The following is a 72,089-nucleotide window of genomic DNA, read 5'->3' as shown; positions in this document are numbered from 1 at the left end:
AAGAAGCTGCTAAGAGTGAAAGGGAGTAAGATAAATGTTAAAACAGGTGGGACACTAGGACAGAGAGCAGAAGCCAGACTGCACCACTCAAACCCAGATATAGGTTCCTCTATTGGAATGCCTGCAAGAACCATGAAAATGTAAAATCAAGCAAAATAAAATAATTGGTTCAAACTGACAAATGGGACAGTGATAAAGACATCAGAATGAATACATGATAAATGTTAAATAAACTATTGTGCATTTTCAACTGATAATACTTAAAAAATAACTTTGACCTCTTTACCCTGGCTAGCATGCCTTAAAGAACTGACCACTGGTATCTCATCATCCCCCTCATTTGCAAGGCTCTTCCTGAACTGATTTTTGTTTCCTGGCTATTACAAGCTCTGTTACACTATAGAAATGTTACATTTGCTATTAATTCTGTAGTAACACCTCTTCCCCAATGTTCACATCACTTGTCTTTGGTCACCTTTCACTGTCTGTGTTAAAGTTTTCCTTAAAGCTCTTAAGGCATTACCTGGAACCATGGTTCCCCTTTGTTACTTGTTTATTGTGCTTCTCCCACAGCTAGATTGTGAATCACAGGAGACACAATCTCCTTTGTTTACTACAGTATCCGCAGAGCTGAGAACACTGCACGGGACTCTCTGTGAATAAAGATTTGGTGTGTGAATAAATGAGAAATTGACAACTGAGTGAAGGAACAATAAGGACGGTCAGTGATCAGATGGATGATGCTATGATCCCCTTTTTAACTACAGTTCAGCATTGTTTTCAGCTGTGTCTACAATTTAAGATTAATTCTAGATGGGACTGATTAGTTTTAAAATTATCACAAAAATTTCCAATTCCATCAGGCATCTTTGAATTACTGTATTTGGTAATGTGAAGTTCTTGAATCAATTGTCTTGCAGTTGTACCACATTTTAAATAAATGAAGCCAAGTCTGAGTAAAGGATCTTCTCTAGGGCCCAGGTACTCTGCAATAGTAATTAAACTCCCTTAAACCAAGCACCAATTGCCAAATGCCCACTCATCCTCATGCCACGAGGACCCAGCTTTGGAATTGCTCTTCACCAAAAAGAAATAGTCAGCAGAAAAGAAGCTGCAAATCTATCCCACCAAAAACTGTTTGATATTAGTTAGATTATTAATTTAATAATGCATATACAGACATTTTTAAATGACTCATTTTGTCTTTTGTGATTTTCATTAACGCCGTACATCTGTTTTTATGCCTCCAGGTCAAACTCAACACCATGGATGAAGACAACAGGACCTTGTCCACTGAATTCACCCTCAAGGGGCTCTTCACTCACAACATACGCTCAGGATTCCTTTCTGGTGCCATCTGTGCTGTTTTCTTCATGGCCATGACAGCTAATGGGGTCATCATCTTTCTGGTCAACGCAGATCCTCACCTCCACACCCCCATGTACTTCTTCCTCAGCCACCTCTCCTTCATCGACATGATGTACAGCTCCACCATCAAGCCCAAGATGCTGGATGATCATTTTGTGGGCAAGGGGACCATCTCCTTCGTTGCCTGTACAGCCCAGTACTTTCTCTACATGGGCTTTGTGGGGGATGAATTCTTCCCGCTGGGGCTCATGGCCTATGACTGCTACATGGCCATCTGCCACCCCCTCCGCTATCCTGTCCTCATGAGCCGGCAGGTATGCTGGATGATCTTGGCCAGCTCCTGGCTTGGTGGTGCTTTGGACAGTTTCCTCCTCACCCCCATCACCATGAGTCTCCCGTTCTGCGCCTCGCACGAGATCAATCACTTTTTCTGTGAGGCACCCACCATGCTGAGGCTGGCCTGTGGTGTATGAAACGGTGATGTACATGTGCTGTGTCATGATGCTGCTGATCCCCTTCTCTGTGGTGATGGCGTCCTACACCCGGATTCTCATCACAATGCAGCAGATCAAGTCGGCAGAAGGGAGGAGGATGGCCTTCACCACTTGCTCATCACACGTGATCGTGGTGACTCTGTTCTATGGGGCTGCCTTGTACATGTATATGCTTTGCAGATCCTACCACACCCTGATCAAAGACAAGGTCTTTTCTGCCTTTTACACCATCCTCATGCCCCTGTTAAACCCTATAATCTACAGTCTGAGGAACAGGGACATGATGGGGGCCTGTGACGTGACAAAAAAAAAGAATTCTGACAGGCTAAAACCTCCATGTCTGTCTGGGGTTATATGGGATTCCACCAAGGATAATATGGACAATATTGGCAGCAACTGCCAATGCCAGTTGCTTTGAATGGTCTATCAAGGGGACCTACATCAAAAATGTGAAGCCACTGTAACATTCACACACAAATAATAACAGAGGTCCATAAACACCTCTAATGTGTATTCCTTCTTTGTTTCTACTGATTCCAACTGTGCTGTCATACCAGTTATCTGATTGCATTTCAAGTGTATTAGTGCCCCCAAAATCTCTGGCTAATATTGTACACTCTGTCCATCTTCAATGGCCTCATAAGAACTGGTGATTTTGACTACATTCTTTAAACTATCCATAGATAGAGTTTATGGAAGGTTTAGAGATACCAACATTTGAAAGTCATTTGAAGGAGAATAAATTGTCATAAAACTTTAAAAGGGATATCTATGTACATTCACACAGGATTTTAAAATCTAGGTATCTCTTCTTTGAGTTAAAATGAAAACATTCCTCCTTTATCTAAACTTGGAGCTGGCAAAAATTAATCATTTATTTTGCAGAAATGCAAAGACTAAACCTCTGTGGGGGAAGGATACTATGATGTTACTTTTTTTTAATGTGGAAAATAATTGTTACAGTGCAAGACACAGTGAAAAGTAGTTGAGAAAGAAGTACCCCATTAACTAGCAATGTCTGTAATCAATTTTCAGCTTTTTCTCCAATTCTTTAGCATTGTTAGACTTCTGAAATCTCTCTGTAGATGTTAGTGGTGGTAAAGCTATTTATATCAGTCTTTTTCTACCAAAGAAACACTGGACAGCACATTTTTCCTTCTTTCAGCACCGTATTTTACCATGGACATAACAAAATGGGAAGGAAATAATCAACTTTTCATTTGAAAGTTAGAGCTGGAAAACCCTTTGTTAAGGACTTATTTTTTTTTTTAACGAAGCTGAGACCTGGAGAAGTATGTTTGCCTTAAATCATAGAACTCAGCTGTAAAAACCAGGACTATATCCTAGATACCCTAGGCCACCTCTGCATGCTGCTATCCCCGGCTTTGTGCTCTCACCAGCTGGACAATACCCCAGCTAGGTTCAGTGATATTTCATTGCTCACAGATGCCAAAGATGATGGGTGAATGAAACATAGCCACGTCTCCACATGGCTGGGTGTTACATCAAATAAATGTTTAGCCAAATGGAACAGCCCACCTTGGAAAACTATGGGTTGGGCTGACTGGTTAATTGAGAAGGGAGACCTGATCCTACTTAACTGAGCAGAGTTATCAATTATAAGACAGGGGTAGTTTTCCTGAGGCCTCTAACTGGAGGCTTTCATTTTCAATATTGTCAAACTGGTTAGGAAAACACCATGTGCCAGATGATGGGAATAAGCCTTTGCAACCCAGAAGATGTTGAGTACAAGAAATACAATAAATCAGAAGAGAAAAGAGGGAACTGGCGCACGAACCGGGCATCAATTTCAGCTCCACTTAAAGACCATGTGGACTCCTGTCAATCATGTGATGATACTGAGACCCAGTTTCCTCTTCTGTAAAATTTGATATAATACAAACTTTTTCTTTGTACAATTTTAATAATCAAGTAAAATGACAAATGGAATAAAAATGTATAAGTAGTAGTCATTATTTTAGCTATTCTTTTTTTTATTACAGCTTATTACAGGGGAACAAAATTTCAGGTTATAAATATTGCCCATGTCCCGCCCATGGCCCCGAGTAAGAGCTTCAAGCGTGTCCGTTCGCCAGACAGTGACCCTGGCACTCATCATGTAGTTATACCTCCATCAGCTCCCCCAACCCCCGACCTCCCCGAGTCAGCACCTTCAAGCATGACCATTCCCCAGACGATGTGCAACAAACTCATCATGTAGGCATATACCCATCCCCTCCCCCCACCCCCCACCTCAGTCAGATATCCAATTGGTATCATTCTCCAATGTGGATTTAGGTGATGATCAGGAAAACCAATTTTCTGGTGAGTACATGTGATGCTTATTTTTCCATTCTTTGGATACTTCACTTAATATAATTCTTTCCAGGAGAACCAAAGATATGTCATATCACCGTTATTTCTTATAGCTGAGTAATACTCCAGGATATACATATACCACAATTTACCAATCCATTCGTGAATTGATGGGCATTTGGGTTGTTTCCACATCTTTGCAATTGTGAATTGTGCTGCTATAAACATTTGGGTGCAGAAGTCTTTGCCATAGAATGACTTTTGTTCCTTTGGGTAGATGCCCAAAAATGGGATTGCTGGACCTAATGGTAGGTCTACTTGAATCTGTTTAAGGTATCTCCATAATGCTTTCCACAGGGGTTGCACTAATTTGCACTCCCACCAGCAGAGTACTCTTATGTCTCTACATCCATGCCAACATTTATTGTTATGGGACTTTTGATAAAGGCCATTCTCACTGGAGTTAAGTGATACCTCATTGTGGTTTTGATTTGCATTTCCCTGATAATTAGGGATGTTGAGCAATTTTTCATATGTTTGTTAGCTATTCTTATATCTTCCTTTGAAAATTTCTATTTATGTCATTTGCCCACTTTTTGGTAGGGTTGTTTGAATTTTTCTTGCCGATTTTCCTGAGTTCTAAATAGATTCTTGTTATCAGTCCTTTATCTGATGTGTAGTATGCGAAAATTTTTTCCCATTCTGTAGTTTTTCTGTTTATTCTCATGACTGTTTCTTTGGCTGTGCAGAAGCTTTTTAATTTAATCAGGTCCCAGTCATTTACTTTTGTTGTTGCTGTGATTGCCTTAGGGGTCTTCTTCATAAATTCCTTGCCTAGACCAATGTTTGTAAGAGTCTTTCCTACATTTTCTTCTAGAATTCTAATCGTTTCCCATTTAAGATTTAAATCTGTTATCCACCGTGATTCGATTTTTGTGAGAGGTGAAAAGTGTGGGTCCTGTTTTAGTCTTCTACGTGTGGCTATCCAGTTTTCCCAGCACCATTTATTGAATAAGGATTCTTTTTCCCCAGAGGATGTTTTTGTCTGCTTTGTCAAAGATTAGATGGCTATATGAGGATGGTTTTATATTTGGATTTTCTGTTCTGTTCCACTTGTCTGTGTCCCTGAACTACAGCCTTGTAGTATAGTTTGAAGTCTGGCAAATTAATACCTCCTATTTTGTTTTTATTGCTTAAAGCTGCTTTTGCTATATGAAGTCTTCTCTGATTCCATACATACCGTATAATTATTTATTCTAAATCTGTGAAAAATGATGTTGGTAATTTAATAGGGATTGCATTGAATCTGTAGATCACTTTGGGTAGTATAGACATTTTAACAATATCGATTCTTCCGATCCATGAGCATGGTATGGTTTTCCACCTATTTACATGTTCTGCAATTTCCTTCCTCAGTATTTCATAGTTCTCCCTATAGAGGTCCTTTAATTCTTTAGTTAAATATATTCCTATGTGTTTTATTTTCTTTGTTGCTATTTTCAAGGGTATTGAGTCTTCAATTTGCTTCTCTGAGTGTTATTGGCATATATGAATGCCTGTGATTTGTGTGTATTGATTTGTAAACTGAGACTTTACTGAATTTATTAATCAATTCCAGGAGTCTCTTGCCTGAATCCTTGGGGTTTTCCAGATATAACATCATATCATCAGCAAACAGTGAGAGTTTGATCTCTTCTTTCCCTATTTGGACTCCCTTAATTCTGTTCTCTTGCCTGATAGCTCTCGCAAGGACTTCCAATACTATGTTGAAAAGTAATGGGGATAGTGGAAAGCCTTGTCTGGTTCTGATTCTGAGTGGGAATGCTTTCAATTTTTCCTCATTTAGTATGATGTTGGCTGTGGGTTTGTCACATATGGCTTGTATCATTTTTAGGTAGGTCCTGCCTATGCCTATTTTGTTAAGCGTTCTTATCATAAAAGGGTGTTGAATTTTGTCAAATGCTGTTTCTGCATCTATTGAGAGGATCACATGGTCTTTATTTTTGCTTCTATTTATGTGGTGAATTATATTTATAGATTTACGTATGTTGAACCACCCCGGCATCTCTGGGATGAAGCCTACTTGGTCGTCATGGATTATTTTTCTGATAAGCACTTGGACATGATTTGCTAGGATTTTATTGAGAATTTTTGCATCTATATTCACAAGGGATATTGGTCTGTAGTTTCCTTTTGTTGTTGCATCTTTTCCTGGTTTTGGTATCAATGTTATATTGGCTTGGTAAAAAGTGTTGGGGAGAATTCCATCCTTCTCAATATTGGAGAATAGTTTATGTAAGATGGGCACCAGTTCTTTGTAGGTGTGGTAAAATTCAGGTGTGAACCCATGTGGACCAGGGATTTTCTTTTTTGGAAGGTTTTTTATTGCTGTTTCAATTTCAGTTCTTGGTATTGGTGTATTCAGGAATTCTATTTCTTCCTGATTGAGCTTGCGAAGGCTATGTGTTTCTAAAAAGGTGTCCATATCCTCCACATTTTCCAATTTGTGTGCATCAAGATTCTCGTAGAATTCATAGATGATATCATGTATGTCTCTGGAATCGGTTGTGATTTCTCCTTTCATGTTCCTGATGGAGGTTATCAGAGATTTTTCTTTTCTGCTCTTGGTTAGTCTAGCCTGAGGTGTGTCTATTTTGTTTATCTTTTCAAAGAACCAACTTTTTGTTTTATTATTTCCCTTATGGTATTTTTGTTGTTCTTTTCATTTAATTCTGATTGCATCTTAATAATTTCTCGCCTTCTGCTGGGTTTGGGGGCAGTCTGTTCTTCTTTCTCCAGCTCTTTGAGTCTATTCATTAGATTTTCTATTTGTAAATTTTCTGTCTTTTTGATATAGGCATTTATGGAAATGAATTTTCCTCTCAGGACTACTTTAGCTGCATCCCATAGATTTTGATAAGTTGTGTCTCTTTAATCATTTAATTCAAAGAATGTTTTCATTTCTGTCTTGATTTCTTCATTTATAAAATTGTCGTTCAGGAGAAGGGTGTTTAGCTTTCATGACTTTGAGTAGGAATGAGAATTTCTGTTAGGGTTCATTGTTATTTTATTCTGCTGTGATCGGATAAGATGCATGGTATAATTTCTATTTTTTTAAATTTTTTTAAGACATACTTTATGTCCTAGGATATGGTCAATCTTAGAGAATGTCCCATGAGCTGATGAGAAGAATGTATATTCAGTGGACTTTTGGTAGAATGTCCTGTAGATATCAGTCAGGCCCATTTGTTCTAACATTCTATTTTAAGTCCATTATTTCTTTATTTATTTTCTGTTTGGAGGATTTGTCCTGTACTGTCAGCAGCATGTTAAAGTCTCCGACTATTAAAGTGTTATTATCTATCATTTGGTTCAGATGAAGTAGGGTTTGCTTTATGAATCTTGGTGCGCCTAAGTTGGGTGCATATATATTAGGAATAGTTATGTCTTCTTGTTGAATTGTGCCTTTCAGCAGTATATAGTAACCATCTTTGTTTTTTATTACTTTTGTTGGTTTAAAAACTAAGTTATTGGAGATTTAAACTGCCACACCAGCTTTTTTTTTTTCCTACTGTATGCTTGAAATATCAATTCCCATCCTTTTATTTTCAGTCTAAATGCATCTTTGTAGGTTAGGTGAGTTTCCTGAAGACAGCAGATACTTGGTTTGTGTTTTTTTATCCATTGGGCCAGTCTATGTCTCTTGAGTTTGAGCCATTTATATTTATTGAGAGAACTGATAAGTTGGACAGATTTTTGTTCATCTTATTGGGTAGAACTTCATTGCTATGTTTTCTCTCCTGATCTATTGTGGTGGCTGGAATTTGATCTTAAGCTATTGGGTGGTTTTACATTCGTGGGTCTTTGTTGTGCTCATCCATGTGTAACTCTCTTTTAAGTACTTCTTCGAGGGCTGGCCTTGTCTTGGTGAATTCCCTCAATCCTTGTTTATCTGAGAATGTCTTAATTTCTCCTTCATATAGAAAGCTTAGCTTAGCTGGGTACAAGATTCTAGGCTGGGCATTATTCTGTTTCAGAAGTGTGAGAATGGGACCCCAACCTCTTCTTGCTTGTAAGGATTCAGTTGAGAAATCTTGTGTAATTCTAATGGGCTTTCCTTTGTATGTTACTTGTTTCTTTCTCCTTATAGCTCAAAGAATGGTCCCTTTAGTGGATATTTTGGTCAGTCTGATGACTGCATGGCGTGATGTTTTCCTGTTTGCTATGAATCTCCCAGGGGTTCTTTGAGCTTCTTGAACCTGTATATCTTGAGTTTTAGCAAGGCCTGGGAAATTTTCCTCCATTATGTCTTCAAATAGCTTATCTAGCCCTTTCTTATTATCTTTTCTACCCTCAGGAATGCCAATAAGTCTCACATTAGGCTTCTTCACATAATCCCACATTTTTGTAGACGCTGATCTTTTTTCTTATTTCTTTGTTTTATCTCTGTGACTGACTTTTTTAATTGGAAAGAGTTATCCTCATCCTCTGAGATTCTTTCTTCTATTTCATCTACCCTGCTCTTGAGACTTTCCACTGTGTTTTGTAGCTCCCTGAATAAATTCTTCATTTCTAGGAGTTCAGTTTGGTTTTTCTTCAATATTTCAATTTCCTTAGTGAATTTTTCTTCCAAATCCTGGATTTTTTTGGTATGGTTTCTTTGTGTTGGTTATCCATTTTTTTCTTCTATATTATTCAGCTTGTTTATAATCCATAATTGTAATTCTTCCTTTAATGTTGGAATTTTGAATCTGGTTTGTGTCAATTGGTAGAGAGCTGGTATTTCTCTTTGGTGGCGAGATTTCCATTTGATTCTTTGTGCTGCCCGTATTTTTCCGCCAAGCCTTTCCCATCTGGACCTATCATCAGATCTTTTCTTACAACTTTAGTCTGGCTAGTGCCTCGCCTTGTACTCTGTTCTTAGGCTGTGAAGCAATCTAGGTATGTTGCTTCCTTTGTCAAGAGGGGGAGACTGTTGTGTATTGTTTAGAGTTTTTTTTTTTAATCACAGTTGGGAAGCTGCTTCTAATGGGTCCAGCCCCAGAGGATTAGTTTGATCTAAGACCAGTGTGGCAATTTAAGTCACTGTGTTGTGGTCTTTCACTTAGCAGGCAGGATTCACACTAGTTTTAGGCAGAAAGTCTCTCTCTTTTTTATTTATTTATTTTTTCTTCCTTTTCTTTGGTTCTTCCTCTAGAGGGGCATTTTCTGCCTCTTTCTGCAGGAAAGATGCAGGCTAGGGGGAGGAGGCAGTGCCCTCGCTCACTCAGTGCCCCTGCTGCTGCAGCTCCCACGGGCAAAGGTCTGCCCTGGCCCAATGTCCCCAAGGTCCAGGCTGCACACTCTCATGTCTGGGGAAGCACTCAGTGTTCACAGAAGGGGGGGAGTCCTAGACAGGGTCCACAGACCAGGGGAGGGAGCCACCTAGGGAGCCATCCATCACCCTATGGGTCTGCAGCAGCTAGGCTGTGGACCCCAAGATGACGACCGCATCCCCGCAGATTGCCGGCACTGGGGGAGAATGTTCAGAGTCTGGCAGGCACCAGAGCAGGGGGCCTGGTGAGCACTGAAGCCTGCAGCAGTTCCCCGGCTAGAGAGACACTGAAGAATAAGAATAAGAAGAATAAAAAGAATAAGAATAAGAAGAAGAAGAAAGAAGAAGAATAAGAAAGAAGAAAGAGAAGAATAAGAATAAGAATGAGAATAAGAATGAGAATAAGAATAAGGAGAAGGAGAAGGAGAAGAAGGAGAAGAGAAGAAGGAGGAGGAGAAGGAGGATGAGGAGGAGGAGGAGGAGGAGGAGGAGGAGGAGGAGGAGGAGGAGGAGGAGGAGGAGGAGGAGGAGGAGGAGGAGGAGGAGGAGGAGGAGAAGAAGAAGAAGAAGAAGAAGAAGAAGAAGAAGAAGAAGAAGAAGAAGAAGAAGAAGAAGAAGAAGAAGAAGAAGAAGAAGAAGAAGAAGAAGAAGAAGAAGAAGAAAAGAAGAAGAAAAAAAAAATCTGCAATTCGGTGACGCTTCACGGCTTTCTGCCTTAGTGCACTTCCGCCCCTCTGCCTTTAAGCGCCGTGTCCCGGCGGAGATTCCCTAGAGTCTAAGCTGATTCTCGTTGTTGTCACCTGTCTACAGAGTTCATACAAAGTCAGAGCTCTTGGCGTGGGTTCACGGACTAGGGGAGGGAGCCGCCGGAGGAGCCGCCTGGCACCCTATGGTTCCACAGTGGCTAGATTGTGGCCCCCGAATGGAGACCGCGTGCCCCCAGATCACTGGAGATGGGGGAGAATGTTCAGAGTTCGGCAGGCACCAGAGCCTGGGGGCCAGGCAAGCACAGAAGCCCGCAGTAGTTCCCTGGCTAGAGGGCCACCGAAGTAGAAAAAGAAAAATAAATCTGTAATTTGGCGACCCTTCGCGGCTTTTCACCTTAGCACAGTTCCGCCCCTTAAGCGCCGTGTCCCAGCGGAGATCCCCTAGAGTCTAAGCTGATTCCCATTGATGTCACGTCTCCTGTGGTGATTCTGCACCAATTTCAGGCAGATCCCTAATTGAGTGGGTGTGGAGGTCAGTGGGGAGAACAAGCCGCTTTGCTGTGGGGCTGAACCCACCTCACTCATTGGTGAGGCGGGTACAGCCATCCCGCACTCAGCTGTCTATTGTCCGCCTGCAGTCTCCAGGTTTTCTAGATCCTATTTCCCATTCACCTCTGTTTTTTCTTGTTCTCTGTGTCCCACGTTGTTTCTCCATGGGTTCACACTGCTGTTCTTGCAGGGGAGCGATCCTCTAGTGTTGTGGCAGGCTGAGATCCATGCCTTCCTCTCTGGGAGCATGAATCCAGGAGGTCACCTCCACTCCGCCATCTTCCAACCCTCTCTATTTTAGTTATTCTTAATCAGGGTGATTATGTTTCATATTCATTTCCAAAAGTATTTCCTATTTTTCTTTTTGTATCTATCCCTCATATACCTTGTTATCACAGCTTTAGGGATTGAAAGTAGATCTTTATAGGAAATTAGAAAAAATAATGCACTCCTTAAAAATTTAGTTAAAATAAAAATGAGCTAGGACTACACATCTATTAGAATGGCTACAATTAAAAATACTGACAATACCAAATGCTAGTGACATACAGGAACTCTCATTCATTATTGGTGTGAATGCAAACTGCTATAGCCACTTTGGAATATGGCTTTGGTTATATCTTACAAAATTAAACATGGTCTTACCATATGATCTGGCAGCTGTGCTTCTGGGAATTACCCCTACTAATTTGGAAACTTACATTTACACAAAACCAGCAAGTGGATGTTTATTGTAGATTTTTCATAGTTACCAAAACTTAATCAAAATGTCCTTCAGAGTTGAATGGATAAATAAACCGTGCCATATCCATACAGTGGATATTATTCAGTTATAAAAAGAAATTATTTATCAAGCCATGAGATGACATGTAGGAAACTTAAATGCATAGCACAAAGAAAAAAATGGCAATCTAAAAAGGCTACATTCTGTATGATTCCAGTTATATGGCATTGTGGGAAAAGTAAAACTGTGGAGACAGTAAAAATATCAGTGGTTGCCAGGGATTAGGAGGAGGGAGGGATGAATAGGCAGAGCACAGAGGATTTTTAGGGCAGTGAAACTATTCTATATGAACTGTAATGGGAGTCACATGACATTGTGCATTTTTGAAAATCCATACAACTAGAGAACAGAAAGAGTGAAAGCTTATTGAAAGAATGGACTGTAGTTAATCATTACATATCAAAATTGATTCATCAGTTGTAACAAAGGTACCACACTACTGTGAAATGTTAACAATAGGGGAAAGAGAAGGGTATATGGGAACTCTTATATTATCAGTTCAATTTTCTGTAAACCTAACTTTTCTAAAATACATAATTCAATTTAGAAAAACTTCCCACGAATTATATAATCCTCTGATACTGTATTTATTGAGTGCAGTGAAATGAACTCACCGAAGAATTGTGGGGTTTGTAGAAGTTAGGGTTGGGTCTGGGCATGAAATGATGTTTGTTAATTTATTTGGCCTTATTTTGGGGCTTTGGTTAAATGTATTCTGAAGATGGAAGAACAGTTAGGCTATTATTTTTTGCTAAGGAAAGTTAATTAGAAAAACATGGGCCAAAAGTTAATTTGTTCCCTGTCTTGGGATACACTAGTATTTCCTTGGCACTCTACATTCCAAGTTAGCATTTCTTTACTATCCTGCACATATAAGAAGGCACTGGCACTGATAATGGGCCACCTGTGTGTGGAAGACAAATAAACGTCTGTTTGCCAGTGCTCAGTACTCTCCCCATCTCCAGAACAAAATCTTTTTTTTCCAAGGAGTCTGCCGCTGCTGCAGGGGGAAGCCGTTCAAGAGTAAGTGGAATGGTTTTCTTTTTAGAGGGTGTTTTATTATTTATTACCCATCACTGAGACTCTCATCTCAAATTCCTGAAAATCTCAGCCTTCAATGGAACGTGAAGCCAAGGCCTCCACTTGTGAGCCATTCGGCCATGGCCTGCAGGAAAACCAGGTCGGGTATCAGTATCTGAGCCTATGGGAAAGTTCTTAGCACCTTGTGCTTCCTCTGGTTGAACCCTACTAGCCAAAGGCATAATTTGTGTTCACAGAAGAATTAGTAATGGCTAAAAAATAGATTGTTTTCTCTTTTAGCTTTATCAAGAACTCACTCTGCCATTTAAATGACTGTGTTGCTTTGGCCTGAGTTTCTCCGTAAGTGAATGGGCGATTCTGTCCCAGGTATAGGTGTTGATTCCCTCAGAACAAAATAAATATGACAATTAAGTAGTGCACAGCCCTTTCAGCAACTTGAGGAATACCATAAGCAAAGTTTCTAAAGGCTTTGGTTTCTATTTTGAGATGCATAATGTTACAAATACATGTTACCCTATTACTAAGGTTAAAAAAGTACATAGTCATTGTATAGCACATAGAGTAATGTTGGGCATGAATTGTTGTTCCTAAGAAGTCAATGGCTTCACAGTAGTGGACTGGAGACCAGGGAGCAGCAGGGAGCTGGTGGTCTCCCAGGACCTAGCCAACGGCCTGACAAGCAGTAGGCACTCTATAACGATGTTGAAAGGAAATGTGGAGAATTCTTTACACAGGAGAAGGATTCAAGGACATGAATGGTCCTAGAGGAGATATCATCAGACAGATGGGTTTCTATGGTGCATGCCAGTTTCAGAGATCACTGCTGATTTTCTGGAATGCTGTGTTGAGAATTTTCCTGAGACCAAATGTAGGCTCTGTGGAAAGAGTGAGGTAATCCCATTAACCAGTATGGATATAGGCAGGTTCCTGGGGATGGGTTCCAGGGCATGAGGCGCCAGGTACAAATGCCATGTATTTGAGATTACTACTCTTGTTGGAAATGATAAGTGTAGAGATGAGGTAACAAGATTCCAGAGAGATGTCCTGGCTTACATAAAGTGGCAGCACTGGAACTGAATTCAGGTCTTCAAACATGTTTGTCTATGGAAACCCATTCCTTGCTGATAAGCAACCTAGATAACTACTACAAAAAATGAAATAGAAATGTGGTTTTTGAGATTCAGGTGCACACACGCACACAGCACGCTATAAATATGTTTTAATTTTCTATATACTGATGCTCTGACATCTTAAAAAAAACCTTCTGGATGGGGAGAGACTGCCCCTCCAGGGGCTAGCCAATTCTTAAGAATAATAAAGGACACAGACTGGAGCATGTCTTTAACATAGAAACTAACCAATTCAGAGCCAAACCTCCTCTACCTGGCCTGTACACTCCAGAAGACAATGTTCCTCTGCCTCAATAATCCCAGTCCAAGTGCCAGGAAACCAAGGACCCTAAAGCCCAAGCCCACCAAAATTATTCAAACTAATAAATAAAATACATTATTTTTTATTTCATCATATTATGGGGGTACAAATGTTTAGGTTACCTATATTGCCCCTGCCCCCCCACCCCCGAGTCAGAGCTTCAAGCGTGTGCATCCCCCAGATGGTGTGCATCACACTCATTATGACAATACATTAATTAACTTAATGTTTTCCTGAGCCTCTCCTGTCTTTCCTTTTGTGGCCACACCTGATTGACCACCTCTGGAAAAAGAAAAAACAAAACTGCACACACACACTTGTAAAAAATTATTGCCAAGAGATTAAAACGAGCAATCATTGCTGATAGGAAAGCTTAGATGATGCCAAACTATAGAAGGATAATTCCTGAGCATGATGAACTGTATCTGTTCCAAACTAAGAAAAGATCTAGGTATAATGAAGAAGTAATTTATGCATTAGTATTAAATTAAAAAAATAAGAAGGCTCATTTCCACCCATGCAGGTTGACATGATTTTTGGAAATTCTAGGCAATATAATGCAAATTTAAAAATCTCAAAGCATTACAATTAAGGAGATGAAATATCCATGCATTTGATGACTATGTAAAGTAAATACAAAGTATTTTTATTAATATCTATTGCTGTAGAGGAGATTTTGGGTTATATAGTATATTTTCCAAAGGCACACATATGCAAAATGCATACACAAGTAAAATATTTCACATAGATATTTTGTGGCAGACATTACTATCTCAGAAGAAATCCCAAGTTTCTTATTTTAGAATATATTCTGACCCTAGCAATATACCATATAGACTAAATAAATAATAATTTGTAGAGTATGATAATTTTTAATATTAATTTTATATATTGAAAAAATTTCTAAAGGAATAATCTTTCATTTTAGTGAAGAATACTATTATGACCAGAATTAGTAATTTTTTTTTAGTTATTTTAAGATAGTTTTGTTGAATTAGTTACCTGAGTTCAGATTTGGGTTCCAATCTCTGTGCTTCCTCCTTAACACCTCCCTGACTCCTTAAAATAATCCCACTTTGGATTTTCTACTTAATCCACTTGTTATTTTAAATGACCTAAGTTGTATTTGCATGTGGCTGGATCATACTTGTTGATTATACTTTGGTACATTAATTGTTATTTCACAGTTGACAGAAAATACAACATGTAGGATTTCTGCTTTCATGACATTATTCACAAGTTTGGAGCCTAAAACCTTATGATTCTCAATTTCTTTTTCTAAGAACTGAAAATAAAGTATTTAATCAGGTTGCTGCAAAAAAATGTTGTTGATGTGTGTCTACCTACCTAACATTGCAAATAAAATTAACACCATGTGTTGTGTTAATGTTTCTTGCAGATCAAAACAGTTCATTTTTTGATATTACAGTTTTAATGTCACCTACGATAACTATAAATGTGCCAACTTATCCTTATACTCAACAGATATTTGTGGTATACATAACTATAATATTTAAGACATATGTGACCAGGCGCCATGGCTCACGCCTGTAATCATAGCACTCTGGGAGGCCGAGGCAGGCGGATTGTTTGAGCTCAGGAGTTTGAGACCAGCCTGAGCAAGAGCGAGACCCCCATCTCTACTAAAAATAGAAAGAAATTATATGGACAGCTAAAAATACATAATAGAAAAATTAGCCGGGCATAGTGGCGCATGCCTGTAGTCCCAGCCAGTCAGAAGGCTGAGGCAGGAGGATTGCTTGAGCCCAGGAGATTGAGGTTGCTGTGAGCTAGGCTAACTCCATGGCACTCTAGCCTGGGAAACAGAGTGAGACTCTGTCTCAAAAAGAAAACAAAAAGACATGTAAATATTAACTACGATGATTCCTCAAATGATTAACCACGGATACCAGTCTTCACCAACAATGTTATTTTGTATTTTCCCATTATGGTTTCATTTTCTGTGTTATATAAATATTCAAACAAAATAGGGACAGTAGGGTCAATCTGTCATCATTTGATAAATGCCAAAGTCAAATGGCAAAATCTCTTAGTTTACTTTAGAGACAACACCTCATTTGTCTTATACAAGTGTGAATAGCAGGTACAGAAGCTTTATCCCTTCCTATATAAGATGACCCTTAGAGAGGGCATTCATAGATTGCCTGAAAGCTTCATTCTTTCACGTTATTTTTTACATATCGACTGCCATGACAATTTGGAAACATGGAACGCTAACAATTATAAACAAATTCATGTAAAAATAAAAAAAATATCAAAACAGACTCAAGATGCTATGGTATATGCTAACAAACCCATAACAAAGAGATTAAATTAATTAAAATGTCATGTAAAGAATATCCCACATGCAGATGGTGTCATTGATACATTCTGCCAATTTTTAATGAAGAAGTAATACCAACACTTTATACACATTCTCCAAAAGGGGAAAAGAACACTTCCCAATTTAATCTATTAAGCCAGAATTACTATTATATAATACAAAGAGCTCTCAGAAGCCTAACAGGAAAATAAAACTACCTACAATATTTCTCTTGAATATAGACAATGAAGTCCCCACAGAACACTAGCAAACTGAATCCAACACAATATAAAAAGGATTATATGCTTTGAAGATAGTGGGATTGTGCCAAAAATATGTAGTTTGTGCCAACACCTAGAAAACTAATGTATCCATTCACATCTATACTTTCAAAGTATTCTTGATTTCCTGTGTGTTGTGTGTGTGTGTGTGTGTGTGTGCACGCGCGCATGGTGTGATAAGTACATTTAAAATGGATATGTTATCTTGATTATAGTGGTGTATCACAGTTGTATATACAACCCTATCAAACTGAATATATTAAACATGCAGCTCTTTTGTATATCAATTAGACCTCAAAGCTGTCCGAAACAATTTAGTATACCATATCAGTAGGATAAAGGAAAATCAAGATGGGATAATCTCACTGATGCTGAAAAGATCATTTGAGAAAATCCATCTCATGATTAACATCCTGAACAAACTAGGAATTAAATAGATCTTTCACAATCTGATAAAGGGTATAGCAGGTCACACAGGGGTGGCCAGATGCACCAGGGGCTGCCAAGCACACTTTCCAGACTCAGGGGCCCTCTCCCAAGGTGGTGGCAAAAGACACCCATATGCCAAAAGTTTTGCTATGGCAGCAAAAACAAACACCAGAGTGGCAGGACATCCTAGTCCCTCACTCAACTGAAAAAGGAGACCCACCCGATGCTTCCCTCAACCTGGCAAGACAAGGCAGCCAGACAGGCTCTGTCCATCAGGAATTGTACCTGATCCCTCTGACAACACAAGGCAAATGTTCCCACCCTACCCCAGCTCAGCATGATGTGAGGGGAATAGACCCGCAGCCCTGGGGACAATTTGTGGCTATTGGAACTGTTCTTTTTCCCCACAGGGCCTGAGACTCCCCTCCCCACCTAGAGATGCTGGGACAGCCAGACAGCACCTGCAAGAGGGAACCTGGCACAACCAGAGGCCCGTTCCAGGAAGAGGTACATCCACATTATATGTTACAATGCATTCTTCCTGTGTTCTCTCCTTGGGAGGGGAGTGTCCAGGACCTGTAGTCAGGGTCCCCACGTGATGGGATGGCAGATTTTGACAATAAGACTCACCAGGCCTGAGATGTCAGAGAGGACGGAGAAACATGTGGACCTCAGAAAGTTCTCCTGGACAAGGCAAACCTGCCCCTGCATGCGGAGACACCTGGGAAGCAGCGCTTCCTGCGAAGTCACTCTCTGAAGCTCACCTGCCTGTGCTGGACCCCAAGGCAGGCTTTCCTGTCCTGCTCTGGGTAACTACAGAATCCAGCACAGATGGACACACACTGGCTTTGCAGAAGAGAGAATGGCAGAGTAGACCTGAGCAGCCAGTTTATAACATATTTACCACATTCAAATGAAAATGTATATACTTCCTGTGGCCATAAGGGAAGAGAGGTTTCTCTTATTTCTTTTCTCTGGTAGTATTACAGGAGTAGAAGCCCTGGAATTCCATTTGAAATCACCCAAGAGAAAAGAATAGACCTCAGAAACTTATTACACATGCTCAGGGGAGGGAAAAAAGGCAAATAAGAATTTTTAACATATGAAACTTCAAACTATTAATTTGTTTTCAAAATCCACTTCTTTCTTGCCTCTTTAGAAATATTTTATCTTACTTTTCAAACTCTACTGATGAAGTGAGTTTTGCATTTAATGGAAGACTCAGACTCTAATAACTGAACAGCAATCTTTTCCAAGTTACAAACCAAAAGTAGGGCAAGTTTTGGCTAGAACACAGACATGCCCTCCTGTCTTACAAGTTCTCTCAAGCAAGAAAATAAAGAAAGCACAAAGGAAGACAAGGCCACCTCTAAGAACAGTTGAAGTACAATTAAATACCTTGATAGGCATAAATTATTAAAGTAAACCCAAGAAGAAACAGAATATGTGTATACATATATAACATTAATGTTATTCAATTAGTTAAAAATCTTCTCACCAAAAGAAGTCCAGAGCCACAGGGCTTAACTGATAAATTCTACTGAACATTTGGTAAGGAATTAATACCAACCATTCATAAACCTTTCAAGAAAATAGAAGAACACTATTCCCAATCCATTCTATCAGACAAGTAGTACACTGGTACTAAAACCAGAAAAAAGTATCACAAGTAAAGAACACTATGGATACACACATAGAAATCCCCAAAAAATTACTAGGGCACTGAATCCAGTAAATGCTTGAACACCATGACCACAGGGGATTATTTCACAAATTCAATATTGACTTAACATCCAAAAATCAATCAATGCAATACATAAAAATAAAGAATAATCACAAAAAGATCCCTTCTATAGACACAAAAGAGCATTTGACAAATCTAACACCCTCATAATTTAGCTCTCTGGGAACTATAAATACAAGGCAATTTTCTAGACCAGCCACAAGGAGTCTGTGGAAAGCCTACAGCCAACACTGCCATAGTGACAGAAGTGCTGGGTGTTGCATCGTGCCATTTGAGAGCAAGACAAGAACGTCCACTCTACCACTCTATTCCTCATGGTACTGGAGGTATCATCCAGAGAAACTGTATTAGGAAACTAAATAAAATCCTCCATACTAGAAAAGAAGAGGTTAGAATTGTCTCTTAAAGGAGCTGATATATACTTGAATATAAAAGTTTGTAACGACTTCACTAAAATCAACTAGAATCAATAAGCAAGTTCAGAAAAGTCACAAAACACAAACCCATATCCAAAATTCAATTGTATTTTTATATACTAGCAATGAGCAATCTGAAAATGAAATTAAGAAAATAATTTCATTCATAGTAATTTCAAAAACAAAGATTTAGGAGTAAATTTAACAAATCAAATGTAAGCCTTTTACACTGACTAAAAAAGACTGTGTTAAAGGAAATGAAAAACTGAATAAATAGAACTTGATGTTCATTTAGTTTATATTCTTTCATTATCCAGTGTATCAGTTTAAACCTGACAGAATAAAATGCAGTATTTTTTAGTGTTTTTCCATTAATAATGAATATAAGTTCATAGAAAACTCATGAATATAAAAATAACTAGTTCTACATTTTTCAGAATAGCCCATCCTAATTTTTCCATTGCGGATCTACTGTAATTCAAATAGACTCTGTTCCATGATTTTACAGTGGATCTTAAGATCATATCATATTTGATAAATGTATGAGACTGGTTACAAGCTCACCAAGCGTGGGAATGTAGGCAGCACAGAGCTGCAGAGGGAGAAGCAAACATTTTTGAACACACTACGAGGGACAATAGTCATAGTCACAGGAGTGATTCCCACTTTTATGGATTGGCACATATATTCTTACTCAAGGAGAACTGCATCTAATTTTGAGCTTTGCTTCCTGGCACATGCTGTATGAGCCAGCAGCAAGTTCCTATTCAGAACTACTCACCACAGAGGACTTCGTCTCCCAGCTGGTGATATAATTTTGTCTTTCATTGGCTACTCCAAACTCCTACGATGCTGCTGGATTTCAGAGAAGTGGAACCCCAAGGCCACCCACTCCCCTGCACCCAGCCAGCTGAGGCGTGTAGGGGCCACCTTGCTGCCATTCACCTCCACGTGCTAAACTGCTGCACACCGCTTGGTCGGCAGCCCCACAGGCAGAATGGGCCCGTGAGGACAGCACGCTGCAGGGGCAGATGGGGGCACGGGGGTTGCCCACTTGCCTGCTCCCTGCACACAGCCCTCACCCAGCCTGTCCAGCAGGCACATCTGCCAGATGCTGCCAAACTTGTCCACCACACAGATGGAGTGGCAGCAGTCTGCGGGCACCATGCCCTCCATGACCAGGCTCCACAGCTTTGGGTGGAAGGGCAAGTGAGAGATGACAGGCCCCGCTCTCATTGCCCTCTGATGTCCAAAGGTGCTGCACCACTGCCAGAACCACCTTGATGCCCAGGTATGATGCTCTGCACAGAGCTCCTTGGGGCTCTTCGCCAGGAGACGGAGGGAGTGGGGTTGCCGGTGGCGGAAGCAAACAACGTAGGTGGCGGCACAGTCCATCCACTGGGGATGAGTCCATTAAGGAGCCTCTGCTGGCAAAAGCGTACATGACGATCATAACCAAGACAGGAAAAGATTCCCATGTGACCCAACCTCCCTTCTAAAGCCGTTCTTGTCCACCCCCTAGCCTCAGTTTCTCCTACTGGGTAGGAAGAGTTCTGGTCTTTCAAAGACGACTGCCTGGGCTGAATAAGGATCTCAGGAGCCTGACCACCACGTTTGCCCCCACCCTGGACATTCTTTCAGCTGTGTCTTATGTTCCTTCCCTCCCTGCCTGTCTGTCTCCCTCCAAAGGCTGCTCCTGCTGAAAGGTCCAGGGTGCTTCCCTGAAAGGTCCAGGGAGTCTTCACAGCCTAAGAGCATTTCCTCGGGGAGCCCCTGCCTGCCCAGGGGGGCACACTGGGAAGGCCTACTGGGGCAGGTGTGTGGTGGGGGTGGCCAGGACCCAAAGGGCAGCCCAGCTGCGTGGATGGGCCAGAGCAGGCCTGGGGAGTACTTTACCAGGAGGCAGAACCCAGCCAGCTGCAGAGCCAGGATCCTTGGAGCCAGCTTGGGTGGCACTGGCCTACTGGAATCTAAGATCCTATGCCATCCTCTGCAAAGCTCCAGGGCCTGACGGGCACCCTCTGATGGGGATGGGGTCCTGGGGGCCCCACCTCTTCCCTATTCTAGTTTCTAGGGCTGCTGCCCTCCCCACACTCACAGCCAAACTGGTTTTTCTTCTTCCTGGGGGCTGCTGCAGGGGCTGCCTTCCTCCTGGGACTCCTGAGGAGGCTGGACTACCACCCTCACAGGAGGGAGGCATCAGGGGCCCAGGACAGAGGAGGGAGGCAGCCCCTTCCCATGGTAACCTTGCTGCCATCCACCCACAAGTACAAACCCATCTCTTGGAGAAGGACACTGACGCACAGGTGGGAGCAGTGTGGACACAGGGTGAGAAGAGGCACCCCCTAGAGCTCTGAGCTGCCCTTCTAGGCCTCCTGGGGTGGGAGGCAGAGATCTCTGGGGTGATGGAGAGAGCCCAGCAGGCTGCGGCAGGGGCCATTTCCCAGGACTGGGAGACCACAAGGACTCAAAGCTGCTCACTGCCAGATGGTGCCTTTAGAAAGGCAACCCTCTTGGCCTGAGCCCACAAGGGACAAAACATGAAGTGGACATGGCCAGGAGAACAGGGGAAATCAGGGACACAGGGATAGGGCACCAGAGGGTGTGACTGGGGAAGGAGACGAGGGGACTGGTGAGCCAGAAGATTTCCATCCCCTCCTGGAATCTGCTCTTCCCCCCATACACTTCTCTCCCTGGGGTGGGATCTGCTCCCTTGGTTTTCCCCCAGCTCTGTCTCCCTAGCTGGCTCCTGTGTACCTGCTTGCCTGCTCCACCCCGGGTGCCCCAGGGCTCAGCCCATCCGTTATCAGTCCCCAGGTTGTAACTGCCCCCCACAAAGCCCACAATGACCCTCATCTGCACGTGCACATCTTTCAGCATCTCAAACTGGGCTTATCCAAAACCAAAAGCTCCACCTCCCCAACTGGTCCCTCCATGACTGGGCAAAGTCTACCTGCCACTGTCCGAGGCCCAAACCCCCCAGGAATTGTAGCCGACTGCTCTCTCACACACACATGATCTATCCCCCAGGAATCACTGCCACCTTCCCCTTTTGATCCCCCTACAGCCACCCTCCTCTCCTACTGGGCTGGAAACTTGCCTGCTGGTGCCCTTAACCCTGGGCCCATCCACCCCAAGGCAGCCACCTGGGCCCCCTGCCCCTGTTGTACGCACACCTTTGGTGTTCAGCTCACCCAGAGTCAACTCTGAAGTCCCTCACAGGCCAGCCCTGACCTCCTCACTGCCCCTGGAATCCCCAGACCCCTGTCCCTCAGTCTGTCCATCCGTAGCATGGGTGTACTCCCACCACCCCCAGCCTGCCACCCAGAGCCCATGGTCAGGCATCCAGATCCAGCTCTGTGGCCCAGATCCTTCCCCACTCTGAGAAAATCCCAGCCCTCAGTGTGACACCTGGGAGCTCATCCCTCAGGCCTTGATCCCTCACCTACCTACTGTGGGCAGAGCTTGGTGGGAAGCAGGCCCCACCCCACCTGCTGTCAACTGGTGTGCCTAAAATCTAGCCCAACCTGAGTTTCCAACTAGTTCTCCTTTCTTCCTCACCTTGGAGGACAGAGCACCTGCAATTCAGGAGAGGGTGTGAGTGGGCAGAGGCCCTGTGAAGGGCCCATGTTCAAGTGCCTGCTGCTTCTCAGCTGGAGGCAGTGTCTTTACCTCTGGGGGCTCTGACTTGCCCCAGGAGGACACCAGGTGGTCCTCACAGGGAGCTCTGGGGGCCCTCATTGGGGCAACACTTCCTGGGGTCCCCTCCTCACCACCAATTACCATTGAGTGCCTTGGGGCAGGGGTGAAGCAGCCACACCTCCAGAATCCCCTTGGCCTCTCCTGGACCACTCAGCTGCTAGGTCCATGCAGCCACACACCCCCACCCCCCCCAGCTAGAGGAGGCTCCACTCCTGGCTCATTCTCTTGTAAATCACACTCAGGGCACCTGGCCCCTATCCACTTTCTCTTACCAGGCTCTGCCAGCCTCCTTAGGCGGGACTGTCAGGCAGGGGATGGAGGTGCTTGTGGCCCCCTCGCCCAGGCTAACATCTGGCCATACCCACGGGCTGGCTCCTCTCACCCACCTGCCAGGCCACGGTTCCCTGCCTTGTCGCCTGGTGTGGGGAGGGTGACACCAGGAGCACTGGGCCTGGCTTGGCTGGTGGGAGCTGGGGACCAGTGCACCCTCCCCTCCGCCGGCCACACCACCCTCCTTGAAAACCCTCCATGTCTCACTAGACCTTGATCGCGACCCCACCCCTGTGACACATCGCCTGCTTACTCCACCTGGCGTTGGGCGCCCAGGCCAGGGGACAGAGCCCCTAAGACCAGCAGGCATGAGAACAGGATGGAGGTGGGGGTGGTGCTAGAGTGCATCTCCCTGTCATGTCAGCCGCTGGGGTGCAGAGGCCGGGCTTCAGGTGACGTACTCACAGTCACTCTCTGAATCCTACGCTTTCCCTTTGGCCAATGTCAGCCAGGAACTGAGGCTCCACTCCCAGTCCGGCTCCCCGCCAAGGCCTTGCACTTGGCTGGTAGGCTGCGGCCTCTGGCACCACACAAACCCCTGGGGCCGCGATCTTTGAGCACTGGGAGCAGCACAACCTGAGCACTGGACCCACGATGCCCCTCACACCTGGCGACTAACCCCTACCCAGGCGCCCGTTCCTGGTCCCTGGTCCTTCTCGTGTGCCCGCTGGTCTGGCCTTACCTGCCTGTCTAGGCACAACGCACTGCTCCAAGCCCACAGGGCTCCAAGGCAGCACCGGCCACGATGTCCTTGGCCACGCTGTGGCTCAGGTGCAGGACCGTGCTGCGCTCGTGATAATGCGGGAGGGAATCAAATACCTTCAGGCAATGACCGGGTATGCTGCGGCCCAACACCAGCTCGGCCAGAAAGTCGCCACTCAGGAATCTGCGACAACCACAGCAACTAACCAACCGCAGCTCCGAACATGAGGCAATGGCAACCACAGACGTGGGCAGACCTATTTATAGAAAGCTGTATTCAAATGAGGTGTATCGGAAGACACGTTCTGATTGGATGAGGGTAAGCCTGTAGACCAATTGAGCTAGAATAAAAGATTATCCAATCAGATTTGGCATATGGGGTCCTGCTTATCCCGTCAGAACTCTTCCAGGAGCCCTTATGGATGATAGAGTCCAGGACTAGGCACTCGGGTCTGCTCCGCTGCTTTCCCTTCTTCCAGGCCAGTGTGTGTCCGGCCGTGGTGACGTCTGCACTTAACCAGAGCGCAGGGAGAGACCCCACCGCGATTTCCAGAACATGGAAGCAAGCTGGCTTGACTTCCCAGGAAGCGCTGCTCCCCAGGTGTCCCCGCATGCAGGGGAAGGTTTGCCTTGTCCAGGAGAACTTTCTGAGGTCCACGTGCTTCTCCGTCCTCTCTGACATCTCAGGCCTGGTGAGTCTTATTGTCAAAATCTGCCAGCTCATCACGTGGGGACCCTGACTACAGGTCCTGGACACTCCCCTCCCAAGGAGAGAACACAGGAAGAATGCATTGTAACATATAATGTGGATGTACCTCTTCCTGGAACGGGCCTCTGGTTGTGCCAGGTTCCCTCTTGCAGGTGTTGTCTGGCTGTCCCAGCATCTCTAGGTGGGGAGGAGAGTCTCAGGCCCTGTGGGGAAAAAAGAGCAGTTCCAATAGGCACAAATTGTACCCAGGGCTGCGGGTCTATTCCCCTCACATCATGCTGAGCTGGGGTGGGGTGGGGGCGTTTGCCTTGTGTTGTCGGAGGGATCAGGTACAGTTCCTGATGGACGGAGCCTGTCTGGCTGCCTTCTCTTGCCAGGTTGAGGGAAGCGTCGGGTGGGTCTCCTTTTTCAGTTGAGTGAGGGACTAGGATGTCCTGCCACTCTGGTGTTTGTTTTTGCTGCCATAGCAAACCTTTGGCATATGGGTGTCTTTTGCCACCACCTTGGGAGAGGGCCCCTGAGTCTGGAAAGTGTGCTTGGCAGCCCCTGGTGCATCTGGCCGCCCCCGTGTAACCCACTGTACCATGGTAGCCCAGTCCAGGCGCTGTGGTCCCAGATTCTTAGGTTCAGGGCAGGCCCTTGCCCACTGCGGCTCCTGGGCTCAACTGGCCTGGTGCCCTAGCCCAGCCCACTACCCCCTGCTGCTCAATCCTGAGCCACCTGCCTGGCCCTGGTTGGAGGCTACAGGACTGGGTGAAGGAGCGGGAGGCAGCCACTAATCCCTGGATTCTCGGGAGGTATTCACGGCTTTAGGGGCCTCGCAGAAGCCTAGATATCAGGACCCAGCTTTCCCAGGCACAGAAATCCTATGTTTTAAGTGTCCATTCCATGTTTTGTTGTGTATTTTCATAATGTGGGACCATCAGCTCAGTCTGTTTTAAGCACATTTCCGTTAATCTCCCAAAACTTCCTGCTATTATGGTCACTCTCTTTTCTCACCCTAGTGTTAGGCAACTATTAATCTCCATTCTGTCTCTAGGCATTCCCCTTTTCTGGACATGTCTTATAATTGGAACTATATAGTATGTGGTCTTTGCTTCTGGTTTCTATTAGTATTTTTTTTTTTTTAGGTTCATTCCTGTTGTAGCTGTTTCGTTACTTAATTCATTTTGATTGCTGTGTTGGATTCCATTATAAAGCTCTATCTCATTACTTTTTCTTATACTCAGTGGTTGATATTTAGGACGTTTTTCTATATTTCGCTATCATGAATATTGCTGTAGTGAGCCTTTGTGTGAATTCCAGTTTTCATATCTTTGGGGTATGTAACTGAGAGCAGAGCTGCTGGGTCAGTATGGTAATTCCATGCAAAACGTTTTGAGATACTGCCAAATTGTTTTTCACAGTGTCTGCACTGTTTCACACTCCCACTGACAAGGTATAAGGGTCCACATTCCGCAAATCTATCCCAGTCCGCGAGCACTTTTTTTTCTGTTGTTAAATTAGAGTCATCCTACTGGGTGTCAAGTGGTATCTTCTTGAGGTGTTGATTAGCATTTCTCTGATGACTAATATTTAGCATATTTTTACATATTTCTTCACAGTTTGTATATATTTTTGGCAATGGCAAAATGTCTATTAAAAAATATTACCTCTTTTTTATTAGCATTCCTAAATACAAAGGTAAGGAAGAAGCTTAAACTTACGTTTAAGAGCTAATGTTGTAGTATTTTACCTTATAAATAATCCAAACATTTTATGATTGTCTTTTTTAACTTAACATAATGACTTTAAGATTTTATTTGATTTTTTCTACGGTTAGTACTTTTATTCTTTCTTTTTCTTTTTATAAAATTTCAGCTTATTATGGGGGTACAAAAGTTTAGGTTATGTATGGTGACTAACAGTTCAAAGTTACTTTAACTTCCTAGGTTTTTCTAAGAGTTGACATTATAGTCTGTATATGTAATTAAAACTTCTAGATGAAAGGAAAATAATTCTATACAAAAATTTTTAATAAAAATATCATAAGATATAAGTATTTTGTTAAAGGAAAAAAAGAATTACCTCATTTTAAAAATTGTGATTTTTTTTCCTTTTTATTGTAGTTTAAAAAACTCTTTTTGAGTTTAAAATTGGAGCACATTTTTGAAATTTTATTCTCTATGTTTTCATTCTTTTTGGTTCTATTTTGAATGCTGTTATTTTCTTATATTTGGGGGATGTTCATAGCTAGTGTACAGAAATACAATTAATATTTGTATCTTAACCACATAGACTGCAGTGTTGCCAAACTTATTTACTTGGAGTACGTTTTTAGTGAACGCCTCACAATTTCTTTTACATATGGAATTAAGTCTTGGACATCAAAAGGCAGTTTTACTCTTTCCTTGTCAATCTGTAGTTCTTTTCTTCATATTTTCTTTCATGATTTTTTTAAGCTAAATCCTCCAGTACAATGTTGCCTACAAGTGCTGGAAGCACACATTTGTGTCTTGTTCCCAAACTTAGGGGGAAAATATGCTTTCACTAGTATGATATTTACTCTGTTTTCTATAGACGTCCTTTATCAGGCTGTGGAAGGTCTCTTCAATTCCTAGTTTGTTTAGGATTTTTAATCATAAGATGGTTTCACTCTAATGCTCTGTTTCTTTCAGTGAGATTATCACAACTTGATCTTTTATTGATATGGTATATTATATTAAATTGTTTTTTACAGCTTTAGTGATGTCTAATTGATATACAAGAAAATTGCATGTTTAATATAGTCAGTTTGATCACATTGAATATCTCATCAAATTGAGGTGTGATACATCACCACCATCAAGGTAACACATCTATCCATGTTAAATGTTCTTTCCACAACACACCCACTGTGAACTAAAATAAAATCTTAAGGCTCAAGCCCCGACCAGCTGACTGAATGGACCCCCTCATGGCCAAAGAAATATCCTAAAACTAAACTACCTGCCAGGAGGAAGGAGGTCAGACATGCCTCATCATGCCGCCCCTCCCTTCTTAGGGACATCCTTTGTAACCCATTAACAGGCCTAAGGGTATTCAACATAAACCTGCAGGTCCTCAATTCACACAACAAATGGATGTCCTGTGGCTTATCTCTGGTTAACAGCTCCTTATCTTAAAACATTCGGAGACTCTAGACAAAGCTTCATGCCGTTAACCAATTACAAGTCAAAGAATTTTTAAACCAACCTATAAGCCCCACCCTCTTCAAAAGGGCCCACCTTTTCAGACCAAACCAATGTATGCCTCCCACATATTGATTTATGACTTTACCTGTAACCCCTGTCTGCCTGAAATGTATAAAACCAAACTGGAACCCAGCCACACCAGGTCCACTTGCTCAAGGCTTCTTGGGCGTTGCTCTGGGTCATGGTCCTGAAATTTGGCTCAGAGTAAGTCTCTTTAAAACTAGTTTACAGAGTCTGGCTTTTTTTCCATTAACACCACACACTCACACATACACAGAAATAAGGAAACTTTTGAAAGTATAGGTATGGATGGATACATTAGTAGTTTTCTAGATGTTACACAAGCTACGGATTTGTGGCACAATCCCACTTGGTCAAGGTACCAAGGGCTGCCGAGAAAGTATCGGCTGGATACTTTCCAGACAGCCCTCTTATAATTCTTTATATGTGTTTTTGGATTTGGTTTGCTAGTGTTACATAAAGGATTTCTTTGTCTATATTTGATAGATATTTTTCAGCAGTTTTTTTCCCCCTGTGGTGCTTCTGTGTAGTTTTGTATTATAGTTAATTTTGGCCTAGCAGATTGAATTGGGAAGTGTCCCCTTCACATTTTTTTTTTTTGAGAATTTGTTTGAGGGATTAATTCTTCATTAAAAATAGGCAGAATGCCTCAGTGACACCATATAGGTCTGGGATATTCTTTGCATGGTGATTTTAAATTAATTTAGTTTATTTATTTATTTATTTATTTTTAGTCTTATTGTTAATTTAATTTAATTTTTTAATTTTTTTTTATTTCAGCTTATTATGGGGGTACAAAAGCTCAGGTTATATATATTGCCCATGTCCCACCCATCCCTCTGAGTCAGAGCCTCAAGCATGTCCATTCCCCAGACAGTGTGCCTGGCACTCACCATGTAGTCATACCTCCATCCCCTCCCCGCACTCCCCACCTGCCCGAGTCAGCACCTTCAAACATGGCCATTCCCCAGATGGTGCACAACGCACTCATTTTGTAGGGATACACCCATCCCCTCCCGCCACACCATGCCAGTCTGATATCCAGTTGGTATCATTCCCCAATGTGCATTTAGGTGATGATCAGGGAAACCAATTTTCTGGTGAGTACATGTGATGCTTGTTTTTCCATTCTTGGGATACTTCACTTAATATAATGGGTTCCAACTCTCTCCAGGAAAACCAAAGAGATGTCGTATCACCATTATTTCTTATAGCTGAGTAATACTCCATGGTATACATATACCACAATTTACTAATCCATTCGTGAATTTATGGGCATTTGGGTTGTTTCCACATCTTTACAATTGTGAATTGTGCTGCTATAAACATTAGGGTGCAGATGTCTCTTTTACAGAGTGACTTTTGTTCTTTTGGGTAGATGCCCAATAATGGGATTGCTGGATCGAAAGGTAGGTCTACTTGAATCTGTTTAAGATATCTCCATATTGCTTTCCACAGGGTTTGCACTAGTTTGCAGTCCCACCAGCAGTATATGAGTGTTCCTGTCTTTCCATATCCATGCCAACATGTATTGTTTTGGGACTTTTTGATAAAGGCCATTCTGACTGGAGTTAGGTGATATCTCAGTGTGGTTTTGATTTTCACTTCCCTGATGATTGCAGATGTTGAGCATTTTCTCATATGCTTTTTAGCCAATCTTATATCTTCTTTTGAAAAATTTCCATTCATGTACTTTGACCATTTTTTGATAGGGTTGTTTGATTTTTTCTTACTGATTTTCCTGAGTTCTAAATAGATTCTTGTTATCAGTCCTTTATCTGATGTGTAACATGCGAAAATTTTTTCCCATTCTTTAGGTTGTCTGTTTATTCTTGTGACTGTTTCTTTGGCTGTGCAGAAGCTTTTTAATTTAATCAGGTCCCTTTTATTTATTGTTGTTTCTGTGATTGCCTTGGGGGTCTTCTTCATAAATTCTTTGCCCAGGCCATTGTCTGTAAGAGTCTTTCCTACATTTTCTTCTAGAATTCTAATAGTTTCACACCTGATTTTTTAAAACTATTGCAATTAATTTTCATTGATTTTTTTAAGTGTTTAGAACTTGATCAATTCTCAACATTGAGGAAGGGTGGGAAAATGGAGATACAGAAGTCCTCAAGTCAAGAAAATGGGTTAGGAGCATTTTGACGTCCTTCATGAAAGTGATACTGAGGGTATAATTAGAGATTTCATGTATTTACCATGTATAGAATGTGCATGTGAGAGAGGAGGGTGTGCATATCACAAAATTTTGGAAAATGCAGAGTATAGTTGGCAAGAAGAAGGTATATTTCCATAATGTTTAAAGCTACTTTCTTTGGTTAACAAACAAAACCCCCAAGCACTGTGCTGCCAGTCCAGTGATGATGCCCAAGCGATGCAGTCAGGGCTCAAGTGAGCCTCTCACATGGCCTGGCCCGGGCATGACTGGCATTTGAGTGGAGGATGGGTATGTGATGTGGTGACAATGGAATGCCCATTGAACAGAGGGACTCCTTCTGCCATGTAACTGTGTTGATTAGACCATATCCTTGAGACTGAATTAGCATCCACAATTTGCAGCTACAGCTGCAGAATATAGAACAGTTAGGGATAGAACAGTTGTGGCATATTTAAGATGAGACCCTATAAAGATTTCTTTTTCTTGATACTAAAGAAGAAATTTATCTATGTTTATAGCTGAGTAAAGAACTTAGTTTTATTTTCTCTCCTTTACCCAATAAAGGTTGTATTTGTGGACTGATAGGAAACAGTCTCATTACAACAAACTACCCTTGCACAGTTAATGAAAGTGTGCATTTAACAATATACATCACATTGAAAAATAAATAAATGAATAAAGACATCCAAGAAAATAGTTACTGTTTTCAGTGTATAACTTTGCAAAGTTGAACTAAATGTGCTAACAATTCCAAATTGTTTTGCTTCTATCTGTAGACTCGGTTCTTCCAGTTTCTCAATCTGAGAATATAGGTCCTCTTGTTTGCAAACTAAAAATGTCTTCCCTGATTAACCCATGTCAGGGAAAACTCTCTGATTTTGGTTGATTTTAATGAAATTTGATATGTTATAGACCAGTAATCTTCATAATGAAATATATAGGTTTTATATACTTAAATATATTTATTTAATTCACTTTCTAAAAATACAAACTATGCATGATGTAAGACAAGCACAAATAAAATGACATCATGTACATTGTTCCCTCTTCACTTATGTTGGTATCAGATAAAGCAAAATCGCACTCTCATGTTACTTGTGATTGATCAAGAGCTGGTATTTATTATGCAGATTAATCAGTATTTCACCTGAGAAGTATTTATCATGAAAGCCTTGGAGGTGAGAAACAGTTGACCTAATTTTATGTGCAAATTTAAATATTTTACAAATGGCAGATGAAGGGTTTGACATAGATTTCATTATTTTCACAGAAGTATGTTTCAAGAAATATGTAACTCAAATGGAGCATTATGAATGACGACAACTCTCTCATCTATTTCTCAATGTGCAGTGTCACGCTGGTAGAAATTATGGAGAAGAGAAACACCAGCTCAGACTTCATTCTCCCAGGACTCTTTAAGCACACAAGAACCCACCTTGCTCTCTTTGCAGTGGTGCTGACAATGCCCATCACTTCTCTCCTGGGAAACACCCTCATTCTTCTCCTGATTCACCAGGACCACCGGCTCCACATGCCCATGTACTTCCTACTGAGCCAACTCTCCCTCATGGACACGATGCTGGTCTCCACCATTGTGCCCAGAATGGCTGCTGGCTTTCTGACAGGCAAGAAGTCCATTTCCCCCACTGGCTGTGGGTTGCAGATATTTGTCTCACTCACCCTGGGTGGTGGAGAGAGTTTCCTCTTAGCAGCCATATCCTATGACCGTTAGGTGGCCGTTTGCCACCCATTGCGATATACCATCCTCATGAGCTGGCAGGTATGCCTGAGAATGACTTTGGGGTCTTGGTCCCTGGGGGCAGCTGATGGGCTCGTGCAGTCTGTCACTGCCCTGAGCTTCCCATACTGCAGCGCACATGAGATCAATCATTTCTTCTGCGAGGCTCCAGCGCTGGTGCGTTTGGCTTGTGCTGATATGTCTGTCTTTGAGTATGTCATGTATATCTGCTGTGTGCTGATACTCCTGGTCCCCTTCTCCCTCATCCTGACCTCCTACAGTCTCATCCTCACTGCTGTTCTCCGCATGTGCTCCACGGAAGCCCTCAGGAAGGCCTTCGCCATCTGCTCTTCACATTTGGCGGTGGTGGGACCCTTTTATGGAGCTGCCATTTTTATCTACATGAGACACAAATCCTACAGGTCAGCTGCTCATGATAAGGTGGTGTCAGATTTCTATACTATCTTCACCCCTATGCTGAACCCCCTCATCTACAGTCTGAGGAAAAGCCAGGTCAAGGGAGCACTGAGAAAGTGTGTGGGTCAGTGTGTGGCTTTAAATCATGAATAGGAGTACACTTATTTGCCCCAACATTCAAGGTTGTATGAAGTGATTGTGTGGGATTCCATAGAGAGAAGGTATACATACATTTTTATATCTGTATCTAATGTGTGTCTGTGTGTGTGTGCTTTGCTCTAAATTGCAGATGAATCCTCACACTCTGGGTTCATTTAGTGAGCTGTCATTATCAACTCAAATGTCAGTGGTGTAAAAAAAAATCTGAATCTCTAATCCTTAATAAAATGTTTCTATACCACATCTAACAATATGAATTAACTATTCAAACAATTTTGATAATTAGCCATTACCCTTTGTTTCAAATGGAGGTATAGTTTACACACAGTAGAATGCTCACACCTAATGTGTTCCTTTCAACCAGTGTCACCAAGTCCCTGCACTGGCAACTCACATCTATAATCAAGAGAAACGACTGGCTGGACACGGTGGCTCATGCCTGTAATCTTAGCCCTCTGGGAGTCCGAGGCAGGTGGATCGCTCGAGGTTAGGAGTTCAAGACCAGCCTGAGTGAGACCCCGTCTCTACTAAAAATAGAAACAAATTACCTGGACAACTAAAAATATGTATAGAAAAAATTAGCCGGGCATGGTGGTTCATGTCTGTAGTCCCAGCTACTTGGGAGGCTGAGGCAGTAGGATCGCTTAAGCCCAGGAGTTTGAGGTTGCTGTGAGCTAGGCTGATGCCACGGCACTCACTCTAGCCCGGGAGTGAAAAAAAAAAAAAAAAAAAAAGAGAGAGAGAGACACGACTTCCACCACCTCAGAGAGAATCTGCACGCCCTTTTCCAGGGAAACCTGGAATCCAGGCACCTAAGATGTAGCCACTGCTCTCGTCTTTAACCCCATTATTTAGTTTGTGTTTTCGTAAAATTTCATATCAATAGAATCAAGAGTAGGTTCTCTTTTTTATTTTATTGCCATCCCTCAGCTTACTGTGATTCTGAAGATTCATCACAGTTTGTAACTGATTGGTAGTTTGATTTTTATTGCTATGTAGCATTCCATTCTTGTTTTTTTATATTTCAGCTCATCATGGGGGTACATAAGTTCAGGTTAAATACATTGTCCATTTCCTGCTCATCCCCCTGAGTCAGAGACTCAAGCCTGACCATTCTCCAGACAGTGCACCTGGCACTCACCATGTAGTCATACCTCCATCGCTTCCGGCCCCCCACCTCCCCGAGTCAGCACCTGCAAGCATGACCATTCCCCAGAGGGTGTGCAATGCACTCATAATGTAGGCATACACCCATCCCCTTCCCCCACCCCCATCTCAGTCTGATATCCAATTGATATCCTTCCCTGATATGCATTTAGGTGATGATCAGGGAAACCAGTTTTCTGGTGGGTACATGTGATGCATATTTTTCCATTCTTTGGATACTTCACTTAATATAATGGGTTCGAACTCTCTCCAGGAGAACCAAAGAGATGTCATATCACTGTTATTTCTTATAGCTGAGTAGTACTCCATGGTATACATATACCACAGTTTACTAATCCATTCGTGGATTGATGGGCACTTGGGTTGTTTCCACATCTTTGTGATTGTGAATTGTGCTGCTATAAACATTCGGGTACAGGTGTCTGTGTTACAGAATGACTTTTGTTCCTCTGGGTATATGCCCAATAATGGTATTGTTGGATAAAATGGTAGGTCCACTTGAATCTGTTTAAGGTATCTCCATATTGGTTTCCACAGGGGTTGCACTAGTTTGCATTCCCACCAGCAGTGTATGAGTGTTCCTGTCTCTCTGCATCCACGCTAACATGTGCTATTTTGGGATTTTTTGATAAAGGTCATTCTCACTGGAATTAAGTGGTATCTCATTGTGGTTTTGATTTGCATTTCCCTGATGATTAGAGATGTTGAGCATTTTTTAATATGTTTTTTAGCCATTGTTATATCTTCTTTTGAAAAATTTTTATTCGTGTCATTTGCCCACTATTTGATAGGATTGTTTGATTTTTTCTTGCTGATTTTCCTGAGTTCTAAATAGATTCTTGTTATCAGTCTTTTATCTGATGTCTAGTATGAGAAAATTTTTTCCCATTCTGTAAGGCTGTCTGTTTATTTTCGTGACTGTTTCTTTGGCTGTGCAGAAGCTTTTTAATTTAATCAGGTCCCATTCCTTTGTTTGTTGTTGCTGTGATTGCCTTAGGTATTTTCTTCATAAATTATTTGCCTAGACCAATGTCTGTAAGAGTCTTTCCTACATTTTCTTCTAGAATTCTAATCGTTTTCCATTTAAGGTTTAAATCTGTTATCCACCATGATTTGATTTTGTGAGAGGTGAAATCTGTGCGTCCTGTTTCAGTCTTCTACATGTGGCTATCCAGTTCTCCCAGCACCATTTATCCCCCGAGGATATTTTTGTCTGCTTAGTCAAAGATTAGATGGCTATATGAGGATGGTTTTATATTTGGGTTTTCTCTTCTGTTCCACTGCTCTCTGTCCCTGCCCTTGGGCCAATACCAGGCAGTTTTAAGAACCACAGTATTGTAGTATAGTTGGAAGTCTGGCAAATCAATACCTCTGGTTTTGTTTTTATTGCTTAAAATTGCTTTTGCTATGAGGGGTCTTCTCTGATTCCATACAAAGTGTATAATTATTTTTTCTAAATCTGTGAAAAATGATGTTGGTAATTTAATAGGAATTGCATTGAATCTATAGATTACTTTGGGTAGTATAGACATTTTAACAATGTGAATTCTTCCAATCCATGAGCACGGTATGGATTTCCACCTGTTTATGTGTTCTGCAATTTCCTTCCTTAGTGTTTCATAGTTCTCTTTACAGAGGTCCTTTACCTCTTTAGTTAAATATATTCCTACATATTTTATTTTCTTTGTTGCTATTTTGAAAGGTATTGAGTCCTTAATTTGGTTCTCCGATTGAATGGTATTGGCATATATGAATGCCTCTGATTTGTGTGTATTGATTTTGTAACCTGAGACTTTACTGAATTCATTAATTAATTCCAGGAGTCTCATGGTTGAGTCCTTGGGGTTTTCCAGATACAACATCATGTCATCAGCGAAGAGTGAGTGTTTGATCTTTTCTGTCCCTATTTGGACACCCTTGATTCTGTTCTCTTGCTAGATAGCTCTCGCAAGGACTTCCAATACTGTGTTGAAAGTTAATGGGGACAGTGGGCAGCCTTGTCTGGTTCCAGTTCTGAGTGGGAATGCTTTCAATTTTTCCCCATTCAGTATGATGTTGGCTGTGGGTTTGTCATATATGGCTTGTATCATTTTTAGGTAGGTCCCATTTATGCCTATTTTGTTATGTGTTCTTATCATAAAAGGGTGTTGAATTTTGTCAAATGCTTTTTCTGCATCTGTTGAGAGGACCATATGGTCTTTATTTTTGCTTCTATTTATGTGGTGAATTACATTTATAGATTTTCGTATGTTGAACCACCCCTGCATCTCTGGGATGAAGCCTACTTGGTCATGATGAATTATTTTTTTAATAAGCACATGGATACGATTTGTTAGGATTTTATTGAGAATTTTTGCATCTATGTTCATGAGAGAAATTGGTCTGTAGTTTTCTTTTCTGTTGCATCCTTTCCTCGTTTTGGTATCAATGTTATATTGGCTTGGTAAAATGTGTTCGTGAGAATTCCATTCTTCTCGATAGTGGAGAATAATTTATGTAGGATGGACACCAGTTCATCTTTGTATTTGTGGTAAAATTCGGGTGTGAACCCATCTGGACCAGGGCTTTTCTTGTTGGGAAGGTTTTTTATTGCTGTTTCAATTTCAGTTCTTGATATTGGTTTGTTCCAGAATTTTATTTCTTCGTGATTGAGCTTAGGAAGGCTGTGTTTTTGTAAAAATTTGTCAATTTCCTCCTCATTTTCCAATTTGTGTGCCTAAAGATTTTTGTAAAATCATAGATGATGTCATGTATCTCTGTGGCATCGGTCGTGATTTCTCCTTTCATGTTCCCGATGGAAGTTATTAGAGATTTTTCTTTTCTGGTCTTGGTTAGTCTAGCCAGTGGTGTGTCTATTTTGTTTATCTTTTCAAAGAACCAGCTTTTTGTTTTATTAATTTCCCTTATAGCATTTTTGTTGTCTTTTTCATTTAATTCTGATTTGATATCAATAATTTCTCACCTTCTGCTGGGTTTGGAGTCAGTCTGTTCTTCTTTCTCCAGCTCTTTGAGTCTATTTATTCAGTTGTCTATTTGTAAGTTTTCTGTCTTTTTGAAATAGGCATTTATGGAAATGAATTTTCCTCTCAGGACTGCTTTAGCTGCATCCCATAGATTTTGATATGTTGTGTCTCCTTTGTCATTTAATTCAAAGAATGTTTTGTTTTCTGACTTGATTTCTTTCTTTACATAATAGTTGTTTAGGAGAAGGTTGTTTAGCTTCCATGAGTTTGAGTAGGAATGAGAGTTCCTGTTAGTGTTCATTATTACTTTTATTCCACTGTGATCTGAGAACATGCATGGCATGATTTCTATTTTTCTGAATTTTTTAAGACATGTTTCATGTCCTAGAGTATGGTCAATCTTAGAGCATGTCCCGTGAGCTGATGAGAAAAATGTAAATTCAGTGGATTTCAGGTAGAATGTCCTGTAGATGTCAGTGAGGCCCCTTTGTTCTAGCATTCTGTTTAAGTCTACTATTTCTTTGCTTATTTTTTGTTTAGAGGATCTGTCCTGTGCTGTCAGTGGGGTATTAAGGTCTCCAGCTATTACAGTATTGTTGTCTATCATTTGGTTCATCTCAAGTAGGGTTTGCTTTATGAATCTGGGTGTGCCTAGGTTGGGTGCATATATATTAAGTATGGTTATGTCTTCTTGTTGAATTGTGACTTTCACCAGTATGTAGTAACCATCTTTGTCTTTTATTACTTTTGTTGGCTTAAAGACTATGTTATTGGAAATTAAAACTGCCACACCAGCTTTCTTTTGGCTACTTTTTGCTTGAAATATCGATTTCCATCATTTTATTTTCAGTCTAAATGCATCTTTTCCAGTTAGGTGAGTTTCCTGAAGACAGCAGATACTTGGTTTGTGATTTTTTTATCCATTGGCCCAGTCTATGTCTCTTGAGTGGGGAATTCAGGCCATTGACATTTAGTGCGAGAACTGATAAATGGGACAGATTTCTGTTCATCTTGTTGGGTAGAACTTCATTGCTATGTTTCTCTCTTGAGCCATTGTGGTGGTTGGAATTTGATCTTTAGCTCTTGCGTGGTTTTACATTCGTGGGTCTTTGTTGTGATGATCTGTGTGTAACTTTCTTTTGAGTACTTCTTGGAGGGGTGGTCTTGTCTTGGTGAATTCCCTCAGTCCTTGTTTATCTGAGAATGTCTCCAATCTCTTTATTGTTCCCAACATTAATCAAATGTCACTACATTGAAGATAATTTCAACAATAGGCTTGAGTGGAAACAAACTTAGCTTGATTCCTTATGACAAGCAAGGTGGCTATTTGCTATAAGACAACTCTCAAGGGAAAGTACATAGGAAAGTTTGAGCCATGTAGTCATTTCCTTGTAAGGCTGGCACTCCACATCTACCACTTACAGGTGCTCCCATTTTAGCACAAACACAGCTCATGTTTGCAATCCTGCAGACTGCTACCTATGAGACTTTGGTGACATCTATTTTATGTTTCAGACAGAGAAATCTTGTATCAGAAAAGCCCATTTCCTCAGCTCTGCTGACTCTGACTTGGCTTCATCTCACATTTGCTGGACTTTGTTCTACTTTCTATGGTAGAACAGGTAAAAAAGTTAACAAATAACTTGTAAATTCCCACACAATACATTTCCCTAGCTTCTCAAAGTCACCTGAGTAGTTGCTTTTAATTGCATCCACTATTATAAGGAAATGGTTTTTTAAGACACCATCACTTGGAGTTATTAAGTGCATAATAAAAGAGAATTCAATTCTGTTATCAGTAAGAGAGACCTGGTAAGTAGGGCTGTAAAGGTAGAATAACATTTAGGAAAAGATCTAATTAACATGGAATAATGTCAATTATTTATGGGTTATTGAGTGATACTTCAATGTAAATAATGTGTAATAATCAAATAAAGTTAAATAGCGTATCTATAACCTTAAACATTTATCCTTTTTGTGAGTGTGTTGAGAACATTCAGAATCCTCTCTTGCAGCTACTTGAAAATATACAATAAATCATGGTTAACTGTTGTCGCCCTAGAGTATTAGAGAACACTAGGACATATTCCTCTAGTCTAGCTGCAACTTTGCACTCATGGAGAATCCTCTCTATACCTCCCTCACCTACCTCCATTTCCCAGCCCTACTGGCCATATTCTACTCTCTAGTTTTATGAGATCAACTTTTTTAGCTTCTACATATGAGTGAGACCATGTGGTATTTATCTTTCTGTGCCCAGCTTTTGTCATTTAAGGTAATGTTCTCCAGTCTCATCCATGTTGTCACAAATGACAGGATTTCATTCTTCTTTGTGGCAGACTAGTGTTCCACTGAGTATACATAGTACATTTTCTTTATCCATTCATCTCTTGATGGAGACTTATGTTGATTCCACATTTGGGCCATTGTGAGTACTGTTGCAATAGACATTGCAGTGCACATATCTCTTATATACTAATTTTCACTTCTTTGGCTATATACCCGGTAGTGGGATTACTAGATCAAGTGGTAGATCTATTTGTAGTTTTCTGAGGAAACTCCATACTTTTTTTCATAATAGCTGTCTTAATTTACATTCCCACCAACAGTGTGTAAGAGTTCCCTTGTCCCTGTGTCCTGAACTGCATTTGTTATTTTTTGTCATTTTTGATAACTACCATTCTAACCAGGGTGAGATTATATATCATTGTGGTTTTGATTTCCATTTCTCTGATGATTAGGGATGTTGAACATTTTTTCATATACTTGGCCATTTGTATTTTTTTTTTTTTTGAGAAATGTCTGTATAGATCACCTGCCCACTTTTTAATCAGATTATTGTTTTTATTTGTGCTATTTAGTTGTTTGAGTTTCTTGCATATCCTATATATAAATCCCTTGTCAGATAGTTTACAAATATTTCCTCTCATTCTGTAGGTTGTCTTTTCACTCTGTTGATTATTTCCTTTGCTGTGCAGAATCTTTTTAGTTTGTCTATTTTTGTTTTGTTGCCTGTGATTTTGAGGTCTTATTGCTAAAATTATTTTCCTACACCAACATCCTGAAGCACATAAGGATCATTTTTAACTTGTTCATAAGAATCAAGTGCTGATTTTGGCAGAGTGGGGCAGCTTTTGTTACTCACAATCAATAGGAAATTGCCTGGTGGCTCATAGCTTTCTGTTCCAGAATCTCTTGGTTTGGTTCCTGTGAAACTCTTCCAGGAAGCTATCAGACACATACATCCCATATCCATATTCAAAATACCAGGATGAAGGAAGCAAGAAGGGTATGTGTCCTCAGTCCCCACCACTCATGTGTTGTAACTGTCCAGAATTTAACCAGTCGGCCACACTCTGTGGGCTTCAAAAAGCGATAAATAGTGTGTGAGTATATGTGGGTGGCGCTGAGTCCACATAGGTTCTGTTAAATTAAAAGAGAAATGTAGAATGGATGCTTTAGAGCCACTGTGGCCACACATGAAACATAGTAGATGAGAAGGAATAATTCAATGAATGTACTTGCTAGGCAGAATGTGTAGGAAATGTTGCCCTGTGTATAAAATGGGACAGAGATAAAGAGCAGTCAAGAATGATTTTTTGATTTCTGACTTGGACAATTGCACATGGTGGTATCATTCACTGTTTAGGGGACAGGAGCAATTTAGTGTGGGGTATGATTTTTTGGTGTCACTATGTGAGGTGACAGCAACAAGGGGAAGACATATGGTTACTCTACAATGATTCTGTGGGGTTGCAAATTTAGAAGGGCAAAAAAGTGTAAGTTAAAACATCAGGCAGTTAGTATGGAATGGAATTTTAAGCAGCTCAGGTTATAGATTTCAGAGTATCGCTTTGCTCTTAACACACAAATTCATGGGTGCATGTGGGTGAGGAAGCCAACCTAAACATTTTCATTCAGTGTGGTGAGTTTCTTTCCTCTCCAGAGAGCTTAATAACCAGTTTTACTGGACAGTGAGGACAAAATGTTCTTCTGATCCACCTCATTAAATTGCACTTTGCTTTGTCTTAGTTTATACCCTATTATATCCTGAAACTCTTCTTTATCATGTTGTCCCTTCTCTTTCTTTCTTTATCCTTCTCATTCTCCCCTGTTATAAAATAGCTTAAATGTATATTTAAGAAATATGGAAATAATGAGAATAAGATGGTTATCAGTAATTATAGAAATACTAATACAGTAATAATAGTAGCAACAACAATAATCATTGTTTCTGAGTACTGACTATATGCCAGGCTCTGTTCCCTCCTAAAATCTTTCTCTCTCTTTTTCTGTCTCTTTCTCTGGAGGGTGTTTAATGTGTCTCATATAGTCTTCAGAACACTCATATGAGGCAGGTACTGCTATCATCTTGATTTAATATAAATTTATTTCAGATATAATGTTGTATCTGATTGGTATTTTGTATACAGATAATATATGTAATATATTAATAATATTTATTATATAATAAAATATTATATAATTATATAATAATATATTATATATGTTATATATATGATGTATATTATGTATAAATATATGGTACCTATGTTCCATATTGATTACTTTAAATAAAGTAATGATTTTATTCCATTTATATTTAGGTCAACTTAGTGTTTGACTTTTATCTCTCACATAACATTCCATTGCAGTTGAGTGAATAACCAGTAACAACAATTTTTTTTTTTTAAATCACTTTGTCACCAACCCACTAAGTCTTATATTTGAAGTTTTTATAATAGAGCTATAATTATTATATCAGGTAGGTCATTCATATCACAGGTTTATGTAAAGTTCAAAAAATAAAAATGCTATTCTCATATAGTATAAAATATAAGTATGCAATCAGACTTAATATTCTCTATTGGTTCCATTTCAAATGCTTTTCAATACAAATAATTTTCAGACAGAAAGGATTTGGTGATTTTTTTTTTGTCTTGTGCTCATCTTGCAGTCAAAATTTTAATGTAAGTAGATTAATAAAATGTGATATATGTATACCATGGAGTACTACTCAGCTATAAGAAACAATGGTGATATAGCACCTCTTGTACTTTCCTGGATAGAGCTGGAACCCATTCTACTAAATGAAGTATCCCAAGAATGGAAAAATAATCACCACTTGTACTCACCATCAAATTGGTTTCACTGATCATCATCTAAGAGCACATTTGGGAATAACATTGAATGGGTGTTGGGCAGATGTGGCGGGGAGGGGATGGGTGTATACATACATAATGAGTGCAATGTGTGCACTGTCTAGGGGATGGGCATGCTTGAAGCTCTGATTCGGGGTGGGGCAAGGGCAATATATGTAACCTAAAGTTTTGTGCCTCCATAATATGCTGAAATAAAAAATAATTGTAGAAAAAATAGTATAGGAGCAAATAAATAACTGCTTAACATAGGAGTGTGTAGTCACATCAATATTAATGAACAATTGACCTGTAGATAAATCAAAATTCAAAGAAACATGCTGTATGCTTTATCTGTGTAATGAAAGACCTTGTAAATAAATGAAAAAGTAATTTTTTGGTGAACTAAATCTGTTAATGGTCATGTAATATATTTTAAGAACCTTCCTAAATATGAAATGACCAACAGGATTTGAGTGTAATGCAGTCAATGAGTGAAGGGCACAACAGGAGACTGGGATGTGGCTGTGTCTGTAGCTGGTTAATGATTTCACAGAGGGTGTGAATTCAATGGAACATGTGCACAGTAACCAGTTAGGATCAACTGGATTCACTAATGGGATTACATATATTATGTCTGAATTAGTTCCTCTGAAAAAATTATTCAATTTGTCTATTTATAAAAATTAGTAGGATTAATTGGCTAAATAATTTAGGGAGGCCTAAATTATTGTTCCTAAATGAAGACATTTTTAGATATGGTAAGAAATCTGTCAACACCCCCTACCTCCCCCACAAACATCTTATCACATACAGTTACCACTTGAAAGAAATGTGATGTGTCTGAAAAAAATAACTAAGGTCTATTCCTTTCTTTGTATTCAACTTTCTTGTATGAAGGGATTTACATGATTGATACTGGTATCCTTCTGTATTTCCTTTTCCATAAACACAATCTGTGTTTTCTCACATTAAAGTGGGTATTTTAAATTCATATAGTTTATGTGGAGAATAATGCATACTGGTTAAATTTCAGACTGGATTTATTGATTGCTTCTTCTGAATGAGAAAACTTTACATATACAAACACATAAACAGAAGTTTTGAAAACATAATAAGAATTTCCTAAAAACCACAGATCCATCACATATTGAAAAATGTAAGGCTTACAGCCATGTGGATGGCATATTCTCTGATTAGCCTCCAAGCTTTTAGAACAGAGATGGGTGTAAAGTGTATGTTACATTCTCCTCCAATATTTACCATTATTAACAAGCTATATTTGGAGCTAGGTGGGTGAAAACGGGCTTTGCCTTGAGAAAGAGTTGCATATAAATGGAAGAGGCTATATATGATATGTGACATGTTTTCTCCATCTTAAAACATGGAATTAAGATGCTCATTACTTGAACATATGTCTTTGCATTCAGGTGTAGATTTCATTGAAATTCCAAATGTTTCTGGATGGCATAGAAAATACCCTTTCATTAATTATTCCTGCATCATGGAGTATATTTCAGATCCCTGATTGATGATTTAGGCAAAAAGTCATTGAAAACATAGAAATTTCAGGTGCCTTAGGGAAGTGGACAGAAGGTGTTAGAAGTAACATGATGAGGGAGATAAGGAATAAATTCGGGATTGTTTCCAATACATGAAGAGAAAATATAGATATTAGTAGGCAATATAAACTCTATAACCATGTAAAGGGAAGTAAGACATGCAGAGAAGGAAGAATTGATGCATAGTTGAAAGTATATGGACATCAGAGATCAAGAAAATAAGTGATCATTCTTGTAACAAGGGACTGAGGTCTATAGTGGGCCAGGGAGTCTGCTAAGAACTGAGGATTAGTAGTAAATGGACATGGGATGACTGTAATAGGTAAATTATTAATTAAAAAAGCAAAAATCACAAGGATGATACGATTCTAGAGAGTGGGTAAATGTTAATACCCTTGGATACAGATATACTGAATTTAAGTTGTCAGTAATATTCATTGATTTTGGAAATTTGTTTATGAATAGCTTATGGGAAGCCCTACTTTAACATGAATCTTTGTCTCTCATCAAATGATATGGATATATGGGGTCAAAACAGTCAAGAATAATTACATAAAAATCTGGAAATCTCATTTAGGAGATGAAATTTTAAAATTCTTGAAAATATAGCAAGCCACTGTTAATGTTCAAGGGGAGTGCCTGTAGTCCCAGCTACTCGGGAGGCTGAGGCAGGAGGATTGCTTGAGCCTGGGATTTTGAGGTTGCTGTGAGCTAGGCTGATATCACGGCACTCACCTTAACTTAGCCCAGGCAACAAAGTGAGACTATCTCAAAGTAATAATAATAATAATAATAATAATTTATATGCCATCAGTGACATGACTACTACATTTATTCTATAAAAGTGAAAATCTAAGCTCTGTTTGTTTTTGCTTTTTTTGTTGTTATAAATTCAAAGGGTACAAGTGCTGTTTTGTTACATGGATATATTGCATAGTGGTGAAGTCTGGGCTTTTAGAGTGCCCATCACCTGAATAATGTACATTGTCTGCATTAAGTAATTCCTCATCCCTCACCCCTCACACCCTCCCTCCCTTCAGACTCTCCAGTGTCTAGTGTTCCACTGCTTACGTCCATGTGTATTCATTATTTAGCTCCCACTGGTAAGTGAGAACATTTGGTATTTGACTTTCTGTTTGCAAGTTATTTCACTTAAGATAATGGCCTCCAGTTCCACTCGTGTTCCTGCAAAAGACATGATTTCTGAGCTCATTTTATTCAAACTTATGAATAGCTGTTCATAGGATGGAAAATAATTTTTTATGTTTGTTGGTTTTTTTGATAATTGTACCATTTATTGAAAGACAGAAACTTGATTGAAGTATCCATAAACTTTACCATTTATATTTTAATATGTGCAGGCATATTGTATTCATTTAGTTATTTACCTCAAAGGAAATATACATACAGAAGATCTACAAATATCTATAATGTAAACGTTTAAGTAATCACTATCCAAATATACACCTACAATTCCCCACATATACAACTAATAAACTATGATTCAATTTCTATAAGTTGGGAAAAAAAGAGATGTATCATATATTCGGAAAGATGCATTGTAGATGCTGAGAAAATAGATATTTTATTTTTTATATTTAAGATATAGATTAGGTTTCAAATTATAAACATATATTCCTTCTTCTAGTAATATTTTATTACTTATTATTTTGGAAAGCATTGGCATCATACATTTCATTTTCTATAAGTTTAATCTAATTGAACAGTGCATTAGAGAGAAAATTAACTTCCATGCTCTGTTAATTTCATGCATGTATTCAACAAACATTACTGAGCATGTGCTATGTACTAGCCACTCTCCTAGGCCATTGATTTATACCAGCGAACAGAACAAAGATCTCCCATTGTGAAGTTAACATTCTGGTGGAGAGTGAAAATGAACAATAAATGTAACTCATATGTTTATTATTTAACATCCTAGAAGGTGAAAGCTGGTATGCAAATAAAGAAAAACAAAATAGAGTAAGGAGGACCAGGAAAGTTGGGGTTCAACTGGGAGCATTAAGATTTTTAGAAGTTGTGCAGGAACAGGCACACCCTTGAAGGTGACGTTTGAGAACAGACTGGACTTGAGTAGAGTACATGGAAGTCATTAAGATTTGGGGACTCCACATGGAGCCAAGGGCCCCTCGATATACAGAATATCATGTGTTGATTAGAACAAATAAATGCCCATCTTGTAAAGACACACCCACTCCAAAAAGAGACTGAGTCTTTTGAAAATATGCATCACTAACTCTCATTTTATTATGCAGATACATGTAAATGAAATTGATATTTTTCTTCTTTTTCTGTTTATTAACATTTATTTATTAATTCTTTTTAGGTAAAAAAGGAGAATCCATGATGGGACATAAGAATCAAACTTCCAGCAGTGATTTCACCCTTTTGGGATTGTTCTCTTTTTTCCAAACAAGTCTGGTCTCCTTCTTGTTTATATTTGTCATATTTGTTGTGACTGTAGCAGAAAACGCACTCATAATCCTCCTTATCCTCAGTGACTCTCTACTCCATACTCCAATGTACTTCCTGCTCAGCCAACGCTCCTCTATGGCTATCTTACATATTTCCAACATTTTTCCCAAAATACTTTCTAACTTTCTGTCAGACAGCAGAACTATTTCATTTGCAGGTTGTGGATTCCAGGTATTTCTGTCACTCACTCTCCTGGGTGGTGAGTGCCTCCTCCTGGCTGCAATGTCCTGTGATTGCTATGTAGCCATCTGCCACCCACTGTGCTATGCAATCCTAATGTATGACTCTGTCAGCATTATTATGGCTGGAGGGTTCTGGCTTGTTGGGACCCTCAACTCCATAGTTTACACAGCTTATGTCCTCCACTTTCCCTTCTGTGGCTCTAGGGCCATTGATCACTTTTTCTATGAAGTCCCTGCCATGCTGAAGTTGTCCCATGTAGACACATCGGGCTACGAATGAGGAGTTTACATTAAGTGGCATCATGTTCCTGCTGATTCCTTTCTCCATGATCTCTGCTTCTTATGTCCAGATCCTCGTTACTGTCCTTCAAATGAAATCATCACAGGCACAGAAAAAGTCATTTTCCACTTGTTCCTTCCACATGACTGTGGTGATAATGTACTATGGGCCGTTTATTTTCACGTATATGAGACCTAAACCATACCACACTCTAGGCCAGGACAAGTTCCTGGCAATATTCTATACCATCCTTGTATAGACATCTAATCTTTGAAAAAGCAGACAAAAACATACTCTGGGGAAAAGAGTTGTTATTCAATAAATGGTGCTGGGAAAACTGGATAGTCACATGTAGAAGACTGAAACAGGACCTACACCTTTCACCTCTCACAAAAATCAAATCACGGTGGATAAGAGACTTAAACATAATGCATAAAACTGTAAGAATTCTAGAGGAAAACTTTGGAAATACTCTTATAGAACTTGGCCTAGGGAAAAAATTTATGAAGAAGACCCCAAAGTCAATTACAGCAACAAAAAAAATAAATAAATGGGACCTGACTAAATTAAAAAGCTTCTGCACAGCCAAAGAAACTATCACAAGAGCAAACAGACAACCTACAGAATCGGAGAAAATATTTGCATGCTACACATCCAATAAAGGGATGTTAACTAGAATCTATGTAGAAGTCAGGAAAATCAGCAAGAAAAAAATCAAATAGTGGGAAAAGGTCATAAACAGAAACTTTTCCAAAGAAGACAGAATAGTGGCCAACAAACCTATGAAAAGATGCTCAACATCTCTAATTATCAGGGAAATCCAAATCAATACCACCATGAGATATCACTTATCTCCTGTGAGAATGGCCTTTATCAAAAAGTCCCAAAACAATAAATGTTGGCATGGATGCGCAGAGACAGGAACACTCATACACTGGTGGTAGGGCTGCAAACTAGCACAACCTCTGTGGAAAGCGATATGGATATTTCTCAAAGAGATACAAGGAGAACTCCCATTGGATCTGGCAATCCCATTACTGGGCATCTACCCAAAGGAATCAAAGACTTTCTGTACAAAAGCCTTCTGCACTAGAATGTTTATAGCAGCACAATTCACAAATGTAAAGATTGGCAACAACCCAAGTTATCCTCAATATATGAGTGGATTAATAAAATGTTGTATATGTATACCATGGAATTCTACTCAGCCACAAAAAATGGTGGTGATCTAGCACCTCTTATATTCTCCTGGATAGAACTGGAACCCATTCTTCCAATTGAAGTATCCCAAGAATGGAAAAACAAACACCACATGTACTCACCATCAAATTGGTATTAACTGATCAACACTTAATGCATCTATAGTAATAACAATCATCAGGTGTGGGGCAGGTGGGAGAGGGATATTGGTATAGGTATATACACCCCTAATGGGTGCAGTGCCCACCATCTGGAGGATGGACAGGCTTGAAGCTCTGACTTGAGTGGGGCAAGGGCAATATAACCTACATATATGGACCCCTGTAAAATGCTGAAATAAAAAATTAAAAAATAATAATAATAATAATAAAAATGTTACTAAAAGGCCAGAGAAGATATTGAGAGCCTAAACTTGGGGAATAAATGGAAGTGATGAACTCTTTTGAGACTTAATTCTTTTCTATAATTATCAGAACCCCTGCATAGACCCATTCATGGATAGACTTAAAATAACTTGAGTGTATTAGTAAAGTAAGTGTAGTAAAGCTTTCATTAAACACAACATTAGATGTATTAGCATAGTACTTCAACCTGTGCAAGGTCATATTTATATTTTCCATATCATAGCTTGAACCTGAATTCCCTGTATCTATTTTATATGTTGTAAATAGTACCTACCAAGTCACTTATCTCCCTGCCTTTAAGTAAATAACTTATTAAAGTACAAATAACTTTGTTGAAGTCATTTACACATATAGCTTATAACATGAATATAGACATGAATGTGAATCATACTCATATCCTTATTCAAATTATTTAATACCAATATTTTTATTGAAATAAGAGAAATGCTAGGTGAAATAAGCTGTCACTGAAAACTTTTCCAAAAGTACAAAATGGACTCCAGATGACAATTATAGTCAAGATGCACATGCTAAAAATGATCAGAACAGATAAGCAAACTCACAAACACCACCTTAGAAGGCTCATTTTCATGCTACTTCTCAAGCCACCATCGATATTTTATGCATCACACACAGATTTTTATATACCATACACACAGGCACACACACACACAAACAAATATGTAACTTCTGAAAACATTTTATTGGATGCTCCAAGGTTGTGCTTTCCAAAACTATAGACACAGGCTCCATGAGGATATTGGATACTTGAAATGTGTATAGTCCAAATTGCAATGAGCTCTAAGTATAAAATAAATACAAGACTTTGAATGAAAAGAAAGTAAAAGATGACATTAGTAATTGTATGCCAATTACATGAGGAAATTATATCTTGTTATGATTATAATTATTATAGTAATAATATATATGCAAACATAATATAACATAACATATTGCATATATCTTAAAATAATATACTGCATAATTAATATAAATATTGTTAAGTTAATATTGATAATGTAGTTTTGAATTAAATAAATATATTATTAAGTTAATTTGACTGATTAATTGTGTCTACAGGAAAAATTTATATTTCTATCAACAACACTGTTCTAGGATGTTCTAATCAACATGTAAAAGGAAAGCATAGAAGGGAAGTATGGACAGCCATGATCATTCTTTTAAGGAAGACAATACCCCAAAAACTCTTGTCATGGCCTCCAGGACTTCCTTATTCCTCAGGCTGTAGATAATGGGATTGAACATGGGGGTGAGGATGGTGTAGAAGACTGCCAGGATCTTCTCTTCTGCTGGTGAGCAGAGATTCCTAGGTCGAACATACGTGTAAGTAAAAGGTACACAATAACAGATCACTACAGTCAAATGTGCTGAACAGGTGGTGAAGGCCTTTTTTCTTCCCTCTTTTGAATGCATAGAGTAGACAGCAAATAGGACCCGGCCATAGGAAGCAGTGATACCCAGGAAGGGAAGAAGGAAAAAGACGATTGTGCTCACAAAAACCATGTACTCATAGACCAAAGTATCCATACAGGCAAGAGACAACATGGCTGGGACATCACAGAAGAAATGATCAATGGCTCTAGACCTACAGTAAGGAATATGGAGAGTGTAGAATGTGTGTGCCAAGAAGTTGATGGACGCCACTGTCCAACATCCTATGATCATCTTCACACACATCCTGTTACTCATGTGGATGGGATAATGGAGGGGGTGGCAAATGGCCATGTAATGGTAATAGGCCATGAAGGCCAGCAGTAAGTCTTCAGAACCAGCCATGGTCAGGAAGAAGAAGCTTTGCATACCACATCTCAGGAAGGAGATGCCTTTCTGGCCAGAGAGGAAGTTGAAAGCCATCTTGGGTATGGTGGTGGAGATGCACATGAGGTCTATGAGGGAGAGCTGGCTGAGCAGAAAGTACATTGGTGTGTGGAGATGGGGATCCGCACGTATGAGGTGAATCATGGCCATGTTACCCACGGAGGCGAGGAGGAATACGAGCATGATAAGGAACAAGAGAAGAAGGCCAGTTTGATTTTGGGGAAACAACCCCAACAAAATGAAATCATTTGATGTGTGATTCCATTTCTCCATGAAAACTTACTGCTTGAACTCCATTAAAAAAAAGTAAACACAAAAATATTGAAATGAAACAGAACAGGAGAATAAAAAGGAATTGATATATTTTAGAATGTTTTTTCTCCAACAGTGCTGCTTTTGTTGAGTCAATTTCTGTATCTAAATTGAATGTTCCCGTTCTGATTGTGTCTGGTAATCATAACAGCAAGCCATAGATATAAGTGTGGTCTCTCAATATATAGGAAGCAAAAATAGCTAAAGCATTCCTTCCTAGATATCCTCTGGTCAGACACATCACTCATGAGTTATCAAAGTCACAGGAACTGAGGAAGGCAGGAATTTCAGTGTCACAATTTAATAGGGCATATTTACACTAGACACAGGCATATGTGAGTCAGAAAATTACTGTATGCTGAATTCTAAGTCCTAAACCACCTACCTCTCTTCTACAGCTTTACTTTATGGTCTTCCCTCCTCAGCTGGCTCCAGCCAGATCAACCCTAACCTTCATCCTCTGCTTGAGATTCAGCCTCTCATGTTCTTTAAAGGTACTTCTGTGCCTTTCCTAAAAATGTGCCCACCATCTGATCTCATTGTCCTTAAACTGTAAAATATTGTAGTACCTATAGGATTCACCCTATGAACAAGATATTATTTGAATATTCTCTCTTCCATAGTGATGTTTCCATTTTCTGAAGCTCTATAGAACTCAAAATCAAATGCATGAATTTTTATGTACTGTTTTCTTCATGCAAGTAAAATACACATAATAAAGTTCACAGATTATATGATATGCTTTTTCTTGTTCTGTTTTTCACAGCTGTATGCTATGAATAGTGTGATAATAGAAATGTGACAGTGGAATGGAGATTACATTCTGCTTGTATGTGTGTGTGTTTCTCCTTTCTCTCGATATAGGTAGGTATGCATATGTATCTATTCTCTATATAGCCCTCTTTGAGATGCCATAAATTATGCAAACTGTTATTCACATTAATTCATTTATTATAATCCTTCCATAAGACAAATTCTATACATTTCATCACCGGTACTTTTATTTTTAAAATATTGAAAGCAGTACACATAGATGTCAAAGATAACATTATAAAATGCAATTAGTGATTGGACCAGATTTTGAACCTGTGTGGATAATTTAAATTTCTAGTTATTTCAGCATCTTAAATTTAAAACTTGTTTGGTAAATGTCCCACTGTGTGTACAATGCCTCCTTTAACTCAAATTATGTAATTCATACTCTTTGACAAAGATCAGGCCAAATTTCACATTTTGGGCTAGATGGAAGCATGTGGAGATTAGAGAGGATGTTTGCTCCTTCTGTAGTTTAGTGCTTGTATTGCAAGTTGCATCTGAGTTAAACAGTTGCAAAGCTGTTCAACTAGAAAAGCAAATCTGAGGAATAGGAAAGTCTTGATTTATAGCTTACAATTTTACAGTCTTAAAGTTTAATTAAATAAAACAATAAAATTTAAATTAAATGTTAATAACTTAGAATAAAGAAATCAAAAAAAAGAAGAAAATAAATAAATCCCCTTTTTTGGAAAATTTTCTAGCTTTCTATACTTAGGCCATTCCTTGGGAATTTTTATTTGTAATTCAACTCACTATATCCTCTATTTTTTCTCTTTATGTCACCTCAATTTTGGCAGCTTGTTTTATTCCTCCTCTCAGTATTCCAAACATGCAGCAATTGTGATTGTGGCATTTATTTTACTTCTAACATATATTTTACTTGTTCCTTTACCTAATTTTGGATTTGAGATTTTCTGTTTTATGTACATTCCTCTGAGGGAATCACTGATGCCACATTCTGTTCAGGATATTGATTTGGGTAGTCCTAATAGGTTATTGATTTTTCACCAGCAAAACCCAGCAATTAATAGTTTGTTGCAATTATTCACTTTTAGTATTTAAAATTAATTATTACTTCATATAAGTTGGTAACCATGAATAAAATTGTGAAAGAAAACTTACAACAAAAAAAAATGAGAATGCACTTTTATAGATGTCTAATTGATAAACCGCAACAATGAAAAGTGCATAGTCTAGAACTTGATGGGTGCACAGTATGGTTGGACCCAGTTGCTAGATGGGATCATAGAATTCCTCTGCTTGTATAATATCTTAGAAATAAAACTGATAACCTAACAGATGAAAATAAAGCATATGATAATTATCATCATGATGCATTCATTCTCTCCAAAAGTGTTCACTAAGTTTCTGTTTAATGGCCATGCTACTCATTATTGTTGTGCTCAGTTTAGTGAGAACACTAAATTACAAGAGGAGCAAACATTCTTTGTAATCTCCATAGGTTTCCACCTACTCCAAAATATGTAATTCAGCCTGATCATTTGTAGAAGAGTAATAATTACACAATTTGAGTTGAAGGAGATATTGTACACACAGTGGGGCATACAGAATAAAACATACAGATTCTACAACCCGTATTTAAAATTTAGTGGGTGATGTAGACAACAGACCAACAAACTCAAACATATAATCTGATACTATGTAGTGATTAGGTCTATGAAGAAAAATAAAGGGACAGAGAGACATCTGTATAACAGTGTTACCAAAAGCTTGGCACTCGTCTTCAAGGCCACTTCAGAAGAACAAGGACAAGTGGTTTGAGGAGAAGGAAAGAAAAGTTCATTACTTTACTGGTAAAGGAGGAAAATGGTAGACTCTCATCTCAAAAATTCCAAATTTTTCCTGAACACAAGCATAAATACACAACTTTTAAAGGGAGGGCTCTAAATTCTGGGCTACTGTGTTAATGATTCTAGTCAGCCCATCTCTGCCAGAGACAAAGCCTGTGATCTCTGCCCACCTGAGCCCAAGGGAGAGGCTGGTGCTGGCCTGGGATAGTTGAGCTATCTCCTGTTACACAAAGAACAAAGCACACTATCTCTGCCTGTGCCAGGGATGAAGGCTAAGCTATAGTTCAAGAAGACATAACCATACTTAATATATATGCACGCAACCTAGGCGCACCCAGATTCATAAAGCAAACCCTACTTGAGCTGAACCAAATGATAGACAACAATACTTTAATAGCTAGAGACTTTAACACCCCATTGACAGGACAGGACAGATCCTTCAAGCAGAAAATAAGCAAAGAAATAGTAGACTTAAACAGAGTGCTAGAACAAAGGGGCCTGACTGACATCTACAGGACATTCTACCCAAAATCCACTGAATATACATTCTTCTCATCAGCTCATGGAACATTCTCTAAGATTGAGCATATCCTAAGACATAAAGCATGTCTTAAAAATTTTAAAGAAATAGAAATCATACCATGAATCTTCTCAGATCACAATGGAATAAAAGTAATTATGAACCCTAACAGGAACTCTCATTCCTACTCAAAGTCATGGAAGCTAAACAACCTTCTCCTGAATAACAATTTTGTAAAGGAAGAAATTAAGTCAGAAATCAAAACATTCTTTGAATTAAATGACAAAGGAGACACAACTTATCAAAATCTATGGGACACAGCTAAAGCAGTCCTGAATGGAAAATTCATTTCCATAAATGCCTATTTCAAAAAGACAGAAAACTTACAAATAGGCAACTTAATGAATAGAATAAAAGAGATGGAGAAAGAAGAACAGACTGACCCCAAACCCAGCAGAAGGTGAGAAATTATTAAGATCAAATCAGCCGGGCGCGGTGGCTGATGCCTGTGGTCCTAGCACTCTGGGAGGCCGAGGCGGGTGGATCGCTCGAGGTCAGGAGTTCGAGACCAGCCTGAGCGAGACCCCGTCTCTACTAAAAATAGAAATAAAAATTATCTGGACAACTAAAAATACATATACAAAAAATTAGCCGGGCATGGTGGCGCATGCCTGTAGTCCCAGCTACTCGGGAGGCTGAGGCAGTAGGATTACTTAAGCCCAGGAGTTTGAGGTTGCTGTGAGCTAGGCTGACGCCACGGCACTCACTCTAGCCCGGGCAAGAGGGCAAGACTCTGTCTCAAAAAAAAAAAAAAAAAAAAAAAAAAGATCAAATCAGAATTAAATGAAAAGGACAACAAATTACTATAAGGGAAAGTAATAAAAAAAAAAGCTTGTTCTTTGAAAAGATAAATAAAACAGACACACCACTGGCTAGACTAACCAAAAGCAGAAAAGAAAAATCTCTAATAACTTCCATCAGGAACATGAAAGGAGAAATCACGACTGATGCCACAGAGATACATGACATCATCTATGAATTTTACAAAAATCTTTGTGCACACAAATTGGAAAATCAGGAGGAAATGGACAAATTTTTAGAAACACACAGCATTCCCAAGCTCAATCAGGAAGAAATAGAATTCCTGAAAAGAAAAATATCAATAACTGAAATTGAAACAGCAATAAAAAACCTTCCCAAAAAGGAAAACCCTGGTCCAGATGGGTTCACACCTGAATTTTACTACACATACAAAGATGAACTGGTGCCCATCTTACATAAACTTTTCTCCAATATCGAGAAGGTTGGAATTCTCCCCGACACATTTTACCAGCCAATATAAAATTGATACCAAAACCAGGAAAGGATGCAACAAAAAAGAAAACTACAGACCAATTTCTCTCATGAACATAGATGCAAAAATTCTCAATAAAATGCTAGCAAATCGTATCCAAGTGCTTATTATAAAAATAATTCATCACGACCAAGTAAGTTGCATCCCAGAGACGCAGGGGTGGTTCAACATACGAAAATCTATAAATGTAATTCACCACATAAATAGAAGCAAAAATAAAGACCATATGGTCCTCTCAATAGATGCAGAAAAAGCATTTGACAAAATTCAACACCTTTTTATGATAAGAACTCTTAACATAACAGGCATAAACTGTACCTACCTAAAAATGATACAAGCCATATAAGACAAACCCACAGCCAACATCATACTGAATGGGGAAAAACTGAAAGCATTCCCACTCAGAACTAGAACCAGACAAGGCTGCCCACTGTCCCCACTTCTTTTCAACATAGTATTCGAAGTCCTTGCGAGAGCTATCAGGCAAGAGAGCAGAATCAAGGGTGTCCAAATAGGGACAGAAGAGATCAAACTCTCACTCTTCACTGATGATATGATGTTGTATCTGGAAAACCCCAAGAACTCAACCAAGAGACTCCTGGAATTAATTAATGAATTCAGTAAAGTCTCAGGTTATAAAATCAATACACACAAATCAGAGGCATTTATATATGCCAATAACATTCAATCAGATAACCAAATTAAGGACTCAATACCCTTCAAAATATCAACAAAGAAAATAAAATATCTAGGAATATATTTACCTAAGGAGGTAAAGGACCTCTATAGGGAGAACTATGAAACACTAAGGAAGGAAATTGCAGAACACATAAACAGGTGGAAATCCATACCATGCTCATGGATTGGAAGAATCAACATTGTTAAAATGTCTATACTACCCAAAGTAATCTATAGATTCAATGCAATTCCTATTAAATTACCAACATCATTTTTCACAGATTTAGAAAAAATAATTATACACTTTGTATGGAATCAGAGAAGATTCCGTATAGGAAAAGCAATTTTAAGCAATAAAAACAAAATGGGAGGTATTGATTTGCCAGACTTCAAACTATACTACAAAGCTGTGGTTCTTAAACCTTCCTGGTATTGGCACAAGGTCAGGGACACAGAGCAGTGGAACAGAACAAAAAACCCAAATATAAAACCATCCTCATATAGCCATCTAATATTTGACAAAATAAACAAAAACATTCTCTGGGGACAAGAATCCCTATTCAATAAATGGTGCTGGGAAAACTGGATAGCCACATGTAGAAGACTGAAACAGGACCCACAGATTGCACCTCTCACAAAAATCATATCACGGTGGATAACAGATTTAAACCTTAAATGGGAAATGATTAGAATTCTAGAAGAAAATGTAGGAAAGGCTCTTACAGACATTGGTCTAGGCAAAGAATTTATGAAGGAAACCCCTAAGGCAATCACAGCAACAACAAAAATAAATGAATGGGACCTGATTAAATTAAAAAGCTTCTGGAGAGGCAAAGAAACAGTCACGAAAATAAACAGACAGCCTACAGAATGGGAAAAAATTTTCGCATACTACACATCAGATAAAAGACTGATAACAAGAATCTATTTAGAACTCAGGAAATCAGCAAGAAAAAATCAAACAATCCTATCAAAAAGTGGGCAAATTACATGAATATAAATTTTTCAAAAGAAGATATAACAATGGCTAAAAAACGTATGAAAAAATGCTCAACATCCCTAATCATCAGGGAAATGCAAATCAAAACCACGGTGAGATACCACCTAACTCCGGTGAGAATGGCCTTTATCAAAAAATCCCAAAACAATACATGTTGGCGTGGTTGCGGAGAGACAGGAACACTCATACACTGCTCGTGGGAATGCAAACTGGTGCATCCCCTGTGGAAAGCAATATGGAGATACCTTAAACAGATTCAAGTAGACATACCATTCGATCCAGCAATCCCATTATTGGGCATATACCCAGAAGAACAAAAGTCATTCTATAACAAAGACACCTGTACCCGAATGTTTATAGCAGCACAATTCACAATTGCAAAGATGTGGAAACAACCCAAATGCCCATCCATCCACGAATGGATTTGTAAACTGTGGTATATGTATACCATGGAGTATTTCTCAGCTATAAGAAATAACGATGATACGACATTTCTTTGATTCTCCTGGAGAGAGTTGTGACCCATTATATTAAGTGAAGTATCCCAAGATTGGAAAAACAAGCATCACATGTACTCACCAGAAAACTGGTTTCCCTTATCATCCCCTAAATGCACATTGGGGAAGGATACCAATTGGATATCAGACTGAGACGGGGGTCGGGGATGGGATGGATGTATGCCTACATGATGAGTGCATTGCGCACTGTCTGGGGAGTGGTCATACTTGAAGGTACTGACTAAGGGAGGTGGGGGGGAGGGGATGGATGTATGACTACATGGTGAATGCCAGGCGCACTGTCTGGAGAATGGACACGCCTGAGGATCTGACTCAGTTGGATGGGCGGGACATGGACAATTTATATAACTTGAGCTTTTGTACCCCCATGAAGAGCTGAAATAAAAAATACAAAATTAAAAAAAAATTAACCAAAAAAAGATTGGGGGAAGTTTTAAAGAGACAGAAAATTTTTTTTGCCGTTTATTTCAGGCCATTCCCTCTGTTACAAGAGCCTTTGGAAAAGCCAGTATGTGGAGGCAATACTTGAGCAGGTCTGGTTGAAAAATGTTCTGTTCAGGATAACAGCAAGTGTAAAGCCTTGGTGTGAAAATGTATTTAGCTTATTAGGACATTAGCAATGAGAAGAGCATTTCTGAAGCAAAGACATAGGACATTTCTGTAGAAAATAAGGACTTGGATTTTGTTCTGGATGAGAATAACCAGGAATTGTGGCATGATCATAGGTATGTTTCTAGAACTCACCCAGGTGAGTAGAGAGTTCAAAGGAGAAGGAGTAAATTTTATAGATGATTTAGGAGGGACTCAAAGAATCTGGGGATTGTTCTTGTTTTAAAAAACAAAGGCATACATCCCGAAGATGCCCTGAGGCCTGGGTACATCAGGACGGTTGGTCACCCATTTGCAGATAAGGTAACACCTGACAAAACATTCTCTCTCTACTGCCTTGTACAATGACTATTGTATGGCAGGCTCTCAACGTTTCTACCTGGTGAAATGAATCAAATATTTACCTTGCAGTTCAATTCATATGATTGTTCCCACTGATAAAATACAGCAAGATCTGTTCCAACATCAATCTTCAGCATATATGCTCTGGAAGTTAGAAGAGCTTCTTAGGATACTTTCTTCATTACTTTATTTAATCCAGGTTTCAATCAGGAGAAGAAAGGTGCCAGGAGGCCTCCCAGGAAGTGTTTCCAATAGCAGGCACTGAACAAACAAAGGTGGCTCTAAGTTTTTGTACTCCAGGGGCTACTCATTTTGAAGGGAGACACAGGTTTGCATTTCGATTCTTTGCTACACAGATTAGAGCTCAGAGTATCATCAAGATTGTTTGATGGTTATTACTATGACAACTATTTTGTTTCCTAAATCGAAAACTGGTCTATTGTCAGTCAATGGAAGAGAATAGTTACCTCCAGTAAATCTGGTACTTGAAGATTTCAAGGCATAGGACATTGAAATTGGTGCTTCAGGTCTATTTCCATTGGTGCCCACCAGCTTTACTTACTCGGTAATGGACCTCATTCAATACACCAGAATTACATAAAAGACCACTCTCTTGGTTACATTATTACTCAGAAACTGATGTTCCTGTGCCTACAGGTGGGGCAAAGATTAGTGTGTCCCTTGATCATACTTGTTGACACACAGAATAAAACTGAGGCAAACAATATAGAGAGTTTATTTTGGTAGAGGGTGAGGACTGCAACTTGGAAACACTCCCAAATTACCTTGGGAAGTGCTTCAGAAAACAAAGGACAGGCTTGGGACCTTTTTTTTTTTTTTAAAGGACAAATCAGACGTGGGGGTCATTACAAACATTCTTTGTTAGAAAGTCTCACTAGTTGACAGGAATAGCTCTGCTTACTGATTATCTATACATGGTTGAACTATAGGGCATGAGGTATAGTGCCCAGCATATGGCATTGTTTGGTTAATCTGTGCCCATTTGGTGTCAGTCAGTCTAGAGCCCACAGAGCATATAGCTAAGAGGTGATTCCTGAGCTCAAGGGGGAGTGAGACATGGCTGCTGTCACATTTTATTTCCTCTCTGGGCCTGATAATTTAAAAGGAGCTTGCATTCTTTACATAAAAAGTTTCTTTTCTTTATCATCCAAAAATTACATAGCTTAAATTTATAGAGTTTAAAAGGAAAAAAAAACTCAGATTATAGGATCTAATATATGTAAATATAGCAAGTGTGGTGTCCTCAATTTATTTTCCAAAAGTTACAAGTAATGTACCCTTTCAAAAACCTTATAGACAATTATCCCAAGACCAATAAGCAATTTTTTTGTCAGAGCCTCAGCTAAATGAATCCTAGCACCTTTGTAGGACAGCTGTGAAAATGGAAGTATGAAGGACTTGTGGATTCATCACATAGTAGGTCCTCAGTGAGTGTCAGTAACTTTTGTTTATTCCGTCTCTTAACCACTGAGAGGCCTCAGACCCATAGAAATTAAATGCCTTAATTACAGTTTAGCAGGTTTATATTATTTTATTTTAAATTTTAAGTTCACTCTTGGCCTTTCCATTTTGTTATGGAACTGCCTATTCTCTGTGAAGCAGAAAGAGTTTCCTTACAATAGCAACAACAACAAAAAGTCTGAAATAGATCCCTGGCATAAAGTTTACACAAATCAACTCCAGTCAATAACATTACTATAACTCACCTTGTCTGAAATTCTTGAGTTTCTATTTGGGAAGAGGAAGTAGCTTTATAATGACACCATTCACTACTAACAGTCCACTGAATTATGTAAAATGTTTAAGCATCAAACTGTGCTCTCATAGTCTGTCAGGCTATGCAGTAAGGTCCTGTCATTTAGCAACAGGCTCTGCAGCAAACCAAAATTCTTTAACATGAGAATCTCTTATCTGCCAAAATCCATGAGAAGGAAATTTCTGAGAACACCTAGTAACATTCATCCTCACTGCTCCTGCAGCTGGTCATTCTCTTTATGTTGAAATCAGAAAACAGCTTCACCCTCTCTTGTGAAATATTTCTTTTTCTCCATATGTATAGCTTAGTAAAAACATTTTCTATTCCTATTACCTTGTCCCAGTGATAAAAAAGAATAAGATATTTCACACTTAATTTCCTCAGGCTCTACTTTTGGAAGACAGAAGATGAGTTGTTATATGCAGAGATTTACATCATCAAGCCTTAGATACTCCTCTTCCTCCTCTAATCGATCTCTAATGGCCAAGTCTATGGTGGGGGGTGGCGGGGTGTGTGGCAAAACCTCAGTCATTTCACTTGACTTTGCAGATTTGAAGATCAACTCAGTTCCAAACTTAGAGCAAATCAACCATCTCAATCAACTGTACTGCATTCAACTTCTACCTAGAATTAGACTAATGAGGGACATAATTTATTTGTCCAGAACATGATTTGAGGGCTATAAAATATGTTACGTGATACTTATAGAAATTCCCTTATTTTGTGAATTGGAGAACTAAATATAAGTGCAAGAACCATTTATGGGTGCTCAGCTAAATAATAGTAGAACTAGTAACATGGACAGTTTCATGTCTAGTGCATTTCCAAGGGAATTATTGGTGATTGTGACTAAAGTAAATTATGGTGTGAGAAAACACTTTCTTCTACTTGTTGGGGGTTAGGTAACTGAAACATGAAAATATTAATTCAATCAGCACTTCTGCAGTGAAAGTTGATGCTTAGAGACAGTGTAATAAAATGAGCATTGAGACTGAGAGAAGAGTTTAGTCTGCCAGATCCACGACTGATGAATTTAAGCTGAGTTGGGAAAATTACTGAAGATTTCAGTTTGTTGCCAAATCTTTAAAACTCAACAAATGCAAGGGACCTTCTCTGAATTAAAGGGGATGATATGTGCCAAATGTTTACATACCATCTGTTGCAGAGAAAGTTCAATAGACTTTATGAACTATTATTATTCCATGCAATCCACAGATGGGTAAACCAGAAAACTATACATTTAAATTAACTTTGGAGGCTTGCTTTTGTCCTATGGTGTTTTAACCTAGGAAAACATGATAGAATGTACTCAATAAATATTAGATGCAAGTATGATGAAATTCAAAACAAACAAATGAGTCCAGGTGCTTTCAGTTTGGGGATTGGATAAGTTATAATCACAGAGATTTTTTGTTATTGTTGGTAGTCTTTTTTTTTTTTTATATCTTCTATGTTTCCCCCTCCTGTAGTGTGGTACAGTTTGCATTTACCTAGCAAAACTCCAATGCAGTAAAACCCATTCTCAGCCTGTTACTATCCTGTGAGATTTATAGGGAGCCATGAAACAAGGCTGGAGGAAAGTGCAAGTCATGGTGACATATCACTTCCAATTTATGAACACAAATCTCAGATTGGCCCCTTAGCCATGTCACAATATGTCTCTGGTGTCTGCAGATTGTCTCCCTAAAAACTAGTAATAGAAGCTTCCTCTTTTCTTCTCCAAACTCTAACCCAATTCCACATTTCTTAGACTCAGCTAGGAAAAGAAAATGAATTTGTTCAGAAAACATGGTCAATCAGAATTCAAATTCTCTTGCCACTAAATACACCAGACTCCCTCACTTTGGACCCATATACTCAGTCTTTCTTTCTCTGATGGTGCATGAAATGACCCTGCTCCTGCTTAAACTCTGTCTCTACTTTTGCACGGGGCTCACCCTCTCTCACCACCTTCTCTTTCCTATTTTCTCTCTGCTAGATCATCCTCAACAGCCAATAAACATAAATTCTTTAGAGGAAATTTATGGCTGAAAGGGATTTAATCATGTTCTTTAAACTAGTAAAAAAATTGGAGACTCTGACCAGCAATTGAGCATCTCTTTCTGTCTGCAGAGATCAAAGTTGCTCATTATTAAGATGCACTGGTGGTGAGTATTATGGATAAGGGGTTTAAAGGCCTGTGATTAGTGAGAAAATCTAGGATGAAATGAATTACTCTCTGATGGGGTCTCCAAGAAAACTTGGGGCTTTGTATGAGTTGAAAGATTCTTTACAATTTCTTAATGGATAGCAAATTTTTGGGCAAAGAGGCCTTTCTGAAAACCAGGGCAAAGAGGCCTTTCTGAAAATACTTTGTGAGTCCAGGGAACCCTGGTGTGACAGACACTACTTAAGAGAATACCGTGGATGATTTTGGAAGTCAGAGAGGGAACAGAGAAGAGACTAAATGAAAAGGGGGACAGATAAGTATAGGATCATTATTATGGATAATGACTAAATTGCTAGTCAGGTATTTGAAAAAAATAAGATTAGGAATGATGACTTTTTGGAGCGGGCACATTTTGGAAAGTGAATATATCACTGTGCTCCAAAAGCTTGTATCAGGGTGTCATTGCTTCATGAAGGGGCCCAGTAGTCTTGTGGAGATATTTACTCTTCCCAGAATATACAAACCTCTCTCTCCAGCCACGTTGAATCATACTTCATGGGCCTCTTTACAATGTGACTATATTGGCTTAGATAGAGTCAATGCATGTGCTCAGCAACATGAACCTGGCCTCACCAAGGCCCATTTGGTTAATGCCTAAGCTCCCAATAGGGTACCAAAGGTCAGCCTCAGATGCCGTATCATTCCCTGACAGAATCAGTTGATATTTGGTATATTTCCTTTTTCTGTACAATAGCATCCTCTGAGATCTCCACTATAGTGCTATTCTTGGGCAACCATAATACCTTACCCATGGGATTGTATAGTATATGGTATATGTATGGAAAAGAAATGGGCAATGAATTAATTTCCTTGAAAGCCACTGGAACTATCATATTCACCATTACCCAGAAATATCTGTATTGATACAATAGTCAAAATGTATGGTGTAGGTTAATTTTTCCAACTGGGAAAAATACTGTAAAAAGTGTTTTTCTACAGGGTGAAGTGTATGAAATTAATCTATGACCAGCATGTGGTAATGTCTTCTCCATGCTTGGTTCCATTAGCAAAGAGGAGAAGTAGAAGTGGCTGCTCTTATTAGTATACAAAATATCTCACTTAAAAAATATGTTTTGCTTCCTGTGTCTGAGATGTTGTTAATGAGTTTATCAATCCTAACGTTCAAAAGCGAAATATATATTCAAATCACACAAATCACAACCTGGATCTAATTGGTGTCTGAAAGTCTCCCCTGTCATTTAGAGTTTCCCATGCTGCTGAAGCAGAAGGTTGAACACAGGGTATTTGTTTTTGTAATTATTCTAAATCACCATGGGTAAAGTCAGCACTACGCTTGCAATCCAGATGATTCAGTTTTTCCTGGTCCAGTGGCCCTGGTAAATGGAAATAAAGAAAACACCACATCAGTTCAATAAAGAAGAAATGATTCAGCTACAACAGAAATAAAGTTTGGGCTTACAAATTTTACATAATTATGCCCTACCAGGTAAAGAAATTTATCTATTCAAAATTCTGGCAGGTGGCAAGGGGAACTTAAAATATGTGGTGAAGGAAGGCAGTCATATTGTTCATTTAGTGTTTGTATTTAGCCACAGAATCAGGGTGTATGTCATTTATATTTTCTGTTTATTATTGTTCTCTCCCCTACCACCACATGAAGGATACTGGGCACGGCTTTTTGTCTTATGAGACCTCTCTGGCCCAGGTATTATTTAATACTGTGTTCTTCAATCCTACTATTTGGGTGATTTCCAGGTATCTTTCTGTTATTGATTTATTATTTAATTACATTGTGGTTTGAGAGCATACTTTGTATAATTTCTGATATTTTACATTTGCGAAGTTTGTTTTATGGCCCCAAATAGGGTCTATCTTGGTGAATGTTCTTTGTGAACTTAAAAAGAATGTGGATTCTGCTCCTGTTGGATGAAGTTTTTTAGAGATGTGAATTAGATCCATGTGTTAGATAAATGCTGTTCAATTCACTTATTTCCTTACCGACTTTGTATCTGCTGGATCTATCAATTACTGATATTGGGGTGGTGAATACTACAACTTTATTTGTAGATGTCTCTATTTCTCTTTTGCAGTTCTATAAGTTTTTACCTCATGTATTTTGACACTCTGTTGTCAGGTGAAAACACATTAAAGACTGTTGTGTGGCCTTTGAGAATGGACCATTTATCATTATGCCCTTATTATCCCTGATAATTTTCCTTCCTCTGAAGTTGGCTTCGTCTGAAAGTAATAAGTCTACTTGTAAAGATTTATTTTTATTCTTGTTTGCATGGTATATTTTTCTCCCTCCCTTTACTTTTACTCTGTATGTATTTTTATATTTAAACTGGGTGTCTTGTAGAAAACATATAGTTGGGTCTTATTTTTTGATAACAAGTCTCTGGCAGTCTCTGTCTCTTAATTGGCATATTTATATTATAAGTATTTAAAGTTATTATTGATACAGTAGAAGTAATATTTACCAAATTTGTTAATTTCTATACTGGCTCCTGTTTGGTTTCTTTTTTACCACTCTTTTTATTTTTTTAATGATTCACGTATACTTTATTATTGCTTAAAAATATACATTCATGTGTCAGTCTTTGTCTTTTGCGAGGAGCTCTGGGTCATCATTCTTACATAAACTAGTGCATTATCACTGATTACCAGATTTGTGTGAGAACTTAAAAGTTTATGAAGCAATCTGAGTGTAGGATCTAGACTTCTACTGTTTTATGACTCAGTTGTTTATACTTATCATGCTTACGCTTAATTATACAGCAGTTTATCTTTTTGTTTTCTTCTTTTGTTTTGTCACTTTGGTTTCTTTGGGTCTTTCCAAAGCATTCAACTTGATTTTCATATAAAGAACAATATAACTCCTGTGGTCTTGTATCCAAAAAGAAAATCTATTTTGTACAAAAAATAATGGTTCGCTAAGGAATTGGGAGTATTTTCAGTTGCGGCTCATTTATTTGAACAGCTTTTAAACAGGTGATATGGCGAGGGTTAATGTCAGTTTTTACAAATTCTGTAATGTTTCAGAAAATTTTGTTTTGGTACTATAAAGACAGTCCACAAATTATAGAATATTACTATAAATACCTTATTGATATTACCAGCTTAATTCTTGAGTTGCTTTTCTACTAAAGAAAACATTGATTTTTTTCATTAACTGTAATAAATATTATTTGAAGTTTGAATGTGGCTGTCTTCAAGTGGATTTGTCTGCCTTTTTATTTTACTAGAATATGTATATATACACATAATTAAATGCTCTATGGAAAATTTAACTTTAGTTACATAAAATTATTTGCCTTTTTTTTTATTTCAGCTTATTATGGGGGTACAAAAGTTCAGGTTATATATATTGCCCATGTCCCGCCCATCCCCCTGAGTCAGAGCTTCAAGCGTGTCCATTCCCCAGACAGCTTTATTTGTGTGTGTTTCAATATGTTTTGTTTTTGTTTTTGCTTTTCTATGATATGTTCTCTTGCTGAATAACTAAAATTTTTCTGAGGTTGGGATCTCTGCTCTGTAAGATAAGAATCGGAGTACCTACAACTTCAAGAGCTATTATGAGGTTTCACCCAAGTAACACAAAGAAAGTGGTCAGCAGAAGGACTGAAATAAATATGCATTAAAATACTGATCAACATCTGCTGTAATAACTACATACATTTTAAGTAATTACATACTCAAAATAGTATGATTAGTGATGAAAATCTGGTAGAAATCCCAGGAAATACACCTTTAGAAAGGTCCATCTCAGGTGGGGATTGGAGAATAATGGGTATGGAATAAAGTCACAGAGGTTAGAGCTCAGTGTCACAGTGGAAAATGGGCAAGAAGACCCTCAAAGAGAAGAGACTGAGCAGATATTTCATGGATTGAACTATGAAGTCAACACAACGCCATGGTAAAAAATAAAGAATAAAATGTCTTATTCCTCTAGCCAGTGTTATTTGACAATTACTATGAACAAGCAGATGCTCTGTATTTCTGTTTTACCCATTTTTGAATGTGAATTTATACTGAAATTTTGTTGCATCTGAATTAAAAAATATATTTGAATATTGTAATTGTACAACTTTTCTCTTGGTTTAGAGTTTTCCAGAACCTGAGGAGCTGCAACTAGATTTTTTGAAGAGGGCTGTACATTATCCACATAACTGGATTTTGAGACTAATACAGGAACTCAGTTGGACCTTGGTGTTTTTTTTCCCTATGGAGAGAGAGTAAGTGTATTTTAGGAATAACAAGAAGAGGAGTTGAGTATATTGGACAAGCAAAGAGACTTGTTTCATCCTAAGAGAAGAATACCTCACCAGTTTTTAAAGGATGATCTTTAAGCACAGAATTCATCATGAACAACTGTCTTGTCGTATAGTTTTCAGAAGTATCCATGTACTCACCAGAAAATTGGTTTCCCTGATCATCACCTAAATGCACATTGGGGAAGAATACCAATTCGATATCATACTGAGATGAGGTGTGGGGGGAGGGGATGGGTGTATGCCTACATGATGAGTGCATTGCGCACTGTCTGGGCAATGGACACACTTGAAGCTCTGACTCGGGGGGATGGGAGGGCATGGACAATATACATAACTTCAACTTTTGTACCCCCATAATAAGCTGAAATTTAAAAAAAAGAATCCAGTCACCAGCTTCTAGGACAATTGTTGTAAATGCCTTTATGGATTTCCTGTCTACTTTTCTCTTGAAGCCATGGCTACTTAATTAACAATAATGAGTTAAATAGTCAATGAAACTAACATTGGAGAGAATTTGGGGATCCTACAAAACTGTCATCTTTAAAATTTAAAAAAAACAAAATTAGGAAGAGAAAGGAAAACCTAAGTAGCCTGGTATATAAAATTTTTCTACAACTTGCTCTTTTACACTGAATAATATATTGACCAAATCTATCTATATTTTTACATAGAGTGCTCACAATTTTGAATGCTATGTAACACTCTGTTACATGAATATTCAGACAGGTGACTTACTCATGGAAACTTATATCACTTTGCATTATAAACAATTATGTAATGGATAATTCTGTAGATATTTCCTTTTGCATATTGAAAAAATATATAAATAAACTAATATTTAATACATATCATGTATCAGTAAGTACAGGAAAATTAGTTCCAATATCTGAGAATACAGATTAAGAATATAGAATTGAAGCTTTTATGTTTGGATCTATTGTTATAATTTTGCCTGACATCAGGGATATATCAGTTTGGGTACATCGGGCTATGCCCAATATCTAAGGGCATGGCCAAATTAAAAGGTAACTTTTGCAAACAGAAAGTCCACATTACTTTTTTGGGGGGACAGGTATGCTTTTCACTAATGGATGAATTTGGACAGAATGTAGAGAAAATTGTGACCCAGCAACAGCTGTTTTCTCCTTGGGAATCATATATTGTCATTGCTATACTCAATCTCTCCTTAAAAGACTCCCATTTGCTTCTTTAAAATGTCAACCTGTGGTGCTTATTTTTCCACTCTTGGGATACTTCACTTAATAGAATGGGTTCCAACTCTCTCCAGGAGAACAAAAGAAATTCTATATCCCCGCTATTTCTTATGGCTGAGTAATACTCCATGGTATACATATACCACATTTTATTAATCCATTCATGAATTAATGGGCATTTGGGTTGTTTCCACATCTTTGCAATTGTGAATTGTTCTGCTATAAACATTCAGGTGCAGGTGTCTTTTTATGGAAAGACTTTTGTTCTTTTGGGTAGATGCCCAATAATGGGATTGCTGGATCGAATGGTAGGTCTACTTGAATCTGTTTAAGGTATCTCCATATTGCTTTCCACAGGGTTTTCACTAGTTTGCAGTCCCAGCAGTGTATGAGTGTTCCTGTGTCTCTGCATGAACACCAACATGTATTGTTTTGGGAAAAATAAGCACCACATGTACTCTCCAGCAAATTGGTTTCCCTGATCATCACCTAAGTGCACATTTGGGAATAACACCAATTGCGTATCGGACAGATGTGGAGGGTCGGGGAGGGGATGCATGTATACCTACATGATGAGTTCCATGCACACTGTCTGGGGAATGGGCACGCTTGGAGCTCAGACTTTGGAAAATGGGGGGGCATGGGCCATATATATAACCTGAACTTTTTTACCCCCATAATAAGCTGAAAAAAAAGTCAACCTGTCCCTACCTTTTATCCATGGCGTGGTTTATTCTACTTTGTATTATATGCTTCCTCTCTCTTTGTCACATTCACCAGGCCCTTATGGTCCAGGGATGGTGGCTGTGTCCCCTTGCTTGGAATGCTCCCTCCCATATATTGTCATTGCTGGTTTCCTACTCTGACTCCACATTTTGAGTAGAGCCTAGAGCCTTGTAAGCTCTGGAAAACAAACAAACACAAAAACAGAAGAAAAACCCATGTTGACAGAATGACTAAATAAGTAAATAGGTATTCGACTCTGTCCTCACCATCACTGTCTTTTCCTTTGGAACTGTCTTTGCTAGTGTTTGTGGATATATGCAATAGCGTCACCTTTCATGGAAGCACTAGTTAAAGATTCTCTACATTTTATTTAAATCAATATTCAATCGTATTCAATCTGTGGACAATGACAACAGCACTCTTACCTTGTATGTCACAACTTGAACTGAGTCTTCTATTAGAGACTCTTCCTGGCCAGGCACCCAACAATAGAGACTGGATTGTTGTAAACAACAATATAATGAGAAGACACAGATTAGCTCAAGTCCAAATTTCACTCAGACGCTAAAAATGAATTGACATATTTAAAGTACTTTGTAAAGGGTTAGTACTCTGAATTAATTTTTAGTTAACCAAAGTGGATAATTCTTTAATGGACTTAACAGATGCTTCTATAATATTATTCAAATCCATTGATATTTCTAAAGATTTGAAACTAAATTTAGCCATTTTTAATCTAAAACCTGAAGTGAACAATGGAAAAACCACTTTGCCAAAGATGACCATTCCTTGATTTTAAATGCCAAAAGGTTATGAAAAGCTGAAGGGTGAGACTTGTACAGATGTGCAGATAAAATTTTTTCATAAGCCCTGAGATGGTTAATTATATGTATCAACTTGACTGGACTAAGTAGTGCCAAGATATTTGGTCAAACTTTATTCTGGATGTGTCTGTGAAGGCATTTCTGGACAAGGCTATCATTTGGATCAGTGCACTGAGTAAAGCACATTGCCCTCCCTGGGGTGGGTGGGCACCATCCAACCAGCTCAAGGTCTGAGTGGAACAAATAGGCTAAGAGAGAATTTCTCTGCCTCACTGCCTTCAGGCTGCAGCAGCACTTTTTCCTGGCATCAGACCTGAACTGAAACATGGGCTCCTCCTGGGTTTTGAGCCCATCAGCTTTCAGACTGGAGCTGCACTGCCAGCTCTCCTGGGCCTAAAGTTTGCTGACTGCAAATGTCATTAATTGTCAGCCTCTGTGATCATTTGAGCCAATTCCTGGTGACAAAACTCAATCTCCTGCTCCCCACCCTCCTCTCTTCCCCTCTTCTCTCTTCCTCTCTCTCTCTCTCATCCTATTGGTGGATAATGCTGACTAACATAGGCCCATATATTATCCTTTGTTCTCATTCATCTAAATCTAACTTTATCTAAATATCTATTCTGAGCACTTCCACCATACTCAAATTTTAGTTTCAACCTAGCTTGAAACATAAAAAAGTGGAGATAAGTATGAGAATTGGTTATTAATATACAACATTATCATCAAAGTTTATAAAATCTTCTAGATAAAAAAACCTAAAATAAATGAAATGTAGTGGAGTAGTACTCCATGAGGTATATATACCACATTTTATTAATACACTATGTATTGATGGGCACTTGGGTTGTTTCCACATCTTTGCAATTGCGAAGTGTGCTGCTATAAACATTTGAGTGCATATGTCTTTATTATAGAATGTCTTTTTTCCTTTAGATAGATGCTTAGTAGTGGGATTTCTGGATCAAATGGTATTTCCATTTTTGGCTCTTTGAGAAATCTTGGTGCCAGTCAGGTCGGGGGGTGGGGGTTGGGAAGGTAAACAAACAGTTAATGGAGATGGGGTGCACTGTATGGGAGTAGGACATGCTTGTGGCCCTGGCTTGAGTGAGGCAAATGCATTTCATGTAACCAAAATGTTTGTACACCCATAATATCCTGAATTAAACAAAAAAAGAATGTTAAAAAAATTAAAGGTACTTTATAGGAATTTAGAAAATGTAAAAAATCTCTTAGAAGAGTGTTAAAAACATTTAATTGAACCAAAGTTTTAGAAAATGTATTTGAAAAATATATAAGTGTCATAAGAGCAAAGCACCATACATGAATTTGATTTCGTAGAATTGAGGCATTCAATAGAAAGGCAATCATAAGTAATTTTTGGAGAAATTAGGAAAGAATATGCTAATGACACAGAGAAGAGAATGAATTATTATAACATAGAAGGTCAATTCATAAAAAAAAAAGAATTGAGAATTTCTAATTAGTTCTTTAAGAATTTATGAAGAAAACCCCTAAGGCAATCACAGCAACAACAAAAATAAACCAATGGGACCTCATTAAATCGAAAAGCTTCTGCACAGCCAAAGAAACAGTCACGAAAATAAACAGACACCCTACAGAATGGGAAAAAATTTTCACATACTACACATCAGATAAAGGACTGATAACAAGAATCTATTTAGAACTCAGGAAAATCAGCAAGAAAAAATCAAACAACCCTATCAAAAATGGGCAAACGACATGAATAGAAATTTTTCAAAAGAAGATATAAAAATGGCTAACAAACATGAAAAAATGCTCAACATCCCTAATCATCAGTGAAATGCAAATCAAAACCATAATGAGATATCACTTAACTCCAGTGAGAATGGCCTTTATCAAAAAGTCCCAAAACAACATATGTTGGCATGGTTGTGGAGAGACAGGAACACTCATACACTGCTGGTGGGGCTGCAAACTAGTGCAACCCCTGTGGAAAGCATTATGGAGATACCTTAAACAGATTCAAGGAGACCTACCATTCTATCCAGCAATCCCTTTATTGGACATCTACCCAGAAGAACAAAAGTCATTCTATAACAAAGACACCTGTACCCGAATGTTTATAGCAGCACAATTCACAATTGCAAAGATGTGGAAACAACCCAAATGCCCATCAATCCACGAGTGGATTAGTAAACTGTGGTATATGTATACCATGGAGTATTACTCAGCTATAAGAAATAACGGTGATATGACGTCTGTTTGGTTCTAATGGAGAGAATTGGAACACATTATATTAAGTGAAGTATCCAAAGAATGGAAAAACAAGCATCACATGTACTCACCATATAACTGGTTTCCCTGATCATCACCTTAATGCACATCGGGGAAGGATACCAATTGGATATCAGACTGAGATGTGGGGTGGGGGGGTGGGGGGAGGGGATGGGTGTATGCCTACATGATGAGTGCATTGCGCATCGTCCGGGGAATGGTCATGCTTGAAGATGTTGAGCCGGGGACGTAGGGGGTGGGGGGAGGGGATGGAGGTATGACTACATGGTGAGTGCCAGGCGCACCATCTGGAGAATGGACACGCTTGAGGCTCTGACTCAGGGGGATGGGTGGGACATGGTCAATGTATATAACCTGAACTTATGTACTCCCATGATGAGCTGAAATAAAAAAAAAAAAAGAACTTTTCATTGTCAAAGGCATGGAACAGAGGGTAAAGTAAAAGCTATAAGCTTGGAGAAGAAATGTGTAATATTTATAACTGATAAGTGATGAAAAGTATAAAGAATATTTGGAAATAAATAGTCTGAAATCCCCGAAGAAAAAAATAGATAACTTGTATGAATAAGTATTTTTACAGACAAAGAAACAAGAATTGCCACTGAATGAATGAAAGGATGTTTAACTTCATCAGAAATCATGGAAATGTAAATTATATATAAAATATGATTCTATTTACCAGTCAAAAAATTAGAAAAACTGAAAGTTTATTGATATCAAGTATTGGTTAGGATGAAGGATAACAGGAACTTTCATGCACTTAAAATACCTAGTTATTTAATTTCTAGATGCATAAATACTAACATTGATGATTCCCAACCCTATACATTATAGATATGAACAGTGAAACTCAAAATAGTTTCTGTCAGCATTTTGGCCAGGGAAGTTCATATGTATGTAAGATGTTTAGCAACAATAACCATTGACCACCAAATTCTCCCTGCCAAAGTCAGTCTTTGGAACAAACAAGTCTTCCTTGCACATTGCTGAGGCCCCTAGAAGGGGTAAACTCACACTTGCATAAGAATTATCTCATGGAACAGTGGTCCTTCATTACTTCACTTTTTTTTCTCTCCCTACTTTGAAATTTGTTCATTGGGTCTTGGATCATCTTGTTTTGGAGAGCTCATGTAAGTTACCCACTGTCTGCGGAGGACAATTTTCAAGGACCTCATTATTTCCTTCCTCCCATTCAGAATGATCTTGGCCATGAGAGACCAAGTCCTCACCATGATCTTCCAGGTGGGTTCAGAAGAAGATGAAGCCAAACAGTCTTCATGTATTGCTCCCA

At 39.0% G+C, this 72,089-nt stretch overlaps 1 protein-coding gene and 3 pseudogenes across 1 annotated transcript; 3 read left to right on the top strand and 1 right to left on the bottom strand.

Annotated features, from left to right (window-relative positions):
- The first annotated feature begins 1,265 nt into the window (after positions 1 to 1,265).
- On the top strand, positions 1,266 to 2,280 carry LOC123649393 (annotated as a pseudogene).
- A 29,120-nt stretch (positions 2,281 to 31,400) lies between these two features.
- LOC123649252 lies at positions 31,401 to 32,339 on the top strand (annotated as a pseudogene).
- A 13,203-nt stretch (positions 32,340 to 45,542) lies between these two features.
- On the top strand, positions 45,543 to 46,392 carry LOC123649391 (annotated as a pseudogene).
- A 2,518-nt stretch (positions 46,393 to 48,910) lies between these two features.
- LOC123649238 (olfactory receptor 2L13-like) lies at positions 48,911 to 49,849 on the bottom strand. The gene has a single exon (XM_045567215.1). The coding sequence runs from the start codon at positions 49,847 to 49,849 to the stop codon at positions 48,911 to 48,913; it is 939 nt and encodes a 312-aa protein (XP_045423171.1).
- Positions 49,850 to 72,089: the final 22,240 nt, after the last annotated feature.

This window comes from Lemur catta, chromosome 13, assembly GCF_020740605.2.
Source record: "Lemur catta isolate mLemCat1 chromosome 13, mLemCat1.pri, whole genome shotgun sequence".
In the NCBI taxonomy this organism is placed as follows: domain Eukaryota; kingdom Metazoa; phylum Chordata; class Mammalia; order Primates; family Lemuridae; genus Lemur; species Lemur catta.
Note: the sequence above shows the minus strand (reverse complement) of the source record. Positions and strands in the feature narration are given on the sequence as shown.

Coding starts and splice junctions, on each gene's coding strand:
- LOC123649238 (XM_045567215.1), bottom strand. CDS start 49,849: ATGGAGAAATGGAATCACACATCAAATGATTTCATTTTGTTGGGGTTG.